The sequence below is a fragment of the Xenopus laevis genome, chromosome 8L (genome assembly GCF_017654675.1).
Source record: "Xenopus laevis strain J_2021 chromosome 8L, Xenopus_laevis_v10.1, whole genome shotgun sequence".
NCBI lineage: Eukaryota > Metazoa > Chordata > Amphibia > Anura > Pipidae > Xenopus > Xenopus laevis.
Window position 1 is genome coordinate 47,159,570 of NC_054385.1, and position 72,089 is coordinate 47,231,658.

General features: G+C 37.1%; 1 long non-coding RNA gene across 1 annotated transcript; it reads left to right on the forward strand.

The window, feature by feature from the left end:
* The first annotated feature begins 33,668 nt into the window (after positions 1-33,668).
* On the forward strand, positions 33,669-48,240 carry LOC121396831. Its single transcript, XR_005963164.1, has 3 exons — positions 33,669-33,770; positions 42,949-43,008; positions 47,133-48,240. It is a non-coding gene; the product is annotated as an uncharacterized LOC121396831 (long non-coding RNA).
* The last annotated feature ends 23,849 nt before the right edge of the window (positions 48,241-72,089 follow it).

Genomic DNA, 72,089 nt, shown 5'->3' on the forward strand with positions numbered 1-72,089 from the left:
TTTCATTCTGCCTGTGTGTGCTTGGAAGAGCTAGTGTAGGGAGAGAGCTGTTAGTGATTTGAGGGACAGTTGATAGTAACTTTGCTGGCTAGTAATCTACTTGATACTGCTCTGTATTGTAGGGACAGAACTCTGCAGGGATTTGAGGGACATTTTAGGTTAGGTAGCTTTGCTGGCTAGTAATCTACCTTCTACTGCAGTGCTCTGTATGTAGCTGCTGTGGGCAGCTGTCCTGCTGCTGATCTCTCATCTGCATCTGTTCTTCAAACAACTGCCACCTAGCTGTGTGATCTTTTTCACATTCTGTCTAAATATCAATAATAATACCGTCTCCAGAAACACCACCTGAGTGACGTTTTCCAAGCAGCAATAATATATTCCGTATCCACTGCTGTAGTGTATACGTTGCCCTTGCAGGCATTGTTTGCCCAGTCTTTAACCAAGTGCCACCTAGCTGTGTGAGCTTTTTCACATTCCGTGTCCAGAAACATCACCTGAGTGACGTAGTGTGATTTCTGCCCTTTACAGCACAAAACGCAGCGCTGTGTCAACAATGGATTTTTCAGATACATTTTTGCCCTTGATCCCCCTCTGGCATGCCACTGTCCAGGTCGTTGCACCCTTTAAACAACTTTAAAATCATTTTTCTGGCCAGAAATGTCTTTTCTAGCTTTTAAAATTCGCCTTCCCATTGAAGTCTATGGGGTTCGCGACGTTCGCGAACTATTCGCATGTTTTGTCGCAAGTTCGCGAATATGTTCGCGAACATTTTTTCCGCCGTTCGCTACATCCCTATGTGTCATACAGCCTGTTCTAGCATGTGATGTTACTTCTACCTATACCTCTTACCAAACTGAGTAAACCTGAGGTCATTTGTTTGGCACAAATAAACGTTCCATCTTTTGTTTCACCATAAGAACCTCCTGGCGTCCAATCATTTGCTATTTTTACATGCAGAGCCTGAGAGTTATAGTTCTTCTACACCTTTATGGGAATCTTCCACTTAGCGAAGGCCCTGATCCTGAAGTGTGAGTCACGTGTAACCCATGCTCATATCACTAGCTGGACAGTGGACACTTAACTACTTGTGGTCTGGATAGCCCAAATTAGGGTTTCACTGTATAGCTGGTTGTTATTCTTTATTAATCCTAACTGTTGAAAGGGGATTCTGTAAAATATGATTTCTTGGAATGCCCAGAATCCAGGATTTGGTTCAGGTTTCAGCCAAATCCCAATACTTTTTGCAGGATTCCATCACATTTTTTGCATTGCATGCTTTTGTTTGTTGGTATTCCTATCAATGTGTATTCCTAAAGCCGACAAACTGCTCATCCCACAGGTAACAGGTTCCTTGTTTTTATTGTCATTTTATTGCTGTAATTATTATGCTGTTAATAGAAACTATGCAGCACTGTGGCATTTACAGATATACTTTAACACACACACATTCTGTGTTTAGACAGATGGATTTTAGTCAAACATCCAGCTATTCAATTCATACTTTTGGCAGATGCACAATCTTCTTTTAGGATGATAGACGGTCAGTGAAGTACAGCGCTAGCTACTCTTCTGACAAATAGCTGCAATTGACTCATCAGCAAATGTAACACTAATGAAAATGTTGTCTCTGGGACAGTTCTTTAATTAGAAATGCACAGCCGCTTCTCAAAATCTTTTCTCTTGCCAGTTTGTGTCAATGAAAGACAGAGACATTTAAAACTGGATTCAAAATTGAAAACCTCTGCTCTTAACAACGCCTCAACAGCTTTGCACATTTATACGTTACATTAAAAATAAAACAAAAAAAAATCAAGCTCTGATTGGGAAGAGGAGCTCAGCCATCAAGATTCTGACTTCCAAATCAAGCTCTGATCACTTTAAAGGTGTATCAGCATTTTCACGGAAAAACAGGAGGTAAAAAAAGATGATTCCAGCTCATAGGATTTCACTTAAAAGAGTGGATTGTTTTCATAATTAAAATAATGTAATTCCAAGCCGTGTTCAGAAACACTAATTGCAACTTTCATTGATTTCAAAGTTATTCGTAAAAGTAATTGGTATTGAAGGCAGTTTTTAAAAGAAAAAGTGCACAATCACAACTCATTTATATTGATAGTCACCTCTTCTCCAGCCAAGCCAATTTCCACAATGCCTTGCATGTTCTGTGAATAACAGATTTGCAAAGATACGGAATAACTGAACTGTGCAAGGCATTGTGGGATTTAGAATCCCAGGAGGAGAGTTGACAGAAATGGCTTTCAGTTGCAATTTCATTTACAAATAACCTTGGAATAATTTAATATTTTTTATTAATGTATGTTGCACAAGTTGTCTTCCAGCTAACAAAATAGAAATCAGTTTAATTAGGTGGACATCCACTTTAATCCTAGTGCATTGTTATCTTGTGTTAGGGAGCTATTATCTTGCTACCTTCCCATTGTTCTGTTGTTAGGCTGCTGGGGGGGGCAGGGAGGGGGATGATATCACTCCAACTTGCAGTAAAGAGTGACTGAAGTTTATGAGAGCACAAGTCACATGACTTGGGGCAGCTGGGAAACTGACAATATGTGTAGCCCCATGTCAGATTTGAAAATTAAATATACCTTTTTTTGTTTTTGCATTATTGAGAACTTGATTTTGGTGCAGAATTTGGCTATAACAGCATTATTAACTGATGCGTTTTGAATTTTTTTCTCCCATGACAGTATCCCTTTAAGTCTGCTAGAAAATCATGTAAACATTAAATAAACCCAATAGGCTGGGTTTGCTTCCAATAAGGATTAATTATATATTGGTTTGGATGAAATAAAATGATCTGTTTCATTATTACAGAGAAAAAGGAAAAAAAAATAAACTTTAGTTTATTTGATTAGAATGGAGTCTATGGGAGATGGTCTTTCTGAAATTCGGAGCTTTCTGGATAACCGGTTTCCAGATAAGGGATCCCATACCTGTAGTATATAAGCTTCAACACATATTTCAAATTTCATTTCAACACATGTAAACCATTGCAATGCTTGTTTTCAGTATTCTATCCACATGTGTGCAAGTTACAAGTTACATTCAGAAGCCAGAAATGTGTGAATTATAAACTTTTGAGCTTGTGACCAATACATAACTGATATACAGAGTATCCGTAATAAAAAAAAGTAGCAGTAGCAGCAATAATAGCAACAACAATATACACTTAAAACTTGACCAGCACTGAATTTATTTTATTGCTGAAAGTTTTTCCCTTAGATTTGTGCTTCATGTATTTGCAACTGCTAAGACTATAGATACTTTTGATAGACGAGGCCTTAGTTTGAGGTAATATCATATTAAAAAGTTAATATACAGTACAGGTATGGGACCAGAATGCTTGGGGCCTGGGGTTTTCAGGATAAGGGATTTTTCCATAATTTGAATCTCCATACCTTAAATCTACAAAAAAAATCATATAAACATTAAATAAACCCAATAGAATTATTTTGTCTCAAATAAGGATTAAAAAAGGAAATATTTTCTTAAAAAAAAATGTATTTTATTTGATTAAAATGGCATCTATGGGAGATGGACTTTATTTAATTGAATAACAGATTTCCGGATAAGGGGTCCCACACCTGTATATGAGTGCACCTCTTAACCTAGGAAATAGAAAAGAGAGTGAAGTACTGAACCTGGCTATACAGGTGTAGGTATACTGTACCAGATCTAAAAAAGATTTTATTTTCACGTATTCCTATGAAAATAGAAGAATGCCCAGAGTAATTATTTTGTTTTAAACCATATGTAACATACTGTTTTGATTAGAATATATTTGCATCATCTAATTATAAGGTGCATTCAAAACATTGTATGCTTTGAATAGTTACTGTATGTTTTAATAAAGGAGAGTAAAATGAATGGGACTGTATATAAATGGTAAACTGCAATATTCTCAAAGTTCAATGTTCCAGATTATGCATCGCTTTCCATTTACTTGATAGATTCACTGTGTAAATGTTCTTCTTAATTCAAAGTGATAATCTATATGGCTGTGCAAAAAGAAATGTCCTTCAATAATGGAGGTAGAATTACACAGTGCTTTTGATAATTAGGTGCTGTACTTAAAAAGTTTAGCTTTAATAGAACCCCTGTAAGAATAAGTGTCCAGTGTCTTGATAAAGAGTCGCATTGAGCAAAAATGTAGTTGATTTCATCATACATCAAACAGCTAAAGAGAAAGCCAAGAACTAACTCAGCAACATAGTGTCTCTCTAAGAATATTATTTGTGTCACTCTAAAAAATAAATTTTGTGTGCGAGTTAAAGTTTTCCGAGTTGATATTTTTGGAGACGATAAAATGAGAGGTACTTTTCCCAAAATGGGTTGCCAGGAAATAAGCAAACTAAGTCGCAACTAGTGATGGGCGAATTTCTCCCGGCCCGCTTTGCCGGAAAATTTGCAAATTTACAAACTGCGAAAACGACGAAAAATGCGCGAAACATGAATTCCAATGACAGCGATAATTCTGATGCCCATTAAAGTCAATCTTTAATTGTCAACGGCGTTAAAATATATTTTATCACCTGCGAATTCTCGCGGCATTTTCACGAATGTATTCGCTGACGGAGAAAAGTGGAAATTTGCTGTGAATTCGCGCCTGGCAAATAAATTTGACCATCACTAGTCACAACCCATTTTGGGAAAAGTACCTCTCATTTTATTGTCTCCAAAATAATCAACTTGGAAAACACAAATAATATTCTTAGGGTAAGTCCACACAGGGCGTTTTGGGGAGATTTGGTCGCCTGGCGACTAATCGCCACGTTTTTGCAGCCACCAATCTCCCCAAACGCCTTCCCTGACTCTGCACCGGCTAAAATGACAAAGTGCCGGCGCTAATCACACGCGGTGGTTCGTTTTCCAAAGTCGCCCGAAGTTGCCTCACGAGGAAACTTCGGACGACTTTGGAAGAATCGCCACATGTGATTAGCCCAGGTGTTTTTTCATTTTAGCCGGCGCAAAGTCAGGCAAGGCGTTTGGGGAGATTGGTCGCAGCAAAAACGAGGCGATTAGTCACCAAGGCGACCAAATCTCCCCAAAATGCCCTGTGTGGCCTGACCCTTAGAGAGACACAATGTTGCTGAGTTAGTTCTTGGCTTTCTCCTTAGCCGTTTGATGTATGATGAAATCAACTGCATTTTTGCTCAATGCGACTCTTTATCAAGACACTGGACACTTATTCTTATTCAAAAATAATTTTGCCTTGTACAGTCTATGTTTTGAGACTGGGGGAATCACCTAATAAAACCTAGGATATCTTTGGGAAAATTCCTATTATTGTGAATTCTAAACAAGTGACCATTCACCCGATTTATTCTTAGAGAAATATTTTTTTAAAATTTATACTGTTATACAGTATGTTTGGTTCCTGGCCGGCCAGGGTTTAATGAATGATTTTAATGTAAAGGAAAAATAAAACTTGTAAATTCCATATTAACTTGGTCACTAATTACAACTTTATTCTTATTTTTGGTATCCTCAAAAGGACCTTAGGGATTTAAGGTGTAATTAAGACCAGTTGGAGAGACTTGTTAATACCACCTTACTTTAATCAATTCTTATTGTGTCTCTCTCTAAGTGGTAGAATGAATGGAGAAAATAAATGTAGTTTTGGCTGGGAGTATTAGGAACTAGCTGTGGTTCTCTTCTAACCTTGCCCTCCTGAAGTGTCTGAGAAGTGCTTTGGGCAGTCTCTATTTACCAATTCCACTCTCACATTTCAATCATTTCCAGTCAACATTCCCATTTGACTGTACATCGATAAAAATCTTTACTGGGTGAGAAGCCAGCATTAGCATGCCAAGGGCAGTTTACTTGAGAACTTTGAAAAGTTTTCTGTATAGCTGCCTACCTGGATATGTTTCAAACACACACAGAAGGCCAGCATCACCCTGCCTGGTTGCAAAATTGTCTCCTTACCAATGCATCTGTCCTTAATACTTATCCTCCCAAACATTTAGGATTTTATGCATGTTTGCAGCAAATGTGGTGCTCCCATAACTTCCCTGTACATTACCTGCATATTATTCCTTTGCTGCATATTATAATTAATATGTAATGTGTACTATATTCTTAATTGCACATTAAGGAATATCACCTATATAACACCACATTACTACTGTGTAAAATTGCCTATGTTGATCCAGCTATATTTAAATGTTTAATGCTAAAAAATAATTTAGGAATAATAATTGACATTAATACCAGTCCAAAAATAGAATCAAGAACAGCAAGCATCCCTTCAGCCTCTCTCATGTATAACAAAACTTGATTTATTCCACAAGCAGCATGCTTTGTCCCTTGTCCAGAGGTGGTGGTAGCTCCAGTGTTGCTCTGAGTCAACTGGAGAAGGAGCACTCGATTCAGAACAGGAGATAGGCAGTGATTGTGAACTCAGATATATGGAAGTGCAAGGAGTGCATTTTGACACCAAGGGGCAAATTTACTAAAGGGCGAAGTGACTAACGAAAATTCACTAGTGAAGGAGATAGACTCTAGCGCTATTTCACACTCTTACGTCGGGTGAAGTATTGCTCTGGTGAAAAGCGTTACTTCGCAAATTCACTAAGATGCGCATTTAACTGAAAGTTACCTGTTCTGCCAGACTTGCCTTCGCCAGCTCAGACCAAGCGAAGTGCAATGGAGTGTATAGGCCTTCTTCAATTTTCAGTTGAAAAAAACGCTGGCGTCTTTTAGTTTTTTCAGGGTAATAGGCTGCAAAAGTCCGTTAAATTATTTTTGGGTGCCCGGGCTCCCCCATACATTTCTTACCTTATTGCACATAAACTATAAACTGGGCTCATTTGTAGGGCAATATAACAACTCTATTTTATTTTATTAAGGTTTCCCGGGCTTGTGTAGTGTAATGTATTGCTGCAACATATACGTCCATTCAACTTTAACTTCCCGCCGTATGCAAATTAGCCAATGCTAACGCAACTTCACTTCTCTTGGCACAGTAATGCTATCACAAATTTGCCAGAGTTCGGCTCCCTGGACGCAACTTCGGATTTTAGTGAATTAGCGCTGTCCTGGCAAATCTACGCCTGGTGAAGTGTTGCAATGTGAGCAAAGCCAACCCTGGCGAATTTTCGGAGGTTAGTAAATTTGCCCCCAAGTACCTTCAATCAATGGGGTTTTACAACTAACCGGGGGGAAATTTGAAAGAATACAACAGCACTTGTGGATGTAAATAAAACAGTTCTTGCTTGTTGTCTGAGTTGGACGACTGTTAACCAGCTTGAATTGTATTAAATGAAGGATAGAAAATATTTTGCATCATTTACAACGCTTCATCCTGAATAAACATTCACAATGGCTTAGAAAATAGAGAAAGACCCCTGAGATTTACTGTAAAAAGTGCCATTCCTGCTTCTTGTTTTTCTTTTCATTTTTTGAAAACATTAAGAAAACTGTAGCAATGGTAGCATGCGGGCAAAGCCCTGATAAAGTTATACATATGCTGATTAAGCCAGCACTCCTGCGGGCACATTACAAAGACTGCCAACGTACAGGGAATTCGGCTTTGATAGCAGCCTAATTTTAAGAAAAAAACAATATTCGGTTCTGTACATTATAAACACTTTGACAATAAACCAACAGAAATATGTATTTTTAATGTTTAGCACTGAAAACAACAAATAGCTTCTCAGTTAATCTGTTCCACCTAATTTCCAGTTCCCTTCATTATGCCGTAGACAAACAAAGATTTGAAATTAATCGAAACTTTATGCTGTAAGAGTTGAAACGTATTCTGATCTACAAATGGAATAATAATTTCCCCTCATTACCATTCTATTTGTAGATTGGAGCTGGTTTCATCACTATTATCCAGTGAGTTAATAAAGCAGAATTCTACATACACTCAGTCAGTGGCTCCACTGATTTCTAAGACTTAGCTGTCACAGCGCCATTAATTTCAAAGCGGATAATAATAATTGTGTCTCTGGCACTTCTTAATAAGGACAGCAGCCTTCCTCATCTGCAGTAGCTGTATACATTGCAGTCACATCTCCATTCTTTGTGTTCAGTGCTGCATTCATTTTAATTGATTTTGTAGTCCAGAACACATGCCTTTGCTTAAGTTTTAAGCTTAACTTTGTCCAGAATGTACTCTTCTAGGATGAGGCTTTCTCTCAATTGTGCAAACTCTTCTCCTGCTCTTTCATGACTTTATACCTTTGTTGTCCTTCTAAGACCTCTGAAGTCAGCCGCTCTTGAAAATATAGATTTTATTACAGTTTGAAAATGGTAAAAAGTATGTTTGTCGTACAGCTTCTCTTTATAATGGTTCAAACTCTGTTCCTGGCTCATTTCCTTGAAAGCCACAATGGAATCAACTCTCTGCTGTCACTGCTTCCCACTGGCCAACTCCTGTGTAACTATGTTCCAAGAGCTTTTTTTTATGCCATGATCATTATTGATAAGTTGTGTGAAACAGTAACTAGCGCCTTTGAGGGACTTCTAACAATGGCACATACACTGTGTTAAGATTGCCAGAGCGTTTGAAATCAGGGGAATTTATCTCGACAGCAGTTAGAAGTCTTGGATAAAGCATCCCTCTTGGCATCTTTATGGGAAATCCAGGTAACGGAGATAACAGCCTTTGAAATGCCTTTGTTGTACTTTCATGTGATTATCTGAAGATAAGAGATAACCCACTTAGCTACATTAAGATTCTAGACGATGGTGCAGATGTTTCAGTACAACAGGTACAGTTTCAAGTATATAAGTAAATGCTTCCATTTTTATTTCAGCTACAGTGGTTTTGAGCTGATAGCTTTCTTTTGCTTCTATCATTACTAAAATTGTTCATGATTATCCTTCTGTAAACCATATATGGAGCAAACACCTTCTCCTTTTATGCTGATTGCCTTTTTCTACGTTTTGCTATCTTCAACTATTTCATTGATGGGCAATGCTTGGCAATGATGTTTTCTGCAGCTCTTGCAAAGCCATACTCACCAACATTTACAGGGTGTTATCATACATGTAACCTATAAAAGCAATTCTGAAACCTCTGCAGCTCCATGTCAGATTAACTCTTACCAGAAGTCCACATTAAAGGGGACACTAAAGTACACATGAAATGTTTACAATTTTAAAGGGACATTATACACACACGTGTGTTTATATACACCTAAACGTCTCTGTTTACAGCTACTCACAGTACAAAATTCAATTCTAAATTGCCATGTGCCAATAATTATTTACTAATCAGTCCCAGCCTTATATTATGACATCAGTATCTTGTGTATCAGTCCTTAAGCTCAGAAAGTGACAACAGCACAGGTCATGTGCATATTGATGGGCGAATCTCTCCCGCTTCGCCGAAAAATTCGTGAATTTCCCGAAATGGTGAAAAATTCACGAAAAATCATGAAATCAGAGAGTTCACAAAAAAATCATGAAATTCTACCATTTTCATGAAAAATAGAGCAATTCGGACGTTTTCAATAAAAAAATCAAGCAATTTGAATGTTTTCAATAAAAAATCGAGCAATTTGAACCTTTTCACGAAAATATCGAGGAATTCGAACTTTTTTCACGAAAAAATGGTGAACAATACTGTATGGAACAATCTGCAAGCTGCAGAAAGCACACACTACACATTACAGGCCACGTATTGGTTGAAGTGATGGTAAATTGTCAACACTATAAATAATCCTAATGGGCTCCATAGTCACCTCTGCAGTTAAGTAGATTATGTGTCTTCAAACTTCATTAACTTAAGAGCCTGTTATTACAAACCACTGAAAGACAGAGAATTATTCAACACTATCAATAATCTTAATGCAGTTAATGGCATATTGTGATCCTGTAAACTTCATTAAGATAAGAGCCCACATACTGTACGCCTAAAATTAGTAACTGCATAGTTGACTCCAAAAATAGGACTTTGCCTTAGAAGGCTGATATCTGGTCTGAGCAATACTGCAGCCCTTTAAGCACATTTGTATTTGTCAGACTTGTGGCTGCTAGAGCTAAGCATGCTGGGTGGGAGTCAGGAACAAGATGGGAAATCAAAATTTCCAGCATATCAGTGCTCTACAGCAGCAGTAACTGAAAGATGACCTGCAGTTGTTTAAAGGATGCTTGAGAAACATGATGGTGCATGACTAGTATAATCGAGCATTCCGTAATGACCTTACTAGGGGAAGACTATCTAGAAATGGTGCATTACCCCAGAGGTTTTAATGAATTTAGAGATAATACAGTTGAGGTAACCACACAGTATATTGCATATTAGCGATGACATTTGCATTTCATGAGTGTCTGAAATATTGGAATCATTTTGCTTGCTCTTTTGCATTACTATGTATTAGGGTTGCACCGAATCCACTGTTTTGGATTTGGCCGAATCCCCGAATCCTTCTTGGAAGATTCGGCCGAATACCGAACGGAATCCAAATCCTAATTTGCATTTGCAAATTAGGGGCGGAAAGGGAAAAGTGGAAAAAATTGGTTTACTTCCTTGTTTTGTGACGAAAAGTCACGTGAAATCCCGCCCTGCCCACAATTTGCATATGCAAATTAGGATTCGGTTCGGCCAGGCACAAGGATTCGGCCGAATCCGAATCCTGCTGAAAAAGGCCTAATCCTGGCCGAATCCTGAACTGAATCCTGGATTCGGTACATCCGTACTATGTATAGTGCCACTCGAAATATCTGGAGACACAATTCTGTAACTCTTGTCCTGCATTGCTCAGTATTTACCATCTGCAATGATGCACACAGTTACTTACTCATCCATCCAAGTTGGTCTGCCTCAGTATTTTATTGAAATTGCTGTGACAAGTGTATTTTATAACAATTAGGGGCACATTTATCAAGGGTCGAATATCGAGGGTTAATTAACCCTCGAAGTTAAATCCTTCGAATTTGAATATCAAATTCGAAGGATTTAGCGCAAATACTTCGATCGATCGAAGAAAAAATCATTCGATCGAAGGAAGGATTTTAATCGATCGATCAAAGGATTTTTCTTTGATCAAAAAAAGCTTAGGAAAGTGCTGGGGAAGGTCCCCATAGGCTAACATTGTACCTCGGTAGGTTTAAACAACCGAAGTATGTAGTCAAAGGTTTTTTAAAGAGACGGTACTTCGACTATCAAATGGTTGAATAGTCGAACAATTTTTTGTTCGAGTCGAAGGTCGTAGTAGCCTATTCGATGGTCGAAGTACCCAAAAAAATACTTCGAAGTTTTTTACATTCGAATCCTTCACTCGAGCTTAGTAAATGTGCCCCTTAATGTAATTTATATCTTACAGTGACATTTTTTTTGTATTAATGCATTATCAAGAGAATGTAATAAAAGCCATTATGTAAATATATGCCCAATGTATAAATGTTTTCTTCTGAAGTTATATATAGATTTATAAACCCGTAGCACTTCATCTGCCATTATAAAAAAAGGTTACGTGTTTTATAGGTTGCACCAATGCTGAGTGCATTTAATAAGAAATCTTGCATAAAGTGTGCCTCTGCATGAAATGAAACTCCTACACCCCATGTGTATTGGTATTTTTACTGAGTTCTTTTCTAACAAGAACCTACTAGACTCATTCACTCTTCTGCTTTCCAGACCATCTGTTAATGCAAGAATGCTGGGAATTCCATTTCAGACGCAGAATGGAAAGCAGGGAAATGGCATAAATCAGACTGTACAAGGCACACATAGGGATGCATATTTTAGTTGATTAGTAACATAATATTAAACTATAAGGTACAATTGCCAGCATACCTGCCACATTCAAAGAAAAAAAGAAATACAGATATTGGTATATATGTATATTTATATGTATGTATATATATAATCAAAGAGTACTGAAATGTAAAAAAAAAAACCTGCACAATGTAGCAAATATACTGTATGAGAAACCCACAAAGAAGTACAGAATATGAAAGGCAGTACTGAAATGCAATATGTTAGCACTCATGGAACAAGTGGATTACTTAGCCAGTGTTCTGGTTCATTGCCCTATATCAAGCATATAATAGACACTTTCTATACAAAAGGATTGCTTATGTGTATGGTGCTTTCTACAGCAGTATATATCTTTTGTGCTTGCCTCTCAGCATTGCTATTTTATGAATGAAATAAGTATTAAGTATTTAAAAAAAATAAATAAATACGTTTGGATGGTGTTGCACATCTTGACTCCCAAAAAACATCAGTAAGCCTTTTTATTGCTTGCACTGCATACAATAGAAACTTTAAAATGAGAAGCCATGTTTTTACTGGCAGAGGTGGCATTAAAGGTCGCAAAACCACTTTTATCAGTCAAGGAAACTTATCTCTGGGGAAATAAAGTGAGGTATCGCATGGGCTTCTAATAGAAAGTACTTTAGGCAGATGTAGACAAAGTATCCAAGCCAAAGCAATTGCATTTTTATTAGTACATGTATGGGACATGTTATCCAGAATGCTGGGGACCTGGAGTTTTCCAGATAATGGAACTTTCTGTAATTTGGATCTTCATACTTTCTGCTAGAAAATCATGCAAACCTTTAATTAACCAAATAAGCTGGGTTTGCTTCAAATAAGGATTAATTATATCTTAGTTTGGATCAAGTCCATGTACTATTTAGTTTTTACAGAGAAAAGGGAAATAGTTATTAAACTTTTCTATTATTTGGATAAAATAAAGTCTAAGGGAGATAGCCATTCCACAATTCTGAGCTTTCTGGATAACACGTTTCTGGATAATGAATCCCATACCTGTAGTACTGATGCATAAATAATGGGCCAAAAACCTTTTTCCTGTACGGGGAGGCAAGAAATCAGTAAGGTAGTTAGCAAGCTAAGCATCGCTGAATATTTACACCCACTAAAAATGATTTTTTATAATGATCAAAGCAGTCATATACATTCTAACACTGAAACATGTTTGTGTCAATTTAATAACACTGTTTTCTAGGAAGTGAGAAATAGCTTTGCTAAAGCAACGCTCTTCAGTTTCTGTTGTATGAGAACATGCACAATATTATCTTTAATATAAAAGCAAAGTAATATTGTTTGTATTGAAGATCACATCAAACCCCTATGCAAAAATCATATTAATTATGCGACAACTTGAAAGAGTAGCATTTGGCAACTTTTATGTGACTTTTCCCGTTCGGGATTTTTCAGTTTCAATTTTTTTAAAAACTTTCATGACATTTGTATTTTTATATAAAGTGAATTTAGTCGTGGTTTCAAAAACCTCCATATCCACAGAAATCAGACTGTTGATGAATACATACAAGAATAAATACATTTGCATATCTATCTATCTATCTATCTATCTATCTATCTATCTATCTATCTATCTATCTATCTATCTATCTATCTGTGTCTGTCTGTCTGTCTGTCTATCTAATCATCTATCATCTATCTATGTGTGTATTAAGTATATAACCAATAAACCAGGAACTTTCTCAAGGCAAACATATATTAAACATACTGAAACATATGTACCCTATTATAATAATTATAATATATTGCTGTTTGTGTATATATATATATATATATATTTACACACATTTTTAGTAGCATAAAGCAACAGAATGTAAAATCGAGACAGTTCTCAAAGCTGACCCCAGGCCTTGCCAGAAGTGCATGTTTACTATATGACCACACAGCAGCAAAGGTGAATGGGTAAGTATAGCTCTGACAAATTCACTTTAGTTCCTGGTAGATCCAAGAGTGTTGCTGTATGGTTATCCAGCCTGAGAATGTACAAAATTCTCTTTTGTGTGACAGAAAACATTATATGAACTTATTTATGTTATACATGCCTGAACAGATTGAAATAACATCTACTGAAGTGGAAAAACAGTTAGAATACCTTTTTATGGAATGCAGTTCGTGAAATTATATTGTTTTCTTTTTAGTTTCACCCCATTATCTGCCAGCTAAAATGTGAAACCTACTGAAAAGGCATAATTCAGCTGGCTCTGCAACTTATTAGTATGTATGGGTTGTCAGTGGCTCAAACCCAAAGATTTAATGGGTTTAGGAGACTTTCTACTAAAGTGCAGTCTGCCAAAATAACTGCCCAAAATATATTTACAGAGTGTGACGTGTATGTTCACTGGTGTAGTTAATTTAATTCTACTCTTTAATATACAGGCTATGTAGTTTCTAAAACTGTACCCAAAAGCAAGCAATGCAACTCACTCCCTTCAAGAAGATCCACAATCATGGGTGCTCTCTGTTCACTTGCATATTTTTAATTGGTCTGACAGTGCCTTTATATAAAAAAGGTAGGATTGGTGTGGTGTTTATACAAAGGGCCTGTAGGTGTCACAAGAGTTATACTGTGTACATAATACTTTCTATACAGCTTGGGGTGTTAGAGTTGAAGCTACTGTTGAAGTGTAATGGCTGCATGAACCTGCTAATAAAGCACTGTTATACTCTACTCATCCTCGGCTACCAAAACATAACACTAGGCCTAGCCCCTTTCATTTCTGTTGTAGTATGTGTGTAAGGATATATTTCTTTGTAATGGTTATGGGACAGAATTAGAATATATCTATCTGGGAAATCTAAACATTTTCCTGACAATTGGTTTTTCTGAAAAAAAATCAGGAGAGTGTTTACCTAATTGACACAATTATCAATGTATCAGTTCATCAGACTTTGAGCAGTTGAACTGCATTCTGTTCTATGAGGTATGAGATGAGGTATTGCATTAGAGGTTAATGGAGCAGTTCAAACACAATACCAAATTGAACACCTTGAAATTAACAGGCATTGCATTACAAGGAATGCTATGCAAATTAATGGGGCTTATCAATACCAAAAAGCTATGGAACAAATAGTTCCACCATGGATAAGAGCTTCTCAAATCTTAATTGATTGATATATTGGTATCAGCCCCTATTCAATATAATCTCTCTTATAATTATTTGATTTTTCCGCACGTTTTGTAATATTGTGATTAAATGAGCATTAATAACTCAGTTGGAGATACCCATTAAAGATAAACAAAACAATACTTGATATGGCACTGTAATATGATAACTACTAATTTTGTGGCTCACCACCTACTTGATACTTTTCCTAACTAAGACTAGCAAAACAATTTGGTTATACAGTAACCTGGAAGTATCTGTACCATCTCTATACTGGAAAACATCTTACATGTTAACTCCAAGAGAACAGCCTTCTTAAATCTTCACTGAGATGCTCACCAGGATTACATTCATTGTACATGTTCACTGAGAGGCACTCCAGGAGAACATCTGTCTCACACATTTATTGATATGCACACAAAAAGAATATCTCATATGGACACTAAGATGCTCATGGGAAAACATTCAATGTACATGTTTGCTGAGGTACATGCAAGGTTGCCTGGTGCTTTTCAATTATTTTGATAAAAGTAATATAAGCCTTCTAGGGTTTTTAATACAACCAATTTTCATAATTTTCCTTGTCCTTTGGGACATAAAAGATAACAATAAAATAATAGATACATAGGGGACTGTTCTGGATGCAGGATCCAGGAAGAGTATTTTTAAAGCAGCCTGCTTCTACAGTCTGTTGACTGTAATAGTATCCATTATATACCATTTTTTTAGAGAATTGCCCTGAAAGGTCACTTCTTAACAAGCAAGGGGATATGGATTTGTTAATGGAATCATTCGACAAAATCAAATATAAAGTTAAACCTCAAGAATGTTATGTACTGAAATTAAAGTCTAATCGTAGGACATCAAAATTAAGTGTGTCATTATTGAGGAAACGTAATGCAAGGCTGAATTCTACTAAGTATGTCTAAAGATGTCATTATTAAAAACATAGAGTAGCTATATTAGTTAATAAAGAAAACAAAGGACAAATGAAAATGAAGAACAAAGAGTTTGAGTTTATATAATCATATTCCAAGATTGCAGTTACAATCCACATTCCTAAGGTTAAACCCTCTCCCCTGCCAGGAAGACCAATTGTGTCTTTGGTTACTAAATAAACTAGTAAGCTTTCTGCTTACATAGAAACATTGCTGCAATCCCTTGTTCTAAAACAGTTAATTCATGTTGTTATGGAGACCATATGGAAACAGAGTTATCGATTGATCACTTCCATGTTACTTTCCAAGTGTATCGCCCATAGAAATGGTGTCAAATTAATTTAGAAAGTACTAAGGGAGGAAGATTGGTTTCTACCGCATATTGTATATTTTTATCCATGAAGGTATTCTGTTCATATAACAAAATAATTATATTATATTTAATAATACATTAAATCTTTAAAAACATGGAGCAGAAATGGGAATGAAATTATCTCCATCATTTACGAATTAAAATATGACATGCTGGAAAAATTAGGTTATCTGGGGGGCATAAGGCATTTAACATATTGATAAACATATGAGGTTAACAGAGGGTTCAATGTTTAACTGAAATGCAGCTTACAGTGTACAGTTGCTTCAATGAGTTACATTAATAATAATAATAATGGATTATATGAATTTATATATTCTGAAGGCTCTGGTTTGCCTTAGATTGGGAGAAAATCTTCCTGACTCCAAGATGACAATTTAACCAGTCTTCGGAACAACTTTGTACTAAGAGCTAATTTCAGTAAACCTGTTTTCTCCCAGTTGCTTAAAGGAAATGTATTATTTAGATATATTGGTTTGTGTTACTGGAAGGCAGATTTAAAAGAAATATTGTTATAAAACCAATTAATTGGAATAGGTTGCTTCATCCACAAAGCGGGTACTACAAGAGGTGGATACATAACATTTCTTTTAGCAAGGTATCAATGGAAATTGCTCACATCTTAACTAGGCATGCACCAAATCTATAATTTTTGAATACTCCAGAAATATCTGACTAAACCAAATCTGAACCTTTATTAGAAATATCGTTTTAGATATAATACCCACCTTTTTAAAAGATTTTGCATTTGATCATCAAGAGACTTAGTCACATGACTTGTGCAACTTTTTTCTCAAATACAAAAGGGGGTTGTGGGAGCATTCACATTGCTAAGTAGAAATGTATATAAGTATAAGGGACATGCTACTGACATAACCAAATGGGTCAGTGCACATTCCCTGGGCCCCTGTCTAAGTAATTCAGTAGATATGCAAATGCATGTATTCACAAAGACACAGATTTTTAGTTACAAAGTTATGATCATAAAGTTGAAAAGCCACCATACAACATCAAGGTAAACCCCATATGGCGGTCCCTAACTTGTTTACCTTCAGTCATAGTATTAAGGATCCTGTGCCTCTCTGCATAATAGCAATAATTAAAGTAGAAGTCTGCTGAACCTTGGTTTCTGTCTGAGGGCTAAATCCTCCCCCGCTGCTAACTTGCAGCTTTTAAGAGAGAGTGATTGCCCAAAACTAACGCCCATTTTTCAAAAAAAAAAAAAAAAAGTATATTTTGAAAATGGTAAAGACAAAGTAAAATTAAATACATAAGTGAATACTTAGAAAGTGTATATATATATATATGTATATGTGTTAGTACAGGTATAAATAAGAAAAAATGTGAACTAAAATAAGTAAAGGACAAATTAAATAAATGTAGTAATGGATCTAGTGAATGTAAATGGGTGTTAGAAGTGTGATTTGGTGCTGTTAAAAACATAGGGCCACCATTAGTTGATCGGGGTGGGTATGGAGGGTGCTACAAACCACATGAAGCTTAGCCAAAGCTTCAGGCTACAATAGCAAATACAAAAGGGGGTTGTGGGAGCACTCACATTGCTAAGTAGAAATATATATAAGTATAAGGGAAGTGCTACTGACATAACCAAATGGGTCAGTGCATATTCCCTAGGCCCCTGTCTAAGTAATTCAGTAGATATGCAAATGCATGTGTTCACAAAGACGTGGTATGGTGGCTTTTCAACTTTATGATCAAAACTTTTTAACTAAAAACCCCTGTCTTTGTGAACACATGCATTTGCATATCTACTGAATTACTAAAACAGGGACCCAGGGAATGTGCACTGACCCATTTGGCTATGTCAGTAGCACTTCCCCTATACTTATACATTTCTACTTAGCAATGTGAGTGCTCCCACAACCCCATTTTTGTATTTGCTATTGTAGCCTGAAAGCTTTGGCTAAGCTTCATGTGGTTTGTAGCACCCAACATACCCACCCCGATCATCTAATGGTGGCCCTATGTGATAAGGCAATCACTCTCTTAAAAGCTGCAAGTTAGCAGCGGGGGAGGATCTAGCCCTCACACAGAAACCAAGGTTCAGCAGACTTCTACTTCAACTAATGCTATTATGCAGAGAGGCATAGGATCCTCAATACTATGACTGAAGGTAAACAAGTTTGGGATCGCCATATGGGGTTTACCTTGACGTGGTATGGTGGCTTTTCAACTTTATGATCATAACTTTGTAACTAAAAACCCGTCTTTGTTAACACATGCATTTGCATATCTACTGAATTACTAAAACAGGGACCCAGGGAATGTGCACTGACCCATTTGGCTATGTCAGTAGCACTTCCCCTATACTTATACATTTCTACTTAGCAATGTGAGTGCTCCCACAACCCCCTTTTTGTATTTACTTTTTTCTCAAACACTACAGAACATGACATATGAACATTTTCAAATAGTAAAAAAATTAAAACTCACCTTTTTTATAAATTGGCCCCGAAGGGCTCTGATTTTTTTGGCTTGGTTAAGAAGTAAGGATTTAGCCAAATCCAAATCTGGAATGTGCTATAATTTGGCCAAATCCAGGATATTGTGCATCCATAGCCTTAGGTGAAGATTTTCTCTAGTTGTAAATTAATACATTTCATACATATGGCCTGCTCCTTAAAATGTCTGTACCAAAATGTCTGCGAGCAAATAAGTGATATTAATAACTATACAATGAAAGCATAACATTAATTTTTAAGAGAACAGATTAAATCTTATACTTATTATTAGGCTCTTTAGCTCCTGCATGTCTTAACTTGGAGCTTAACCTACCCACTTTTTACAGATGGATTAATTAACATTTGAAGGAGAATAAGATTTCAGTAAATACAATTTCGAAATTATTACATATTATGAAATTAATATTATTCAATACTGTTATTACTTTTAATGGATGGAAATGTATTCAGTTTTCATAAATCAATTCAATTAGTGTATATAAAATTAAGCCAATGTATTTCTTTAAATGTGTGTATTTCATTTATTTAAATATTTATTATAAGTCTTAAGCTGGCCATAGATGTTGAGATTTTTAAAAGATCAGATCCTGATCGTGAGACCACGATCTTCTCAGAACGATCGTACGAATTTACCATCAACTAAAAAGACCAATTTACCAGGAAAACAAAGGGGAGCTGCCTGCTTGGCCCTGCAAACATAGAAAGATTGCACTGGGACCGACAAAGATTTTTTGACCTGGCCGATCAATTTCCCGACAGATGTCGGCCGAAAAATCGTAAGATGTACGATCGTTCGAATACCACTAACCACACGATAATTGGTCGGGCTTCCCTAAAATCGGTCGTTCGGCAAGAAGAATCGTTGCGTCTATGGGGAGCTTAAAGTATTGATAGATAATATGCATTTATCCCCTTGTTTAGTTATGAGGTGGGTCTCCTCAGTTATAGCGGGTTCAGAGCTGACTCTCAATCCATTATTAAGTGAGCTTGCTGGCTTCTGGTGGTTTGTAAGTAACCAGTTGGTATTTTTATGTTGTAATATTTGATATCAGTATTAGAAAAAGCTTTGACCTATCCAATGCAATGTGGATTGTGGAGGGGGAAATCTTGGCATTTCAGTTGATTTCAAGTATGCTGGAAAAATAAGTACCCAGACTGAACAATATTTGTGGCAATATGGTTCCTAGACAATTGTATTAATATCTTCAATATTACTGGTTATATGGGGAGCACTCTGGTTAGTTCTCAGGTTTCCAAGTGGAGTTGTATGTCAGGTAGGAACATGAAATGTCCTTCACTTGCTATTTGGCAACAGCACAGTGCATTCACAACCACATACTGTAGGTATTATCCAATATTTAAATATAATGATCCATCACCTAATACAATAACATAATTATATTGATAACATGAACTGCTCACCTATTATTGGCTATGGTCAAGGTGTACTTACCAGTCATGATTACTATTTGCTACTGCTCCCGACTTCTGTAGTTCTGAAGGTGAGCACCATGGTTCATCCGTTATATATTGCAAACGTGGACAAAAAAAGCTTGGAACTCCAGACCATAAAAGGAAGTTTTATTGAATGATCAATAGTCTATTTATTGACCTGCTGGGGTCCCTCCAAGCAATATATTGGCCCTCAAATGAAGGAGGAAGAAGCACATTAATAATACAGAACGTGGTATCTTGGACCAAAACAGCTTGGAGCTCCAGACCATAAAAGGAAGTTTTATTGAATGATCAATAGTCTATTTATTGACCTGCTGGGGTCCCTCCAAGCAATATATTGGCCCTCAAATGAAGGAGGAAGAAGCACATTAATAATACAGAACGTGGTATCTTGGACCAAAACAGCTTGGAGCTCCAGACCATAAAAGGAAGTTTTATTGAATGATCAATAGTCTATTTATTGAGCGGCAGGAGTCCCTCCAAGCAATATGTTGGCCCTCAAATGTAGGAGGAAGAAGCACATTAACAATACAGAACGGGGTAAACAGAATAGTCCTGTAGAGACGACATTTTAGAGATTGTAATGGGGGTGATATTGATTGTTTAATTATTCAAGGTATTGAAAGAATAAACTCAGATTAGGGTCGTAACCTAGAATCAATTTTAAAAAGGAGAGATAAGAGAAAAAGTGGATCTTCATTTTAAACTTGACAGCCTAAAGGATTCTGTATTCGATACTAGTTATGTGTAATAATTGGTTTTATACTATTTGTATTTATTTATTTGGAATTGTTTTGTACTGAACTGCCAAACTTAATGACAGGAGTTGGGAATATTTTGAGGCACTGTGGTGATGTCATGTATCTTCAAAACTTTACATGATTACACGTGCCACTATGTCTATGATTAAGAACATTTAGTATAAAATGTGGCAAGTGAGGTTGTTTTTAATTATCTTGATCCAATTTTCTTTTGGTTTAGAGCTCCTAGAGCTCAGGTTTTTTGTACAAGATACATTTACTCTATGTACTGTAGATGCATTCCTGAAATAGCCTGAGGCTGGTTTTCATGAATAGATTCTATTTATATTTAAAAGGAACAGTTGAGTGTAAAAATAAAAACAGGGTAAATAGCCTGTACAAAATAAAAAATTGTTTCTAATATAGTTAGTTAGCCAAAAATGTAATCTATAAAGGCTGGAGTGACTGGTTATCTACAGAACAGAACACTACTTCCTGATTTTCAGCTCTCTAACTCTGAGTTAGTCAGCGGCTCGAAGGGGGGCAGCATGGGACATAACTGTTCAGTGAGTTTGCAATTGATCCTTATCATGCAGCTCAGATTCAAACGCAAACAGTTATGACCCATGTGCCCCCCTCTAGTCTGGTACTGCCTGGTAACCAATCAGTGGAAACCAAGAGAGCTATAAAGCAGGAAGTAATGTTCTGGCTATTATGTTAGACATCCAGTCACTTCAGCCTTTATAGAAGACATTTTTTACTAACTATATAAGAACATTATTTATTTTGCACAGTCTATCTTTTTACCCAGTTTTCATTTTTATACTGAATAATTCCTTTAAAGATGGCCATACTCTACTGATATTGTCTGTTTTCTAAGGAGTTTCTTAACAGTTTGATTTTTAGACTAAAAAAAAAGAAAATATATATATATATATATATATATATATATTTTATATATGAAAAGTTCAAGTACAAATTGTTAGTTAAGGCATGAACTCAAAATAAATAATCATTTTACGTATCTTATATAGAGATTGCAGTTGTATTGCAGGAACATCCATCTTAATTTTTTGTTAATTATATGTAAAAGGATTCATTTGTATATAGTGATAAATGACTTTTGCTACCTGCAAAGTAATTCTTTCAAATGTTGTTTCTGCTTACAAATTCAACGACAACTATCTATATGTTCAGTTTTAAATGTTTGTTGTCATTTATTGCAGTTTGATTGTTTTCCATTTATTGGATTTTCGCGACAATTAGTCAATATTATTTTTGGAGCTTCTTACTGAAAAAAGTTGTTTTGTTTGCTTCAAAAGATTACAATCCTTCAAGCACTTCTTAAAAGTGGGCAATGCACAATTAAAATACAACAGTTTAAGGAAGACTATTACATTGCGAGATGTGAATTTTTATTCTAATTGGTGAGAAGAGTTTTTCTCTTTGCGACTTTTATTAAATTTCTCCATATGTGTTTTAAAAATGCTCTTAATCCTCATAAAACAATCCCATTTCACCCATAGTTCTTTAAAGACGTTGACAAGAGATTTCACATATGAGTTGCTTGTTGGGCATCTTGTTGTTATTCTATGTGCAGAAATTACTGTGTGATTTTGGCCTGCTTATACTACCCTTTAATCAAGCGCGGGGGGGAAGACATAATTGTACTGTGGTAGGAAAACTGTGTTTAATGCTTCCAACTGCAATTGCAGGACCAAATTGTCAGATTTACACAGATTAAGGGGATTATTAATCAAGGTACTTCTAACATAAAAATCCGATCAATTCAGACTGCCTGAATGGACCTTATTTATCATTAAAAAAGTCAGGAAAAAAAGGGTTGGGCAAAAATCCCAGAAATGATTGGATATCCGTATTAACAGCAGCGCAGACACTGGGACCTTCCCCATTGATTTATACAGGACCTTGAGAGCATTGAGATGCTGGATTTTCAGAGTCTGACTTTTAAGACCATCAGAATTAGAATTTCGGATATTGGGAGCATAAAAAATAACCCCCTAAATGTAATTCTAATTTGAGGATTATTTTCTTTTTAAAGGGCGACTGCACCTTTCCCCATATGAAGTCGTCTCTGAATGTTTTTCACTCTACTGCATATGCAACATCCTGGGGCAAAGAAGAAAGAAGTGGAACAAGATCGCTCTGTGGTGCTTAAACAGTAACTTCAGGCTGGTATGGTTTTCTGCTAACAGAAGCACTGGCCCAGAGTATCAGGAACAGAAATATAATTAACATTTGGCATTCCCCAGTGATTTCACCTTTACTTCTACTTAAGCAGCTTTCACATATAATAGCAATCAATAAGCCTACAATTGTCAAAATATTGGAAAATCAAAGGACCTGTGCACTAACTGCAGTAGACTACTCATTATTGGATTATAAAACTGTCATTTGAAAATTATGTTCATTTTGCCAAATAAATATTGTTATAAAATACAAAGACAACCCACCACCCAAATTGTGCAAAATGTTTAATTATTTAGCCCAAAAACATACAAATGTAGTTCAATGTTTCAGCCACAAAGGACCTTATTTACATCAGTGTGTGAATGGAGTTTTTTGCTCATTGCAAAATAAATATTGTGGAGAAAAAATAGTATGTCATTTGTATCCACATTTGTGACAGCTCTAGCCACTCACTAAGTATTCTTCCTATTCCTTTCTACTACCCTTACAAATCAAGCAGTAAGAGAAAAATGGAAGGGTTTATCTCTAATAGTTCCATACATAATAAACTATAAGGAAGTTCAAACTACCCATTGACTTCAATGGGTCAAAAAAAACCATCTGACACTGATTTTCCTACAGAAAACACAACTTCGACAAAGTCAACCTAAAAGTTCACAACTTAACCTATATCCCACTCAAATTGATACATTGATTAAAAAAGTGGTAGCAATGTGTATTCACAGAAATGGTCCTAACTTAATCTACGGTCATTTATTAGATTTGACAGACAGATATAAAACAATCAAAGTGAAAATACACCAATCAATCAAGAATACCTTACAACAAATGTAAGACATACAGTGTATATTTTGCACTACAACAGGGTATGACAAAAGTTATTAGTGTAAAGCCCTGCATTTTCTTTAAAGAAGGTAGGTATAAAAGTCTTAAGAATGGAGAGGCTAACAAAACATGCTCACCTTACCAGCCTGTTGTAACACCTTAATAAGTCTAGTTACTTTTTCTCAATGAAGCTCCAAAGTTAAACTAAGGTTTATGCAACTGCTAAAGCATAAGTAAATAGGTGTGGATACAAATGAGCTCAGGAATAAAGGTGCCTTTATTCATAATACGATATAGTTACATTAAATTGGGTTGAAAAAAAGACGAAGTCCATCAAGTTCAACCCCTCCAAATGAAAACCCAGCATCTGTACACACACCCCTCCCTAATTAAATTCTATATACCCATACCTATACTAACTATATACTAACTATGTTCCAGGCCAACATTCCTTAATTTAACCAGTAACCTTTTGTGTGGCACTGTATCAAATGCTTTAGCAAAGTCTAAGTAAATCACATCCACTGCCATCCCAGAATCGAGGTCTCTACTTACCTTCTCATAAAAAGAAATTAAGTTAGTCTGGCAAGATCTATTACGCATAAAACCATGCTGGCACAAACTCATAGTATTATGATTTGCTATGAAGTCCAGTATCTTATCCTTTATTAACCCTTCGAAAAGCTTTCCTACCACTGACGTCAGACTAACTGGCCTATAGTTTTGAGGCTGAGAACGGGATCCTCTTTTGAATAGAGGCACCACATTATCAATTCGCCAGTCTCTCGGCACTATGCCAGATCTCAATGAATCCTGAAAAATTAAGTAAAGAGGTTTGGCATTCACAGAGATAAGCTCGCTAATTACCCTGGGTTGAATACCATCTGGCCCCGGATGTTTGTTAATCTTAACATATTCTAGTCTCTTTTGAATTTCTTCATATGTGAACCATGCATCATTAGTTGTATTACTAGAATTGGGACTGTTAAGGAAACCTTCACTTACTGGTTCCTCATTTGTGTAGACAGATGAAAAATGAGTTCAGAATCTGCGCTTTTATTTTGTTTTCATCAACCAGCTGACCCCCCTCTGATAGTAAGGGTCCCATCCCTTCCTGCTTCATTTTTTTACTATTAACATATTTAAAAAATAATTTTGGATTTTTACTGCTTGCTGCAATATCCTTTTCTATATCAATTTTAGCTTGCCTTATGGCTTCTTTGCATGATTTATTGGCCTCCTTGTACCTTATAAATGTTTCGGCTCTATCAGCTAACTTGAAAGCCTTAAAAGCACGTCTTTTCTTACCCACCTCAACACCAACGCTTGTATTGAACCAATTGACATGTTTCGAGCTCTTGCACTTGATAAAGAGCAAGAACTCGAAACATGTTGTGTTTTGAATAAAGGCACCTTTTGCAGCAGAATTTCCTGCGCTCATTTGTATCCACACATATACACTTGCAATTCATATATTGCTGGCTTTGGATGGAAGCTGGGTGTTGGAATACTGGATGATTTTCTGAGGGCAACGGAGTACCAGTTCACTGCATAAGCATAAGTACGCATCATTATCTAAAAATTTTAGATTACTGTGCAATTTTCACTGAAGATAAAATAAAATGCACAAGTCACTTCTGGTCACCTAATTTTGTAAAACATCAGAGAAGTACACACATGAGAGTGTTAATAATTCAAAGTAGCAGGTGTTCTGTTTTTTTTTAAGGCAAATGATCAAATCATAACTTGTTTTGATATTTACTGACATCAGCCAACTTAAAAAAAAGGCCAAAATAGCGCTTGTCAGTAATAATAATGATGTGACCTATTAAAGCTTGCTGCTGCCAGTAAACCAACAGCAGGATAAAAGCAGCTCAAGACTGAAGGCTATTGCAGCACAAACAAATAAAAATTGCCCTTTCTAAGTATAAATTATTAAAGAACACTCTGCCCTCAACCTGTATTGTATTAACCTTCCAAAACTTTGTGGAAACTATGCTGTTATTATTCTATTAAAAATATTAATAGAGAGAGAGGGATGAAGAGTTGTACTATTAAGTTTTAAAAATCAAATTCACTCTGTCTTATGTGTGCGTACACACACAAATACACACACACACACACACACACACTCCATGCTAAAGTTGAAGTACAGTACCATCATACTCAGATTATAAGAGCTCTCGGAGACCCTTATAAACTATAGCGTTTAGTATCACAATAGCCTTGATATTATGTCCGTCCAAGAAATCATCCAAGCCACTCTTAAAGGCATTAACTGAATCAGCCATCACAACATCACCCGGCAGTGCATTCCACAACCTCACTGTCCTCACTGTGAAGAACCACCTACATTGCTTCAAATGAAAGTTTTTTTTCTTCTAGTCTGAAGGGGTGACCTCTGTTGTGGTGATCCTCTTTATGGGTAAAAAGGTCCCCTGCTATAATGTACTAGTAAAGTGTAATCATGTCTTGGCACAAGCACCTTTTTTTTTTTTTTTTAGAGAAACCAACCCCAACCTTGACAGTCTACCCTCGTAATTTAAGACTTCCATCCCTCTATAACCAGTTTTGTTGGACATCTCTGGATTCTCTCAAGTTTATTTATATCCCTCTTAAGGACTGGAGTCCAAAACTGCACTGCATACTCCAGGTGAGGCCTTACCAGGGACCTATAAAGAGGGATACTTGTGTTTTCATCCCTTGAGTTGATGCCCTTTTTTGTGCAAGACAGAACTTTATTTGCTTTAGTAGCCACAGAATGACACTGCACAGAATTTTATCAACAAAAACCTCAAGAGCCTTCTCATTTAAGGAAACTCTCAACACACTGCCATTTAGTGTATAACTTGCATTTATATTATTTTTGTTAAAGTGCAGAACCTATAGTTCTGCACAATTTAGTATCATCTGCAAAAATAGAAACCGTACTTTCAATGCCCACCTCCAGGTCATTAATAAAAAAGTTGAAAAGCAAGGGACCTAGTACAGAGCCCTGTGGTACTCCACTAACAACACTGGTCTAATTAGAAAATGTTCCATTAACCACCATATCTTTTAACCAGTTCTCTATCCAGGTACACATGCTAATTCCCAACATTCCTCAATTTAACCAGTAACATTCTGTGTGGCACTGTGAGGACTCAGCCTGGTGGTCTAGTGGGCCAGCTGGGACGCGATGATCCATTGCATTGAATGTGTACCAACAACGTGCATTTTGAGGAGTTATCATTTCATATTATTGAAAGCTCCTCTTCTTCTCCTCTAATTTTGGGCTAACCTTGGTTACAGGTACACAATCCTCACATAGATTGAGTAACGGGGGAGATCATTCAGTGGGGATCTGAGTGTTATAATTCTTGTGTAAATTACCCTAAAATGGTGGCAGTTACCTCCTTAGAAGGTTTACCCGCGGTCTATGCCGACGTTGTGGATGCTTTTTCCAAAAAACCCGCATAGGCGCTACGACTGCCCTGTTGACCTGATCTACTAGGGTCTACTCCACTTATCCTCTTTCTTTGCCTGAGGTTCAGGCGATGAAAGATTATATTAAAGAAAATCTTGAAAGAGGGGTTGTTAGGCCTTCCAATTCCCCTACTGGGGCTGGTTTCTTTTTTGTGGGAAAGAAAGATGGGGGTCTTCGCTCATGCATTAATTATCTTAATAAATTGATGATAAAAAGACGCTACCCCTTCCACTAATTTCTGAGCTGTTTTATCAAGTCAAAAATGCTTTCGTCTATGCTAAGCTTGATCTTAGAGGTGCATATAACCTCATTCGTATTAGGGAGGGGGATGAGTGGAAAATGGCCTTTAACACCAGGGATTGCCACTACGAGTATTTGGTCATGCCATTTGGCCTATGCAATGCCCCCTGCAGTGTTTCAAGAATTTGTCAATGACATTTTCATTGATTTACTCTGGCTTTTTGTAGTGATCGACATTGACAACATTGAAATTTTTTCTTCTAACTTGGGTGATCACTGACAATATGTACATGAGGTTTTACTCAGGTTGAGGATGAATAATTTGTTCACAAAACTAGAGAAATGTACCTTTGAGGTTTCTTCGGTACAGTTTTTGGGGTTCAATATTTCTGTTAAGGGGTTAGAGATGGATCCCGGTAAAGTCAAGGCTATATTAGACTGGGCTCAACCCATCTCACTATGCACGACCCAAAGGTTTTTAGGTTTTGCGAACTACTACAGGCAATTCATAAAAAATTTTCTCTGGTTGTGTCCCCAATTACGAATCTGACCAAGAAGGGTGCGGATTCTAGTATGTGGCCTCCTGAGGTTATTCAAGCCTTTGAGTTCTTAAAAAAGGAATTTGTGTCTGCTCCTATTCTTCTTCACCCTGATACAACCCTACCATTTATTGTAGAGGTAGATGCCTCAGAAGTTGAGGCAGTTCTTTCTCAAAGGCATCCAGTAACCAACAAGGTACAGCCATATGCTTTTTTATCTAGGAAATTTTTGTATGCTGAGGCCAATTATGATATTGGTAATAGAGAATTGTTGGCTATTAAATGGGCCTTTGAGGAATGGAGACACTTGTTGGAGAGGCTAAACATACCGTCATGGTTTATACTGATCATTAAAACCTTCTGTATATAGAATCTGCAAAACGTTTGAATCCGAGACAGGCCAGATGGGCTTTGTTTTTTACCAGATAAATTTTTCTCTAACTTACAGGCCTGGTTCTAAGAATGTTAATGCGGATGCACTAGAAGCTTTAAATTGAATCTATCTGAACCTTTAGAGAGTGTTTCCATTATCCCCAAAGAGGTGATTGTGGCAGCCTTAGGGTCAGATCTTGCCTCACTCCTGTCTCGGGCTCAGACATTGGTTCCAAAAGACACTTCTTCTGGGAAACTGTTTGTCCCCGAAAATCAGGGAACAGGTACTCAATAAGGCTCACAGTTCCAAAATGGCGGGGCATCCAGGAATTTCTAAAAATTCTGCTTTATTGTCTCGTAATGTGTGGTGGCCTTCATTTGAACAAGATGTACAAAAATTTGTCAATTTGTGTCCTGTCTGTTTTTCAGTCAATATTGTGTCTGATAGTGGGTTCAATTTGATTTAAAGTTCTGGTGAGCCTTTTGCTCTCTGGTGGGAATCAATTTATCATTTTCCACTGCATATTATCCTCAAACTAATGGACAGACGGAGAGAGAGTTAACCAGTCCCTTGAGCAATTTTTAAGATGTTATGTTTCTGATATTCAATCTTCTTGGGCTGAGTTATTACCTTGGGCAGAATTTGCTTATAATAATGCATTTCATGCTTCTACTGGGCAATCTTCATTCTTTATTGTTAATGGTTTACATCCTAAAGCATTTTTATACTGTGGTGTTTATCCTCTGTACCTTCTGTTAACATTTCTGAAATTTGCTCTGGGGTACATGATTCCCTTTCTGCAGCTACAGCTGCTTAATAGAGAGCAGCCAATAGGTTCCATAGGAAAGCACCCGGATATCAGGTGGGAAACTTGGTCTTGTTATCCACAAAGAATATTAGACTTTCCTCTTTTAAGTTGGGACCCAGGTTTATTGGTCCATATCCTAATGTGAAAATTATTAATCCTTCCTCCTGTCCATCTCAAATTGCCTGACAATTTTAAGATATCTAATTCTTTTCATGTCTCTCTTTTGAAACCAACCATACAGGTCCGACAACAATCTTTTTCTCCTCCAGTTTTGGTAGAGGGTCAGACTGAATTTTTAGTCCAGAAACTCCTTGATTCTCACCTTGTACGGGGTAAGTTACAATACATTATACAGTGGAAGGGATATGGACCTGAAGAGAATTTGTGGGTTTCTGTTTGTGATGTCAGAGCTGATCGTCTGAGGAAACAATTCCACCTCAAATTTCCTGAGAAACCTGGGGGTCAGGTGGCCCCTCCTTGAGAGAGAAGCAAGGTTCTTTGTCAACTGTAAGTTATCAACCCTTGTACTACCAGTTTAAGGAACATTGGGAGTTATAAAACAGACATTATCCTGCTACTCCATTGGAGGGTGAGACATATTGTGCAAGGAGAGCTGACCGCATTGCTGCACACTTCCAACAGCACCAGAGGGAACACCATCTATAACCTTACCAAGGGACACATCACCAGTTCTTTTATTGTGGTTACATCCAGGGTGACAATCCAGTTGCACAGTTCAGCAGCAACCCAAGGTGGAATTTGTCATTCATTTAGACTGCTGTGCTATTTGCAGCCCATTCAGTTCTTTCAACCCAGTAAGGGGGCCCCCCATCGGTACACAACTGTTTCAGGACTTAGGTGTGCACACGGGGTTTGAAGTGTTTTTTCAGGGCTGTCTTTGTTAAATTGTCATAGTTACTACAGTGTTAGCAGAATACTAATTGTCATAATATTGTTTTATGTCTAACCAATCATCTCTTACAGCTGCAGCTGTTTAATAAAGTCAGGTTGTGCCTGTTGCACTGCCATCTTGTGTACCTGGTTACTGGGGCCTTGGGGTGTCACCTGGTTAAGGAAAGCAGACTCGTATATACTACTGCCAACACCTACGGGTGCGCTACATATATCATAAATTTTAGAGCATGCAATTAATTCTATGTCTCCCATTTTACCTGACAAACTCTGTGCATTTGCCAGAATACAACGGATTGAGGTGAAATTCGTCACAACTGTATAGGTTGTACCCCAAGGAAAAATCAGCCCAGTGCTCTAGGAACCCAAACCCTTCTTTCCTACACCAAGACTTGAGCCACACATTTAGCTCCCTAAGCTCCTGCTGTCTTCTTAAACTTGGAACATTGGAAGACCTTCCCTTAATCTTAGAGCCTAGATCCCTGAACTAACCCTTTAAGGTCTTCCATCTACCATTTGTTTTGTCATTAGTACCAATATGTACTAAGACAGTTGGGTCATGCCCAGCCCCACCCACCCAGTCAACCACTTGACGAACCCTGGCACCAGGAAGACAGCAAACTATTCAATTGTAGTGATCCGGACGACAGATTACCCATCCACTTTCCGAATAATTGAATCCCCTACAACTACAATCTGCTTATGCCTGACTCTGCTTTCCTCCCCACCACTAGTAGAGAAACTGGTCTCCCGGCTGTTAGAGAGATCAGCCCTTTCTATGTAACTATGTAACTCTTACACTCCTCCTCCAATTCCACTTATTCGTTGCTCCTGTATTAATTATGTCGGCCTCTGTTTTGTAGTACTTCTTTTGCTTCAAGGAAAAATGAGGATCAAGGATTGTTTATATATTCTTTAATGAGACAACAGGGAGTGTAACAACTGATTACCTGCCCAGTTCATTTAAAGATTCTTTAGGAAGCAGGGTGGGGGTTTTCCTTAGGAAATAGATAATTGGTGATATGGGTTGTGGCCAAAACAACCAATTTGCTGTGTGCCAGCAGTTTATTTTTTTAAATTGCAAATGTTTGCATTCAAATTAAATCAGTTGTTTTCCTTGATTTGATTATCATCAGTAAAAAATGCAAAACAAATGTGCTTTATAATATATAGTTCTTAAAGGAGAAGGAAAGCTACGGAGGCATTTTATTGCCAATAGATTAGCTGCAATAGTGCAAGCTAGAATGCTATATTTATTCTGTAGAATGTTTTAACATACCTGAGTAAAACGCTCTAGAAACTCTCTGTTTGTTTAGGATAGGAGCTGCAGTATTAACGTGGTGTGACATCACTTCCTGCCTGAGTCTCTCCCTGCTCTGGGCTCAGATTACAGTAGAGAAGGGAGGGGGGGGGGAAGAGAAGCAAACTGAGCATGCTCTTGCCCAGGGCAATGAGGTTTAAGATGAAGGCAGGAAGTCTGATACATAAGCCCCTGTGTACACAATAGTAGGAAAGAAATGGAGTGTTTCTTTTGACAGGGGACTCAGAGCAGCACTACTTTGGGGGTTTACTGGTATATTTGGATGGACCTTTCCGATAAGGCTTACTTAGTTTTAACCTTTCCTTCTCCTTTAAGCCTAACTTCCTTGCACCCAAAGGCATTGCACTCAATTTTAAATCTGGTGCAAGATGCACTGCACAACTAGTATGGGGGATGAGCAGGGGCACAAAGGGACTTACCCATTGACTCTAAGGAGAGCAAATGCCCCCCCCCTCCCTTAGTGTGCCTGTTATTTTGTACCATTGCAATGAATAAATCCTAACATGTAATTCTAAATATACTGCTGTATGGATCCTATGTAACTCATTGCTTAAAAAAATTCCAGTGATAACTAAATGAGAAAACTGAGAAAACAAAATATATTGCTCCAGAGTTTTATTTCACATTTATTATTCTTTATTAAAATAAAATAAACTTGTTTAGCAGCAAATGTTTTTCAATAAATTGCAATTAAAAAGGAATGCTCGAAAATCTTGCTCTCGCCCTCTTGCATGGTTTAATTAATTTGTCAGCGCAAAACATTCTTGAGAAGAAAATGATTTAGAAATGTTTCTATTTTGGTATTTGCAATTTTCCACCAAGGAGAAAATTATAATGCCAACTTGAACAAACAAGATATAATAATTGTGCCAGGAAATGGGTTGGGAACATACTGGAGTAAAATGTATGCACACACACAATATTCTATTTTTAAAGTAAGCTCTGGTGGAAACCTTGAAATTATATTTCAAACAGTACATTTAAATGATTTCCATAATATATGCAATGCCTTTATTCGGTAACGTGAGACAGTGAATGTTTCAGAAATAATTCTTTCTTTTCTTATGGCCTTATGGAAGTTTATTTTTTCTCTTATGCAAAAAGTGAACGTAAAAGCACCAGGGGCGCTTCTATAACGAGGCGGCCTGAGATTCACGCCTCAGGCGGCAACATTTGGGTCAACACAAGGGGCGGCATTTTAGCCGCTGTAATATCTGCATACACTAAAAAAAAAAAAATCTTGCTTGTCAGACAGTAAGTAAATTAAATATGCGCATTCAATCAGTTCCCTCCTGCTGCCCTCACTTGTCTCTGCTGCTTACATCATCCCTCCTGCTGTTGCTGCCCTCATTTGTCCAGTGCGAGAGTACCTGCACTCCGATCCTTACGTCATCAGCTCCACGCAGCAATTGCAAGAATTCGATGGCTGGGTGTTGGCGCTGGATCGGTGCTGGTGCGTCTCTTGTGCACAAGTACAGGGCAGGCATGGTTTATTCAGAAACCACAGGTACAGAACGAATTTTTGGAATAATTTTATACTAGTACTGAGTCTGCCTGTTATTTCTCCAGTGTGTGTGTCATAAAAAGCCAGTATGTATAAAAGTCCTCACTTGCCCAGGTGCTCTTGGCAATTTCAGGTGATTCCAGTTGTCCGGCCACCAACAAATCTCACAATATTAGCCTGAGGACAATGGCACCTATGGTTACTTTGGGCACTATGAGCACTTCATTTTCTAGCAGCCTTTTATTTATTTATTTTCTAAAATTAACGATACAATATAAAATGTAATTCCTGATGTGGCGGGGGGGCGTGGCATATAGGTTGGTAGTTCAGCAGAAGTAGTTGTAACAAGGCAAGTAAAAACAACACTTAGACAGTTACTGTTATAAGCATAAGCATTATTACTTGTCATAAGCAATACGTTGCCTGAAAATTATTTCCATATATCTTGACTGATATTATTTTTCCCTTGTTAAACTCCATGTCAGTACTCAGGATAGCCCCTCCCCCCTGCTGTCATTAGAAGAACCCTTTAAAGACCAACCACACCCCCTACCGGCTTTTGTTCCCATTAGAAGCAACATTTTCTTTTTAACCTTGGGAAAGCATTAAGCCTGCACATAAGGCGTCCTAGGGACAGGGGTTTTGGTCAATGGGACCTTTTCTTCCCCAACACATCATATCTTGGAGTCTTCTGTGCTTCAGCTCCTGGATCAGGTAAGGCACTGGTGTGCAATGATTGCTACTCCTTGTCTGCCTGTGTGTAAGTTGCCTTCCTGTATTGCTGTCAGAGCATTTGGTGGCAAGTGCTTGTCCCCCCATCTGTGTGCCCTCCCGACCTGCCCAAAAGGCGTCCAGTGGCAGTGGTGTATGTGGCCCCTACACATGGATGGGCAAGGGAGGTAGCAGCTAGTTTAGGCATAATTAGTTAGGGGCCTGAGTCTTACTGCCTCCTGTTACTTTTGTTTTCTTATGTGTTTTAATGGGGGCAGGTTTCATGGCCAGCTGCCTCCCTCAACAGACTTTCCTATGGTGGAGGTAGAAAAAAAGGCTCTATAGCCTTCAGACAAAATGGCGGCAAACTTGGGCTCCTGCAGGAGGCACCAACACTAATTAGACAATTTGCCTCTGTGTAACCTCAGCAGTTGCTTTTGGTTACCTGCCTATGCAGACAGCAGCTGAGTATAATCAGCGGGTTCCACTGGCTATGTGACCGCCCACTGAGTGCAATTAGGAGATTCCTCTGTCTGTGCTGCCTGTTAACAATGAACCTGGTGTCCTGCAATATGTGGCTATAAGGGGTCTGCATGCAGCCTTGCATAATGAGCAGCAGTTAATGAGCATGTCCATAATTCATTCTGCAGTGTACTAAAGTCTAATTAATTGCTTGCATACAATGTGATCATATGCTAACCTGCACTGTGCTTGGTTCTGGTTGTTTGCCCACCTGAAAGCAGTAGCCCTAATAGAAATAGATAAATGGGCTAGCATGCTCTTATGCTGACATGTAGTGTATGCTGGTTTCTGGCTAATGGCCCACCTAATCCAGTAGCCCTAATGGATATAAGTAAGTGGGCTGGAATTTAATGTGATCTTATGCTGACCTGCAGTGTGCGGAGTTCGGGCAATTTGCATACCTGACATCATTACCCCTAATGAATATGGATCACTGGGCTAGGCTCTGATATATGCTTGCTCTAAGCAGCAGTTAATCTAAAATATGTAATACATGTTGCTGTGATTGTATCTGTATGCTCCTATTTTGTTCATTTATTTATTTAGCATATTTTACATAGGTCTTACAGGCTGGTAGCTTGTTGTAGGGGAAAGCTATATACAGTAAGCATGAGAACAGGGAGTATACTACTCTTACCTGGGCTCTCCTCACTGCTGGTGAGATCACATGACCCTCCTGGTGTATATAATTCAGAGAACCTTGCGCTCCATATCCGTGTCAAATTTTCTAACAAAGGCATTTGCTCATTCATGGGGCAGTGATAAAAGTGAAAAGTTCCTTTTATTAATGAAGCATTTAAAAAATGAGCAATAGACACCTATTTCAAAAGGCATATAAAACGGGTATTAAAGAGACAGGTTTGCAGTTGCTTCACCCACATTCCTGCCTCCCTGTAGGAAAACCCTGCCAAAATTAACAAAATAAAGTCCCTTTGTACAACATTAACATTTTTGAAAAGAAAAAGACATTACAGTGCAGAATGTCAATAGTTTAGGATGATGCAAAGATTAAATAATGTCCAAAAGCACACTTTCACGAAAACAAAGAGGCCACCTTGATTACGAACTCCATCAACCTTATAGAACACACTGCATCGCAAGACATTGATACATTCAAACCTCTGAGGGCTGAGAAGTCAATACTGTGCAGTGATTGAATAAGGAAGGTTGAAATAAACAATAGCTGTTTGCATGTTTAATTATTTAGTGTGGTGAATTGCATCTGTATCTGCCACAGTTGCGTTTAGAAGATCTGTTTTGAAATAATCTATTCTGACTTAGGCTACAATTCTAAAATATCTTTTGTGAGCCAATGAGATTCAAATAATGAAAAACCCTTCCACCATTTTTTAAACATTATCTATAGAAGTGCTGAAAAATTCACTATTTACTGTTAATGAAGCCTGATTAACTAATGAAATTCTACAGCGTAATGAAAACAATCTGTTATTTTGAGCACGATTAATAGCTATTGATGGCTGAATCAGCACAAGTGTCTTTGGTTTTGTTCTGTAAAGTGATCAAGCACTTTACTCTCACATGTTCCTCTTAGTTAAAATCAAACATAATAAAACTTTTCACTGCATAGAGATGGAAAATATTATTGCAAAATATTCACAAAATTAAATTACACAATGTTTTGATTTTACCAGAAATAGTTTAGCTGTGCTTAATAGTGTTAGATCGCAAATCACTTTTTCCATCAAACCTGTTTTATGATGGATTATACTTGTCGTTTACAATGAAGGATTTAGTGAATAAAAGCCAAAGCGTGCATGAAATTAAAATATTTGCTGTCAATCAATACATTTGTGATAAAAACGGTCCGCTTTCCTGGAAAATTTATAAATCAATGGATTCTTGTTAGATTTGAGAGCATTTCTAAAGTGCTTCTATTGTTGCAGTTGTCTTCAGGTGATACACCTTTTCATGGTAACTAAGACACTGTAGTTGCAAGAGCTCCTTCCACTTAATTTGAATGGGAAAACCACTACATAGAGAAATCACTGCCTGACAATACTAGTATCTGCCATAGGTAGTATATTTCCTGTTTCAAAGAATGGAACCCAGTTGCTAGCAGGCAAGAGTGCTTTAATTTTTACTGTTCTTCTGCTGTGTATCAAAATGGTTTGTGGAAGATAGAAAATCAATATGCAAAAATAAGAGTAGGCATGAAAGCAGTTAAAAATGTATATTTTTAACTGCTTTTTTATTGTTATAACAGAGTATGCAGTTTTAAGAGTAGGCACTCTTAAAAAGTATGAAAAAAAATACATTTGTGTTTGGTACTAGTCTGTGACTAGCACATAGCATGAAACACGCCAGACTTTGTAGACTGTTTTGTTAAATACTTTGACTTACCCGAATGTTGACATATATTTGTATCTCCCTTTGTGAGCTCTGTACTATTTCTATTCCTGTGCTGTATGGTGTTTTCGATCAAAAAAATCAATGTTCAAAAGGTATACCAGAAAAATGACTGGATTTGTGGTCTCTACTGTAATTTCTACATGGATTGCAACTGTTGCTGTTCTTCACGTAAGCGTTGTTAAGACACTTATCATGAAGACCACTGATTAAGCTGTTAAAGAACACTGAGGGACTCATTTATCAAATGTCAAAAAGTGGAATTCTGAAGGTTTCCCAACAGATCCTCATTTATCAAAACTTTCCTGGCTGTCAGGAACATTTCTGTCTGTGTATCCACATATTGCTCTATTCATACTTGGCTTGGTTTAAACCTTCAGAATGTTTTAGTTGTGGGTCTGTATTTAAAAAAAAATCGCAACATATGCAATAATGTGCAACAATTAAAGCACATGTATAATCCCTGATAGATATAGTTTCTAAAAATGCATAAGCTGCAGGGCGAATAGTTTCATTTTTTTGCACGCTGCCTATAATTTATTTTCATTAAAAATCATAGTATGTTTTCAGTGACACTACGATTTGAAAACAAAAAACAATTAAGTTTTCTCTTCTTAAATGCTATTGTTGCTGTTATTCATTTACATTTCCAATGCCATTGCTTTACAGTGGATCTTTGTTTAAAATACAATTATTTGATAAATATTGCTATGTTTTTGCGCGGGTCAGATTTTATTAAACCAGCATTTCAACATTTCCTTTCTATCTTTGGAAATTCTCTTATACTGTGAAACCCTTGTCTGTTTCCTCAGCTTTTTAAAAGACATCTTTATCTTATCCAAAATCACAACCATCCCTTAAAAAACTCTATTATTAAGAATGACATATCCCTTTTCAAAATAACATTCTATACTGCAATTGTACCTGATGCTGGAAGTGACTCAAAGAAATGTTACTGACATTTTACAGTGCCCACTAGATACTGATAACAGGAAAATAAGTACATTCTATAAAGCTTCTGCAAGTGCTATGTGTGTTAATGTAGACAAAGTAGCAACCATCACCATTTGTACTTGCTGCTAATTCATAAAAGCTGAATGCACAACCAGCACAAGTCACATGTATGTACTGTACTTGACAGCTGTCCTTACGTGGCATATTTCATCTGTTTTTGCATTTATATGAATTTATATCTTTAGTTTGAATATATAGCTTTTAATTATTAAATTTTTATATAATATCTTGACTCTAATTTCTCAGATATAGAGAAAGTGAGAGCAAGAGCAGGTACGGTACTAGTTTCTCAGATTATTAAATGTAAATACAAATACACAGTGATAAAAAAAAAATAGCATTCAATAATAGATCCATTACAAACATTAGAGATCTAAAGCTCTAAGCGCACTTGCAGTGCAGACATTAAAATACATCTACCCATCCACAGCTGTACCCATTAGGGTGAATGTAAATTAGTTATATTTAGGACACAGTATTTCTGTTATAAAAGTACCATTCAAAAACACAGAACCCAGATCTTCTGAGCTGGGGAGCAAAATGGAACAGACTTTTCCTAATAACTGTAAATCTGTTTGGGTGGCTGATTATATTTAAAATAATCCATTTTAAGGCAAAACTTTATCATCCAAAGGGAAAGTTAAAAACATAAACATATCCATAAATTAGTGAAGAAAATATAAAATAGTAAGACATATTAACACCTATATATTTCGCATTGCAGACATGGGTGTGATTTATTAGCATTCACTGAATCCATTGTGTGATTTGCATGGGATTATGGCCAAAATGAAAAGCTAATGAATATCAGATGCCAATGCCTCCTCACATTTTAGTCATACGAGGTCACTACAACCTGGAGAAGCCAGAGAACATAAAATCTTTCAACTGTGGGGTGATTTGATATTGCAAAACAAATTCTGAATTAAAATACATGTGTAATTATCAATTGAATGTATAATTTGCATTTATTGCCTTTTCTGTTCTCTCTTTTCATTTGTGATTAAAATTCTTTCTAAAGGAAACATACTGTATATTGCATTTAATTTGCCATTTTAACCACAGGTTGGTCAGTTCAAGGGGGTTATTTAGCAAAATCTGAATTTCTCATAATTTTTTTTTTAAAAAAAAAAAAGCTGAACCAAACTCTCATGCCTAATTTTGCCTTATTTATTAAGAAACTAACTCAAATAAATTGCATCAGAAAAAACCCAGATAAAATCAATTGAAAACCCTACCTACAATTTTTTCAGACTTTTCCCCAAATCACATAATTTTTTCGGATTTTTGCCTGAAAACCCCAAATTTATCAGATTATCGGGCTAAACCCAGTGCAAACCATGATATCCTCAAATTGGGCTAGGGACATATCCCATTTACTAATATACTGTATGTCCTTGACAGGTCTGAGATGGCACATTTTCAGATTCAGGCTTTTTGCAGCATCGGGGTATAATAAATCTTGAAAAAAATTTTGCCCCACAAAGCTGGACTAGATAAATGTAAGGTTTAGTGAATAACCTCCTAAGTATATGGTTCTATTTGCTATGCCAGTATTTGTTGAGGTAGTTGATACTGGACTTGTCTGTGTGTGCTGTTATCAAACAAGAAATGAAGAAGTGTTATACACATATTAGAGGCATGAGGCATTATTGGAAGTTATAGAGAACATAAGAAAATAGATGAAACAAAAGAGAAACTGAAGGTAGAGAACATGACAGGTGCATCGTCGAGACTGAGCCCCTCCCCCATTTGACCCAACTGCGTAGTTATTTATTTACACTAAACAGTAACCATAAATGTACATGTATAACATTAGCAATAAATCGATACCCACCTTGTAACCAAACCATTTGTATAACAAACATTTACTTCAACCAACAACCTTGTTTTATTTGCCAAAGGGGCTGACCCTGATCCCAGCTGCAAAGCCTGGTTCCTGCCTCCTTTCTCCCCAGCCCTAAACCAGGCTGGCTACTTTCCCATCTGGACCCCAGGCCTGCCAGGCTACTTCCAATCCTTGTCAAATATCCCATTTTAACTTCCCCTAAGGTATCCCCCACATGGCACAAACCATAAAGGTATCAAGCGTGGCACAAACCGTCGCCCAAGGGCCCCTCCAATGCCCTCTTTCAGGGCCATATTAAACAAATCGATAACCCACCCCAGACAGGTGAATTCTTTCCTCCCGGTAGTAACCCAGCAGTTTCCCTTCTAGGAGAGTGTGCTTCACTACTATCCCCTCAAACTTTCACACAAATGAGGCCAGTAGTTTGTTTATCTTCCCCCTGCTCTTCTTCATCAGTGCACCATCCCTAGTATATCTCCAAACCAAATGAAGCATCATCTCTGACCAAACCACCACCAAATCTGGGAAACATGCCCAAAATCATGTTACCCTAGCATGTATAACCAGGACGTCCAGGCACATCACCACTGCTGTTCCTCTCCTGCGAGGTCCTTCCACATTGCCTGGTCATGGAGGAAGGTTCCCCTGCTGATCCTGAGCTAATTGTTCCGGTGGACGAGTCTTCCTTGAGGGACTGCGCTGCTCCTCTTGGTCCCAGCCACCAAGAAGAACCTGGAACCATGCTGGTATTGTTTGTTAATTTCAAGTTCCATGAGCCAATGGAATAAGGAAAAGTTGACATAAATATTACTTTTATTACTTATTAAAGGCATTGATTGGACACTGTAGCAAAGAATGAGTAAAGTTGGGTTAAATTTTATCTCTCTGTGTGCTGGAAGGTAATGTTAACACACCTCGTATTGTGACAAGTATTTTGCAATCTCCAATGTTCTATTGTATATCTATATTAAATATCTGCTGGCATTATCAGCCTACAAACTAAACAATTGCATTTAAATTCTTACTTTGTATCTGTTTAGTCCATGGCACCCCCTGCCATAAAATACAAGTGTTCCTTCTTAAAGACATATTAGCAGCAGTCTAGGGTCTATATATGAAACATCATTAAAAAATCAGGGAAGTATAAAATAGGATGCAAGGAAGCCTCTGTCAGGTTAATTTAACACTTGCTCTTAACAAGTATATCCTGTTGATTTTAATCAGATAAAAGTTTTGTACAGTAGATTTGTCTGAAAAATAAAATAAAATCTTTCCTATTTCATGCAAGCCCTTAAAAACAGACACTAGGGACATATTGCTTGTCTCCTATGACGGGAAAGGAATTACACCATACCACTGTTACCTTTGTGAATAGTAAATCTACATGGTTTTACAGGAAATTATTATGTAACCTGTATAAAGCCTGGCAAAAGAAGAACATATCCTTGATCATGATGACCACTCACTTTGCTCTTGACACGTGAAATGGCACTTCTTAATATGATTATATTGCTGTTATGTCTTAAAATCAGATCTGTACTGCACCATGCAGTGCCAACAAATGGCAAAATTGGTTAGATCAGCAAATTTGCTTTTACGGTCAACTTTTATGAGAATGTGTAGAACTTGCCCTAAACAGCTACAATAGAACGCATGCCTTGTGAATGGATCCATGCAATAACAGGTTGAAGGCTATAGAATGATCCCTACATCCCCTGAATGAAAAGTTCCACTGTCCTTGTACTCTACAACATGCTAAGATTGTGGAGGATCTTGGATTTTCATTACATCGAGGACAAGTGCAGAACATGATATTAATCACTACAAAAAATGAATGCCTTGAAGTGTTACCAGGCTGGACTGGAAATTGTGAGGATCAAGGAGAACAAAATAAGGACAAAGGTGGAACTTGACCTAAGTAGTTACATAGTTAAATCGGGTTGAAAAAGGACAAAGCCCATCAAGTTCAACCCCTCCAAATGAAAACTCAGCATCCATACACACATCCCTCCATACAGTAGCTATAATATAATGCATGCCTTGTGAATGGATCCATGCAGTAACAAGTTGAAGGATATGGAATGATCCGTACATCCCCTGGATGAAAAGTTCCACAGTCCTTGTACCCTACAACACGCTCTGATTTTCAATACATGGAGGACAAGTGTAGAACATGACATTGATCACTATAAAAAATGAATGCCTTGAAGTGTTACCATGCTGGACTGGAAATTGTGAGGGTCAAGGAGAACAAAATAAGGACAGTTTTTCTTTGATGTTCTTTGTACCAGGAATTGATCTAATAGAGGCCTGCGGTCGTATGTTTTCCCCAGGGTACCTTCTTTGGCCAGTGGATTGTTGAAAGGCATTTCTAGAAATACATTAATCAAAAAATGTAACTTTAAGAAAAATGAAAGTATAACCAAAAGTTTATTTTAACTATATTTTTGCTAAGCATACATTAAGGATTTAAATATGTCTGATCCGGAACCTGTACAATTTGCTGTACTGCTAGTGCTGTGTAAATGATGCTGATTAAGTAATGGTTTGTCAGGTTAACAATATAAATGTAATATTTTGACTTGCTCAAGATTTACACTATTTGTGAGTTCCAGAACTTGCAATTTATTTGTTTGACCCCACCTCTGGCATTGGGGACTGCAGTAAAGTGGCATCACAACAACCAGACATTTTTACAAGTGAAATAACAATATACAATGCAAAATAAAAGAATCATTGTTTTGCTATTTTGGGGAAAACCTGAAACAGCTTGCATTTAGGTAAATCACCATTTTATAGGTTTCACCACCTCTGTAAGCATTTGCCATGTAATAACTGTTGTATAAAGTATCTTTCACTCAAGCCTTGTTTTAACTCCGTAAAATACAAAACATTTGTACTTTATTCATAAACAATTACAAATATTAACCTAGCCCTATGAACATATTTGCATCTCATTATTCCCTAGTGCAATCTTTGCCCTTAGTGCAAAATGATAATACTGTTTTCAAAATCCATAGTATAACTTTTTGGTTTAATGTAACAATGACAAATTAAAACAGCAGTGTTGTCATAAATGAAAGTTTACTTGAATGCTGCATTTTAAAAACCCTTTAAAACGTACTTAGCTAAATTCACATGGTGTTATGCATGAACAATAGATATCAGTTGACCACAGGGGAGGCATTTGTTGGTCAGGGAGATGCTTGGAAAAGGATTTGGTGCAATCGACAAAGAGCTGTGTCTAATTAAATAGCGCTTATCTGCTTGAAAATGAATTATATGGTTCTTCAAATGTCGTATTCCTGCTCTCAGTGCTGTTGCAGGTGCTACAGAAATCCCAACTTGCTTGTACTACATTTTAAGTCTGTTGGCATGGAAACTAGTAGGAACCTTTGTGATGACTAATTCTGCCCTTCTCTTTTTCAGAGCAGAAAGAGTAATTGAGAAGTAACAGGTAGAAGAAACAATTGATGATAATGTGATAAGGTAAGGAAACCTTCCTAACCCAAATCATCGATTAATTCCTCCAGGTTAGAAACCTATTATTGCTGTCAATAAAATTGTAAAACAAACGCTACTTTTAAAGTACCCTATCAGTTAGATGTATAATGTATGTCATGTTGAAATATTTTCCATTTTCTTACATTTAGGACAAAACAGCAGGAGGCTTGTAGTAAACCTTAATCTATTTATTCGCAAGAAACACTGTATACATTTAGAGTGTCATTTTAGTTTAATGTTGACAGTGATTTATAGAGCAGCAAATACGTAAATATCCTATTTGAAATGCTTAGGCATGTCGAAATAAAAATTTTTAAGGTAAAACAGAGGGAAAAATGTTAATGCAGTTTGGATGATTTATTCATAAAGCCCCAATAAATAGCGCAGCTCAGTATAACTCAGATTTAGCGACAATGTTAATACATTGAAATAGGATCCAATTAAATGAATATGCAGCATTACATTAATTTCTTTTACAGCAACGCATGGCAAAATGCTGGTTTTCATTTTTATACAGAAAATTACTTTTCCTTTCTTCATTTGATTACAAATATTCAGTGCACAGGAGTAAAAGGATATTTATTCTATTCTAATCTGAAAAGAATCTTTACAGAAGTAACCAAAGAAGGAAACTTTTTGCCCCAGAATAAAAGTTCATGTTTAACTGCATCATGCGAAAACTGCTGTAGGGACTAAGCCTTTCTGCTTTGTGCAGGTGCACCCCACACTCTCCCTTTAGCTCCATAAAAAGTGATGGGCGAATCTGACCCATTTCACTTTGCCACAAATTTGCGGAATCTTCTGGATTTGGCCATAAAAGTGAGAAACCCCTAAATCTGAGGAGCTCAGTTTGACTCTTTTTAAAGTGTTTCCTGAACAAAAATGACCTCTAGTTTAAGTAGATTTTTGTCTTGTGTGAGATTGTACCTTTTGATAGGCAAGTTGAGCATTTATGGATACAATCGGTATTTCATCCATCAGTCACACAGGTTTCTATAGGGAGTTGTGTGTCTTTCTCTTGTCCCCTTCTAGCTACTTGGGTCACTATTCCATGCAAATATCACATATCCATCCCTTGGTGTGTGGCTTAGTGCTGTGGGTTGTGCTGTTACTACAAAACCTGAAACACTACAGAATCGTTATATGGGGAAAATTCCACCGAAAACAGGTCTTTTGGTTGAAGCAAGATAAAAAAATAGAAATATCCAAAGCTGTAGTTTTGTCTATTGAGGGGGTTTGTCATTTGACATTTTGGTGCAATCCTTGAGGTCAAAACGTATGTCTTGGTCTTGGTGCACTCATAAGTTTAAGAAAATTAGTCTGTTCGTTCTGGGGTGTCCGGGTGTAGGCTTTTATTTCCTGCACTGCCAGTGTTCGACCTCAAGAGTGCCTAGTAGGTCGCCGCTGTAGGCCACTTCCCTACAGTCTTTAAGGTCAGTTGTTAGTATGATTAGAGATTGGTAGAAGTCGTCTCCACTGTCTGGCTCTTTTAAGATCTGTACTCTATGCTCTTGGAGAGCAAAGAAATCACTGGCACAACTTGGGTTATTTCTAGCAGGGAAAACCCTTGCTCATTTATTGCGGATGCAACGTTTCAGGGGGTGTAACCCCTTTGTCAAGCATCTCTATGCTCTTGGCTCTTAATGCAGTTGTGAGGGCTAAGGACTCTGATTTGTTTTATCGTTAACCAAGCCGAATGATGTCCTTTTAAATGGTGAATTCATCCCAGGGTAATTAGCGAGCTTAGCTCTGTGATTGCCAAACCTCTTTACTTAATTTTTCAGGATTCATTGAGATCTGGCATTGTGCCGAGAGACTGGCGAATTGCTAATGTGGTGCCTCTATTCAAAAAAGGATCCCGTTCTCAGCCTCAAAACTATAGGCCAGTTAGTCTGACGTCAGTATTAGGAAAGCTTTTCGAAGGGTTAATAAAGGATAAGATACTGGACTTCATAGCAAATCATAATACTATGAGTTTGTGCCAGCATGGTTTTATGCGTAATAGATCTTGCCAGACTAACTTAATTTCTTTTTACGAGAATGTAAGTAGAGACCTCGATTCTGGGATGGCAGTGGATGTGATTTACTTAGACTTTGCTAAAGCATTTGATACAGTGCCACACAAAAGGTTACTGGTTAAATTAAGGAATGTTGGCCTGGAACATAGTATTTGTACCTGGATAGAGAACTGGCTAAAAGATAGACTACAAAGAGTGGTGGTAAATGGAACATTTTCTAATTGGACCAGTGTTGTTAGTGGAGTACCGCAGGGCTCTGTACTAGGTCCCTTGCTTTTCAACTTGTTTATTAATGACCTGGAGGTGGGCATTGAAAGTACTGTTTCTATTTTTGCAGATGATACTAAATTGTGCAGAACTATAGGTTCCATGCAGGATGCTGCCACTTTGCAAAGTGATCTGTCTTAACTGGAAAACTGGGCAGCAAACTGGAAAATGAGGTTCAATGTTGATAAATGCAAGGTTATGCACTTTGGCAAAATAATATAAATGCAAGTTATACACTAAATGGCAATGTGTTGGGAGTTTCCTTAAATGAAAAGGATCTAGGGGTCTTTGTAGATAACACGTTGTCTAATTCTGGGCAGTGTCATTCTGTGGCTAATAAAGCAAATAAAGTTCTGTCTTGCATAAAAAAGGGCATTAACTCAAGGGATGAAAACATAATTATGCCTCTTTATAGGTCCCTGGTAAGGCCTCATCTGGAGTATGCAGTTCAGTTTTGGACTCCAGTCCTTAAGAGGGATATAAATGAGCTGGAGAGAGTGCAGAGACGTGCAACTAAATTGGTTAGAGGGACGGAAGACTTAAATTATGAGGGTAGACTGTCAAGGTTGGGGTTGTTTTCTCTGGAAAAAAGGCGCTTGCGAGGGGACATGATTACACTTTACAAGTATATTAGAGGACATTATAGACAAATGGCAGGGGACCTTTTTACCCATAAAGTGGATCACCGTACCAGAGGCCACCCCTTTAGACTAGAAGAAAAGAACTTTCATTTGAAGCAACGTAGAGGGTTCTTCACAGTCAGGACAGTGAGGTTGTGGAATGCACTGCCGGGTGATGTTGTGATGGCTGATTCAGTTAATGCCTTTAAGAATGGCTTGGATGATTTTTTGGACAGACATAATATTAAAGGCTATTGTGATACTAAACTCTATAGTTAATATAGGTATGGGTATATAGAATTTTAATTAAAAGTAGGGAGGGGTGTGTGTATGGATGCTGGGTTTTCATTTGGAGGGGTTGAACTTGATGGACTTTGTCTTTTTTCAACCCAATTTAACTATGTAACTAACTATGTAACTATGTACGCAACATACCACATTTCTGGGTTTTTCAGATCTGAGCCTGGGTATCCCTTATGTGCGGTGTTCTCTGTCTAGCTTCAACAGAGTGGAGGGGTCTTTGCCCAAAATAGAGTTAAGATTTGCGCTTATCGTTTAGCGAAGTTCGGTGGGAGGGACAGATTCTGGTACACCACAGATTCTGAGGTTATTGCCTAAGTCTTCCCGGGGCTATCTGTGGTGGCCGTTGACCAGATGGGTTACTTGATTGTGGGCCTGCTCAGTTTTCTCAAGCCCAGTGTCTAGCTTGCTGTGAGCAATGCATATGGTGCGCAACTCAGATTTGATTTCTGCAAGATCTGCTTTTTTGACATCGCTCAAAAGTCATTCTTCATCAGGAGGGCAGCGAGCAGTGAGCGAATATCTGGTGATACAGATGCAGTGTTGTAGCTGGAGGCTAGGGCTTCAAGCTGCGGTTTTTGCTATTTTGGATTGTCAGGCCTCAGACCAGTGCAGGAGTTTCTTGCCCAGGAACGGTGACATAGTGTTTTGAGCACTTGTGAAGAGTTCTGGGATGATTGCTCCATTTTTGTGATGTTTTCCCATTGTTGAAGGGTTATGGTATCACTTATTTGGATGCTTCAAACTGCTTGGGCCGGGAGAGTAACAGACCTGCGATCATCTGGCCACACCCCCATCACATAGCTTTTTGCAAAATGTAAATATGTAATACAAAAACATATTTAAAGTGAACAATTTTCATTTTTGCTAATTTTTTTTTGCTTATTCTCTTCTTTTACCACAGATGCTGGCCAGTAGAACACTGTCATTTTAACCCTCTTTCTCAGTTGGTCCTCGCAAAGTAGAAAACTGATACACTTTTACGATTATCATAGAGACCACATGATAAAGAATTAGAAGTCAGTGGTTTTTAACCAAAAATTTGTGATTTTATTTTTTTGAATGATTTTATAATGGAGTAGAGTAGTACATGAAAGAACATGCAAGTTAATCCAATATGTTTTACAGTGGCTAGAAAAAAATAAAAACATGAATGAAATTAATCAATATTTAGATTACCCAAATTCAAAGGGGAAAATGAAAATGACAGACAACCCCCACTGAAGAAAGTTTATATGAGCTAAAGAAGATACTTTTTAGTACTGTACAACATAAAGTCTGGCAGGGTAATCAAAACAAATGCAATGTGAAAGGGATTTGTAGATGCAGACAAATCTATTCTTTCTCGGCTGTTCCCAGTCACAGGTAAGATCAATCTTCCCTTGGCACAAAGGGCTTCAGGGCAGATCCCTCCACTCAGTTATTGTGTTGCAATGACCAAATAATAGAGAGCCTGCCCTAGGCTTCAACATTGACATCCTAATGGGAATTTCCCCTGCCCTCTTCATTTAATCACTATGACAAACATATAGCACAATTGCTATATTTGAAGACTTCCCATGTCTGCTTCACTGTAGAGTTGAGAAGTAAACCAACATTCAGCAAAAACACATGGTTTGAATTATATTTGCTCCCCAGGTATATTTTCATTCTGTGACTGTCATTAATATTCATTGGGGCTAATTTACTAAAGGGCAAAGTGGGCTTTTTAGGTAATATTTGCCAAAATGAAATTAACACAGACATTGCCAATTTACTAAAAGGCTCAGCTTCCATTACCCTTTTTGCCAGAGTTTGTTTCAACAGGTTCTGCCTGGCAGATTGATAAGATGAAGCTATACCCTCGTCATTATTATGTCAGTGACATCCTATCCTGTATGCCAAAAATGGCGTTTTTTCATATTCTAACGCTATGCCTGCCAAGCACATATTCTATATGTGCTGGCAGGCAAAGGCTCTAAATGCCAAAAATGTATGTAATACATTCTTTGGCATTTTAGGTGATTACTCTGCATCAGCGGTGTTCGGTTTAACTATTATACACACACACACACACATTGCACTCACCCTCTACACACATATTTTACATTATTTTATTATATTTGTCTTTATTTAATTTTTACCCAAAGTTTTTATATTTATTTATTTATTACGCACAGATGCACGCACGCACACACACCATCAATATTTAAGGTGTTTTACAATTCTATGTAAGAAATTGGGTGAGAAAATGTGGCAATATTTTTAGGCGATTTTCAGAAATGTCATAAAAACCACTGCTTTAAGCATAGCTTTTCAGTATAGTAGTTTGGAGTAGAAAGAATAATTTTTGGATTCATCATTATGAAAATATATGGTTTAGGGTGTATATGTACTGTTAGACAGTCTTGTAGCACATAATATGCAGTCAGGGGCCTTTGTTCACAGAAGACAAATCAGGCAGCCAAGAAAATTCATATGCACTATTTTTATTTGGGGGTCCACACATGCCAGCTGCTTTGGTATATCTATGGTATATATATATATATATATATATATATATATATATATATATATATATATATATATATATATATATATATATATATATATATATATATATATATATATACATTCGAAAATGCTGACGCACACCAGGATTTTTCTTCAACAATACTTATTTTATTGATCGACGTTTCGATCCCCAGAGGGATCTTTATCAAGATAACAACACACTGAACTGTGAAACATTATAAAGACTCACCCACATGTGACCCAACACCAAAGCACCTCCCACAAATTCAATTGAGTGGATTAACCCTTTGTGAGCCATATGAGGCAATTGGTTAATTGTGTAGGGTGATCTGGAAGACAAAGTGCATAGTGCCATAAGTTAAATATTGTTATTATATACATAAAAAAATTTATTCAAAATTTAAAAGAAATGTTAAAACACTATATAAAATCAATGTGACTAAAAATCCTGTTTGCTTATTAAACAATTTATGGTTACATGCTTCCTATTAATAAATATACAATAATGGCAATTACGGTTGAATAATTCACCTTATTAGGTGCCAATCCGGCCCAATATTATCGTCATATATAGTGGATTACAAAAATGAATTATATGAACAATATTCATTTAAGCCACTAGGGGCTGTTGTATTTAATGTCTTAATCCAGAAGACCTCCCTTTGTGACAGCAAGCGGTTCCAATCACCTCCCCTATTAGGTTCTGGTACCATATCTATAGAAACCGATAGACCGATAGAAACACACTGCTATATGCCACAAGTTATCATCCCCCCAGCTCAAAAAAGGCTGTTCCATTCTCACAGTTTTTGCGAACTATGAGAAATAATTCTGATTGCACTATAGGGGAAGAACAGATATTGGATACATTTAATCGTTTTAAACAGAGGGGCTATAAGCAGCATATATTAACAGAGTCCCTCAATAAGGCCCGAGAACATATAACGGTAGAAAGAACATCAAAACAGGACAAGCAGCCAAAAGAACAGGACAGGTTTATAGTGACAAGTAGTTACACCTCGGGTTCGAATGCTATCAGAACAATTGCAGAAAATAGCTGGCCGGTCCTGCAAAGTGATAAAAAATTAGCACAAAATGTGGCAAAAAAACCTATATGGGGCTATAAACGGGGCAAAAATCTAAGAGACCTTTTGATGCAATCTGATCCCATCAAGTGTTACGCAGGAAACAGTAGTGTCACAAGTAAATTGAAAAAGGGTTGCTATAAATGTGCTGGTTGTACTACATGTAGGTCCATGACAGCAGGTATATCGTTTAGACACCCCCATACTGGCAAGGAAATTTTGATTAAACACCGCATCACATGTACTTCAACACATGTTATCTACATGATAACATGCCCATGTGGTTTATCATATGAATACGCTCCGTGAACGGATGGGAAATCATAGATCTTCAATTAAACGGGCATTTGAGTCGGGAAAATCAGATCTACCCCTACCACAACATTATCTGAAAATGGGGCATAGATTACCTACATTCAGATTTATGGGTATAGATATGGTACCAGAACCTAATAGGGGAGGTGATTGGAACCGCTTGCTGTCACAAAGGGAGGTCTTCTGGATTAAGACATTAAATACAACAGCCCCTAGTGGCTTAAATGAATATTGTTCATATAATTCATTTTTGTAATCCACTATATATGACGATAATATTGGGCCGGATTGGCACCTAATAAAGTGAATTATTCAACCGTAATTGCCATTATTGTATATTTATTAATAGGAAGCATGTAACCATAAATTGTTTAATAAGCAAACAGGATTTTTAGTCACATTGATTTTATATAGTGTTTTAACATTTCTTTTAAATTTTGAATAAATTTTTTTATGTATATAATAACAATATTTAACTTATGGCACTATGCACTTTGTCTTCCAGATCACCCTACACAATTAACCAATTGCCTCATATGGCTCACAAAGGGTTAATCCACTCAATTGAATTTGTGGGAGGTGCTTTGGTGTTGGGTCACATGTGGGTGAGTCTTTATAATGTTTCACAGTTCAGTGTGTTGTTATCTTGATAAAGATCCCTCTGGGGATCGAAACGTCGATCAATAAAATAAGTATTGTTGAAGAAAAATCCTGGTGTGCGTCAGCATTTTCGAATGAATATACAACTATCCTGTTCAGCACCCAGGTAATTGGTACTACAGTGTGTGCCCAAGTCTTTGCATATATATAAATATATATATATATATATATATATATATATATATATATATATATATATATATATATATATATATATATATATATATATATATATATATATATATATATATATATATATATATATATTATCTTGTCCCTAGGTGTATTAGCTCAGTAGTGATATGGGATCTCTACTGATGCGCTCCTGATTATCTCTAACTTGTATGCACCCAGCCCTTAATTCACGGAGCTCCAATAAGAAGGAGGTTTGTGTCTATTTTTCAAATGCACCAAGCGGTGTGCAAAGTGAAAACAAAAACCCTATTTTTGTCCACTTTACACACTGTGTGGTGCATTGTAAATTACCTCTTTAGTTTATGGAAAACCCCAAGTCTCAACATTCTAGATAATAGATTCCACACTTGTACGAGTAAATTTTAAATTTTTCTGGTCTGATCCTGAGATCATGCAGGTAATGAGCAATCTATTTGTTTCTACTTGAAGGTTATTTTTGGGGGAAACATTGCTGCCTGAACACATGCTGTTTAGATACTATTAGTAATAAAAAGCTAATTTATTTCTAACCTTACTACTGTACAACAGCAATCTCTCCTATCTCCAAACACTATATTATCATTTTATTTACAGCAGAGCTTAGGCAAAAGTAATAGTATTAACCAGCTTAAAATGAAAACTAGTTTACTTGCAGACCACATCTATTCAGTCCCACAATAACATCTTACCCAGAAAGTAGCTCAACTCCCTGAATGTCTTTTTGCAACATTGTTAGATTCTTTTGAAATACTGAAGCTTCAGGTATTGATCTCTCTCCTTTGAAATGTTATACTAGCTGCTATTTCCCCAAACGCCAGAGAAGCAATTGTTACATAGAGAGCTTTTTTTTAACTCTTTCGAAATTCACATCAAGACATAAAGATTAAAGATACAATTCTTACATAAAAATAACAACAGTGAAATCAGAAGGGGAAAAAAACTATAAATACGTGAAAACTTCAGTAAAGGTATTTCCTGGTGATGGCCAATTAGGATGACTAATTCTATTTATTATTTCTGTGATTACGTGTCATTTTTGCAAGACAGAGATACTGACACGGTCAACCTCATATATGTGCTATGTTTGATGGAACTAATTTCATATTCATAACAGAATTATTTAGCAGAAAAAAATTCAATTTCCATGCAAATGAAATTGTATTTCATCATCATATACTAAGCTGGGATTTAGGAACTTAAGCATTCATAGTTGACAGTTATCGACTGCAGATTAAAGAAAATATGAAGGCTGGATTTTAATACTTGTAACTGATACTGAGCATATTGGTTCTCTTACAAGTGCTGCTAGAATCCACTTATTACAAGTGATATGATGAATATGCCAACAGATCATTAATAAATATGGACAATATGTAAAGAGGGTATTCATGCAAACATTTTTTTTTGCCCCAGTAACTAACAAAGTTGCAGCTTACCTTAAAAGGGAAGGTTTAAAGAAACAAGATTGGGCAAACAAAGACTTTTCTCCTCATCTCTGAACTTTTTTACCAATTGAAAGGAGCAAACATTTTTACTAAACTCAACCTCCATGGAGCCTACAACCTGATCTAGATATGTGAGAGGGTTGAATGGAACACAGCCTTTAACACCAGAGATGGGCATTATGAGTATCTGGTGATGCACTTTGGGTTCTGCAATTGCCCAGCTGTTTTCCAGGAATTTGCTAACTCTATCTTTAGAGGTCTTCTGGGACAATTCATGGTCATCTACTTAAATGATATCCAGGTGCTTTCCCAGTTAAACAAAGCTGGAGAAATGTTTTTTGAAGTTCCAAAAATCCCCTTTCTTGGCTTCATTATTTCTCAAGAAGGATTTGAGAGGGATGTTGCCAAAATTTCTGCAATCCAGGATTGACCCCTTCCTACCAGCACATAGGCCAAATAGAGATTACTTTGCTTTGCCAACTACTATAGGCAATTTATCAAGGCATTATAAATCTTATATAGCTCCCATCCTGGCTCTCATCTGCAAAAGAGGTATAAAATTGCCTTTGGAAGCTTTTAAATCTTTAAAAGAGGCCTTTTCTTCTGCTCCAGTTCTGAGACACCATGATCCTCTACAACCCTTCTTTACTGAAATTGATACCTCCAACCTTGGTGCAGGATATGGATATTGAGTATGCAGGCTAGAAACATACAATGCATATTTACTTGCATTTGAACATGTGTGAGCGGTGCCTGTATAAAAAAATATTATATGACAAAGCATTAAATACATTACAAGATTCTACACTTATACAAACTTCTTACTTTACATTTATATGTTTATTTTCAGTTCCAAATGAATATCAGTAATATTTTCCATAACGAGAATTCCAGACCTATCTAAAGGGGAACTCACCATTATTTGTAGCAAAGAAAACAATTTCAGTTCATGTCATCACCTTAAGTAGTTTTTTTGTAGTAAAAGATCTGTTTAATTAAAAAAAGGAAATTGAACATTTTCTTACAAGGTCCACACAAAATTATTTGCACAAAGAAGACTATTTCCATGATTGCTATCCTGTCATTTTGTAATGCAACTTTATACAATGTATAAACGCACATCCGAAAAGTGGCTTGTATCAATTTTGATGCTATCGTTAAAGTCAATGAGATGTAAGTCAATGGGCGTCCAAATAGTGTTGATGTGCGGTGATTTTGACGCAAGAGACTTTTCGGATGCGAGTCCAAAATTTTTTCATGCAGACAAATTTTCGCCGCAAATTTTCACCAGAGTTTAGCAAATTTATTCTCCTGCTGTGAAACGCAGAAATTCGGCGCCAGACAAATTTATTCCCCCATCACTAGTATATAGCCCTACAGCATATTTTAATTGTTCTATTTTTTTATTGTTTCCAAATTAATAGGTTTGATGATCTATAACATTCAATGGTCACATTAAGAACCTTATAAAAGCAACAGGGCATAATGTAAAAGGATCAGGGACTTGGGTATGATCTCGTATTTATTTGCAACTTTTGTCTCCCCTTTGTTTAGTCTTTTTCTGTATAACTTGGGTCAAAACTTCAAAGCCTAAGGCAGGTGAATCATTTATTTATGAATCCTACCATTTTAAAATGAGTTATATAACCGGATTAATAGTGAATAAGTCCCACCTTAAATGAAATATATACCATCATAAACATACTGTATATACCCAAATACATATTATCCCTTACTATGCTCTCTCCTTTGTTAACATCACTCACTGGCTACAACAATACAATCATTGATTTCAGTATACTATAGGCAGACAGCCTAAGGCTTGCTCACTGAGAAAGAAGGTTGCTCCAAATTCCAACATTTATTTTGTTCTTGTAGACTTTTCCTCAGCAGCCCCTCAGCCCCTTGTTTCCAAATTTCCTGCCGGTGATGTTCCAAGATTTTGTTAGTGAAAGCTAAGATCAGTATTTTCTTATCAAAAGTCTATTAAGCAAGACAAATCTGGTAAACTATGTCAAAATTTATAGATTGAAATTTGCGTTGTTAAATTACTTACCCATAAGGCAAAACTGGCCCATAATCTAGGCAGATTTGCCTAATTCCAACTAGTTTGTAAAAATCATAAATTTGCTTGTCATGTTCACCATGAACAAGACTTCAGTTACCTCCTTTCCTAGAATATTCATGCACTCCACATGGGGAATTAAGTATTCTCCACACATGATATTATTATCTTCTCTGCCAAATAATATGGGAGGAATGAGAAATTGTAAGCATGGGCAATATACGCAAGTGTAATTAAAAGTTCATTGGAAAAGTCATGAGCAGGACAAACCAGGACATAAATTCTGAAATCTGCTTTACTCCAGCTGTCAAATTGCAGAGTCAAATCTGCTTAATCTTTCTGAGAGACAAGTCTAAGGCTGTCTTATAGTGACTCCATCAGAAAAAAATAGTAAAAGATTTATAGTTTCCAATTCATAATGCAATCATCTCTCAATTACAGACACAAGTATTGCAAATGTTCTGAATATCTTGATGTTATAATAAGAATAATAAGTAGATGCTTCCTGTATACGAAATGTTTTCCAGGTAAGGTTATCCGAGGTGCCATAATAAATACAGAAACTATATTAATGAACAAATAAACATGATTTATTCTTATTTCTTGATTTTTAGAGGCATTTTATCAGGGGGGCTACTTTTAGTTTGCCTAGGCAACTATATACTGTTTTTTTTAAAATAACTAGTGATGGGCGAATTTCTCCCGTTTTGCTTCGACGAAAAATTTGCGAATTTCCCGCAAAATTCCCAAAAAAACATGAAAGTTTTCACGAAAAAAACTTGAAATTTGAACGTGCAATTCGAACATTTTCACTTAAAAATCAAGCAATGCAATAGTTTTCACTTAAAAATCGAGCAATTCAAAAGTTTTCACAAAAAATCTAGCAATTCGAACGTTTTCACTAAAAAATTTAGCAATTCAAACATTTTCACAAAAAATCGTGGAAATTGATGCCAGCGAATTTTCACCGGCAAATTTTCGCGGGAGATTCGTGAATTTATTCGCCGACGGCGAAAAACGGTTGAGAATTCATGCCAGGCGGATTTATTCACCCATCACTAAAAATAACCTAACCTTTCTATATGCCTAAATTCATGGGAAATTTGTAATCTGTAACAAAAACCTAAAAAAAAAGTTAGATTGTATTTCTATAAAATAAGTACAAACTGACAACGCTAGACACACACACATATTTTATATATATATATTTTTTAATTGTTTTTTTTTTCACAGTATAGCTTAGCAATGTGCATTGAAATGAATACCCATTATGAGTACGGAAACTACAATGTAAATATGTAAACATTGTACATTAAATTTAGAAGAGTCCGATGTATCGTACCATCAGATTGACAGGTTGCCAGATCGGTACTTATTACAATATAATGTTACTTTTTAGGTGTTTGAAACAATTGTAACTATTTTTAGCGAGAGAGAGAGAGAGAGACCCAAATATGCAAATATTAAGGAGTGCACAGAATAAAACTTCTAGCCATCATGAACCAAGCAACTTGCACCTTGAGGTTAATCTTTGGCAATACCAGGTTTCTGGAGGGACACATTTACTTGCAGCTTCTGTGTATCAATTTTGCTTCTGGAAATAATGCTCTAATAAGATGTATCGAGAAGGGCTCTTGTTCTGTCTGTAGAGTGATTAAACTGACACACACAAGTAAAACAAACATAAGAGATTTATTGATACTTAGCTGAGGGACCCCTCCATAAAATGGCTCAGCAGCAATTCCAACATAACCAGGCACTCTGAAGTCCAGGCAGAAGTCAAAGAACCTCCCCCCAAATGAAGCTTTATATATGTTTCCCCCACACAGTATATAAGAAGTATATACATTTAAGGCGTTGCTCTCTATCTTCTGCTCTGTGAATCACTCATTTTCTTTACATAAGAAAAGTAGGGGAAATACAAAAAAAGTACAAAATTTGCTCTGCAGCTTACAAAATTTTAAAGAGAGACAGAGAAGTTGAATTTGATGAATAGGCCTTAGACACTGTTCTTTATATACAAGGACAACCTATTGCTTCAGATAGACTTATTTCAAGACTAAAAGCAGAAATAGACTCCAATATCATTTATCTCTGAAATAAGGTCACCCATGCAAGAAAAGCTTTGCTGTACAGTGAAGTATATTCAGAGTACACATAGAGAATTCACTCATGCAAGACATTATATAACACACACACATGACTGTATGTTAGTGCAGATACAGTACATACTTATGTCAACCCAATTAAACATTCCTTTAAAAGAAATATAAAAACAGTGGAGACCCTGCTAATACAGAGATAGTACTTCTACAGACAGATTACTACATGATTGCCTACTAATACTACATACTAATGGCTGACAAATTAGAGTTAACCCAAAATCAAATGCAATCCAAAATTCTGTTTACCATAAAACAGTGAAGCTATTTCATTAATAACTGTTGTATGAGCCAAGTACTTGGCATGTGGTATTATGCTTTTAATAGGATCAAAGAAGTCCTTAGTGGCTTCTTACGTCATGATATTTCAAAGTAAGGTGCGGTATCCAACAGTTATCATGAATTATGTCCCAAGGTACACTAGAAGGACAATGGGTGTTACAGCAAATAAATTTCTTCCAGCCTATGTAAATTCCCAATAGATTAAGGGAATCTAAATCCTCCAGCTGGGCTTTAAAGTGACTGAAACAGTGATTATCATGTTGCATGTAGAACAATTTTAATATGTAGAATAAATATACATATATATGATATAGAAAATTGAATCCAAGCATAAAAAGTACAAATATAATCAAATTAATGTTAAAAACGAGAAATTCTAAATTTGCTACAATAAATGGTTAACTTTGTCTAGAGTTGATATACAGATTATTCAAATAAATGTATCAGCAAAAATCTGGTAAATCTGTGGTACCATTCTGTATACATTCATTTAAAGTCTATTTTTGACTGTTATTATATTTCAGCTAAAACATTTTCCCTAAAAAGATTGGCAGGTGGTAAGATTACAGATTTTCTGTGTCTGCACTCATTTTCACACATTTTGATGACTGCAAATGGGAATATTTTACACTTTTAATCTCTACATATTCAATGCTAAGTACTTCATACGCACTGCTAGGAATTTGTGCATAGCAAAATGCAAATTTTGGGTATCTAAATAAATTTATTCAGTGATGAAATATATTTGGTTATGGGATCAATCTAAAGGTTTGTACAAAGCCACGAAATCAGCGAAAAAGCTAAACTACTGTATCCGCTAGGAAACTGTACTTGTTTACGAACAATGGTGATGGGCGAATTTATTCACCAGGCGTGAATTTGCGGCAACTTTCCCCGTTTCGCCGCCGGCGAATAAATTCGCAAAATTGTTAGTAGGGGGAACTTAATGAAGTTAATAGGCTGAAACTGGAAAATGTAGGTTTAAATAAAATATCTAGCTATCCAGAGAGATACCAGAGCCCATACAACCCCATAGACCTCAAAAGGAATCCAGAGACATCTCTCTCAAAGTCACTAAGACTGTAAGCTCTATGGGGCAGGGACCTCCTTCCTACTGTGGCTCTTACTACATAACACTTAAAGGGATTCTGTCATGATTTTTATGGTGTAGTTTTTATTTCTAAATTACACGGCTTACACTGCAAATAATTCACTCTACCATGTAAAATGTCATTCCTGAACCAGCAAGTGTATTTTTTTTAATTTATAATATTGGTGTGTAGGCAGCCATCGCAGGTCATTTTGCCTGGTCATGAGATTTCAGAAAGAGCCAGCACTTTAGGATGGAATTACTTTCTGACAGGCTGTTTCTCCAACTCAATGTAACTGAATATGTCTCAGTGGGACTTGGATTTTTACTTTTGAGTTCTGTTCTTAGATCTTCCAGGGAGCTGTTATCTTGTGTTAGGAAGCTGTTATCTGGTTACCTGGGGGGAGGGGGTGATATCACTCCAACTTGCAGTGCAGCATTAAAGAGTGGCTGAAGTTTATCACAGCACAAATCACATTACTGGGGGCAGCTGAGAAACTGATAATATGTCTAGCCCCATGTCAGATTTCAAAATGAAATATAAAGAAAATTTGTTTGCTCTTTTAAGAAACAAATTTCAGTGAAGAATTCTGTTGGAGCAGCACTATTAACTGATGTGTTTTGAAAAACATGTTTTCCCATGACAGTATCCCTTTAAGATCTGTGTCCTTATATGAGCTTTGTGTACTGTGTTTATTTATTGTATTTATTGACTGACTTGTGTGAACTTGAATATATTGTACTTTTATTTATATTGCACTTTTATGCATTGTATGGGGCTGTGGCTCTTTAAAGGAAAACTATACAACCCAAACAATGTAGGTCCTTATAAAAAGATATTGCATAAAACAGCTCATATGTAAAACCCTGCTTCATGTAAATAAACCATTTTTGTAATAATATACTTTTCTAGTAGTATGGGCCATTGGGTAATCATAAATAGAAAATTGCCATTTTAAAAAATAAGGGCCGCCCCCCTGGGATCGTACGAATCACTGTGCACACAAACAAACCAAAAAACCATACTTTTTAGGTATCATGAGCCAATTAACAGACAGAGTTCTGTCTTTTGTTTCAACACTTCTTCCTGTTACAGTTAGAGTTGTAGTATTTCTGGTCAGGTGATCTCTGAGGCAGCACACAGACCATCATCACATCATCAACCAGTCCCAGTTCAACAATCATCACATCATCAACCAGTCCCAGCGTCATCATCAACCCACCTCATGATGCTATTGTCCTGCCCCATGATGTCATAGACCTGCCCACTGCAACATTGGCCCACCCTCTGTCGTGATGGTGCTGAAGAAAAAGGTGGCAACCCTTCTTCAGAGTCAAATAGATGTATACATGGACAATAAAAAGAAACATCACCTGAAACAAATGAACAAGACCACACAGCAACTGCTCATCTTTAGTGCCGACAAAGTTTACAATGTTTTGTGTTTTTGAGAAATGTCCAAGCATCTATACTGAAAGGGCCAAGACTGTATATACTGAGTAGAGTGTTAGAGTAAAAATATATGTAAATTATATACATGGCTTAATGCATCTGCATCTTATACTTGCTTACCTTTACAAAAAAAGGATACATTTTAGAGAATTATACAAGGAAAAGGGTCCAAATTAAAGTAACTCAATGCAGGTGAGAAGAGGCCTAGATGCACTGACTTGAGCCTTCAGCTAGGGGAGGAGATCCAACCATATTGTAGTTGAGCCAGCACCCAAAAGACCAAACTTCTCACCAGGCATGTAAAAGTAAGTTGATATTTATTAAACTTTAATCAAGACAGCCTTATGCGTTTCATGTTCACCAAAACGTCATCACAGAGTCTTTTGAATGCCTGCTCAACTAAAAATAAAATAAAGGTATGAAGCTAGCTCCAATAAATGGGTGTTTTTTTTTTTTTGTAACTTAGATTTTTATTTATTTTCTCAAAAGAAAAAGAAATACAATCACAGTGAAGGAGACACATGTCAAAGAATGGATAAAGTGCAAGCATACATCTATACAACATCAATAAGACATAATGAAAGGAGCACCAGACAATATATGCCGCGCTTTACTTGCCCCACGTGACTCCTCCCAAACAACATGTACCAATTAGGACTTATTTGAAATTTAAGAGCTTCGCAGCCCAAGTGCTAGAACAAAAATAGCAAAGAACATACATGACGTTGTAGGCAGAGTCACGACCCAAATGTTTATCAAAAAGAGTGAGTGAAGGCACAAGTAAGAACATTACATACTATTGCTTACAAATAAGCCAACCAGTAAGGTCAACGCAGTGACCATGAACAATAACAACAAAATAAAAGAAAACAAAACAAAGCAAAAGAAAATAAAAAATAGTAAACAGTAAATAATAACTAATAGTAAATAATAGCCGTAACCATACAGACCCTTAACCGTAAAACGGCAGCATCATTGTCAGCAATATCAAAGTGAGTACCCTTAGCAACCCTGCAGTTAGACCAAATCAGTGGAAAGTAACACCCAGGCCGACCAGATTTTCAGAAAACTGGGAATCGTGTTCTTAATGTATGCAATCCTATATTCAAAATCCTTATTACTATTTACTTTCAGACAGATTTCACGTAGGGAAGGAAGATTGGGTGTTTTCCATTTAGCTGCAATAGAAATCCTAGCTACCGTAAGCACATGATTGAGCAGTTTTTGTTGAGCTACAGTAAGCCCTAAAACCGGTTTGCCCAGCAAAAATGTAAAAGCATCCTTCTGTACATCCTCATGCGTGAACCGTCTCACAAGGCCTAAGATATCATCCCAAAACGGTTGGATCAATGCACAATTCCAAAATATATGATAAACATCTCCTGGGGCTTCGCCACATCTCCAGCACAAATTAGAAACCCCAGGAAAGGTTTTGTGCAACCGCACTGGGGTCAAGTACCAATGCATCAATATTTTATAAATATTCTCCTTCTGCTTGGTACATGTCACACTACGCTTAGCATTATTCCAGACAGATTCCCATTCCTCCTGAGTAATGTCCAGGTTCAGGGCCTTTTCCCATTTCACCATATAAGAATGTTTGTAGTCTTGTATACCAAAGGGGTCATTAATCATAGCATAAATTTTCGATATTAATTTCGTTTGAGGAAGGCCCTTAGAAGCTAATTGTTCAAAAGCAGTAGGTAGATTATTCTTAAAATATTGAGTGAATGGTAACACATAATGCCTAATTTGGAAATACATAAACCAACGTAACTGCGCATTTGGAAGCTTCAACTGAACATCATTATAGTTAAGCATAGACCCCAGGGAAGTGTCCAAGACATCCCTGACTTGAAACAGAGAAGTGGCCTCCCCAAAGCTATTAAAAGGAGTAGAAATGGCTGGGGGAAATAGGGGATTTCCGGAAAGTGCCAATAATGGGGAAAAAGGAGAGCACAGTTTGAATTTTAACTTCATTCTATTCCAAATTGCTAACGTCAATCGTGTTGCATTAAGCATCGGTATCTCCAGTTTCGGAATCTTTAAAGGTGCCCAGAACCAAGCATTGGGATGATATGGTCGAAACAAAGCACTCTCCGCTCTCACCCAAATAAGATCCGAGGACCAGAATGTCCACGCCAACACCTGTCGTAACTGGGCTGCCTCATAGTATTTCTGCAATATAGGTAAACCTAGCCCTCCCTGTCGCGTTGACGTACCCAAAGTATGTTTATTAATCCTATGGGACCTACCACCCCATACAAATTTATGGAAAGCAGTTTGCAAATCTCGGAAAAAAGAAAGGGGGATGTCTATTGGCAAAGTTTCAAAAAGATAAAGAAATTTAGGGAGTACATTCATCTTGATTGAGGCTATTTTACCAAACCAGGAAATAGCCATATTCGACCATTTCTGTAGGTTCCCTTTAATCACCCGAGCAAGTGGGACAAAATTTTGTTTAAAGAGATCTTCAGACCGAGGGGTAAGTTTAGTGCCGAGATATGTAATATAGTCCGCCTTCCATTTATAATCATAAGTGGATTGTAAAGTTAAACTCATCTCCTCAGAAATATGTATAGGTAGAGCTTCAGTTTTGGACATGTTAACTTTATAATGAGAGATCACACTATATTGGTCTAAAAGCTCATGAAGAGCTCTAAGGGAGCTTTGCGGTGTGGTAAGGGTCAAAATGACATCATCTGCATATAGTGCTACTTTAAGATGTTCAGCACCTATCCGCAGTCCATTAATATCCGGGTTAGCCCTAATACTGGCTGCCAAGGGTTCTATGCTTAAAGCATAAAGCAAAGGGGATAAAGGGCATCCCTGTCGTGTGCCATTGGAAATCACTATAGGGCGGGAGAGTTGTCCAGGTAATTTAAGGTATGCAGTAGGTTTAGAGTATAAGAGGCCTAAGGCTGTCAGATAGGGACCTTGTAACTTTAAATGACGTAAAAGGGCGAACATATAGGACCAGTCCAGGCGATCAAAGGCCTTCTCGGCGTCCAAACTAAGTATCAAGGCCGGAAAGCCACGTCTTTGCAGGAGCTCAATAGAATTTATAATGCGCCTCGTATTGTCTCCAGATTGACGTCCCTGAATAAACCCAACCTGATCCCCATGGACCAGTTTAGGAAGCAATGGGGCTAGGCGATTCGCTAAGATCTTCGTAAAGATTTTTAAATCGGAATTTAAGAGAGCAATTGGCCTATAACTGGAACAACTCGTTAAATCTTTGCCCTCCTTCGGTATCAAAGAGAGATATGACGTAAGGTCGGAGTGAGGAATGGGCATACCTTGCAAATAACTATTAAAAAGTTGAACCAAATAGGGGGATAAAATATGCTGATAAAGTTTATAGTATTGATATGGGTAACCGTCGGGCCCAGGTGTTTTACCATTCGGAAAGGTTTTCAGGGTGTTTGTGACTTCCTCTAAAGTAATATCCCTATTCAGAATCTCTAGGTCTGCATCCTGAAACATAGGCAAGTTTGCTCTTACAAAAAAATCATTCAACTGAGGCAAAGCGGTCACATCAGTATTCGGCAAATTATATAAGGCAGTGTAATACTCATAAAATTGTTCCGCAATCTGATCAGAGCTATATAACAGGTGGCCCTTCGAGGAACGTATAGCTCTAATAGCAGATTGTACTTTTTGATCTCTTAGCTTCCTCGCTAAAAGGGTATGCTGTTTATTGCCCATCTCATACATCTTTTGCCTAGTCCAGATTAAAGCCTTATCCACTTCCTGTAATTGGTAAGTTTTAAGCTCTCCACGTTTAGCAAGTATTTCTAATAGCAATTGATCCGAGGTAGTTAGATTATACTGAGTTTCCAATAATTGGAGCTGGTGTGTGAGCTCCTGCAGTTTCTGTCTCTGGGCTCGTTTTTTAGCAGAGGAGAGAGCTATCAGGGTGCCTCTAATAGAAGCTTTATGAGCTTCCCAGAGAGTAGCTATGGAATCAACTGAGCCATTATTTAGCGCAAAAAATTCAGTCAACGAATTTTCAACAGTTTTACATGTGTCAGTGTCGTGCAATAAAGTCTCATTGAGCCTCCAATGCGGAGTCCTACTTGGACAGCTCAATAAATTTAAGGAAAGCTGAATTGGGGCATGGTCCGACCATGTAATAGAGGCAATGTCAGAAGTATAAGATGTGCTAAGGCAGGGCTGAGAGACCAAAAAATAATCCAACCTCACATGCACCTTATGAACAGCAGAATAGAAACTAAACCGCTTCTCCCTCGGGTGTTCTATTCGCCAGACATCATACAATGGAACCTGATTAAATAATTGGCGGGCTGCCCTGGATAGAACATGAGCTGAAGAGTCAGAGGACGGATGAGATCTATCTTCCTGCTGCGATAAGGGAACATTAAAATCTCCGCCAATGATCACGTGTGGGGAATTGTAGGCAGTCAATTTGGCAAGGACTTTCTTAAGAAATTTAATCTGCCCTTTATTCGGAGAGTAAACATTCCCTAGAATTATCGATTTACCCCCTAAAACACCCTCTAACAAAAGATAATGACCATTAGGATCACAAAACACACTAGATACTTGCAAGGGACAATCTTTATGTAGTAAAATGGCCACCCCAGCTTTTTTAGAGTCAGAGGATGCATAATATGCAGTTGGGAAATATTTAGAATACAATTTGCCCGGGGTAAGGCGAGAAAAGTGGGTTTCCTGCAAGAACGCAACATCCGCCCTCAGACTCCTAAGCTCCTTAATAGCCAAATATCTCTTAGTGATCGAATTTAAACCATTACAATTTAAAGACACAATATTCACCATGTTGCCGAATAAAATACAGCTAATGTAAACATTATACCAGTATAAGAGAACCCATCAAATAATAAGACAGGGGTAATGCAGATAATAGTAAAAAAATAAGAAAGTCTTGTACGGTCACGATCAATAATAATAAAAAAAAAAGAAGCACCAAAAAAAACAATAAAAATAACCAAAAAAACTGTGTAACCAAAAAATGAAGAAAACCAATTCACAGTCAAAGTAGAAAAAAGTTCAGCACTTAGGCTATTGAACTTAGTGGGAAATTTCCACTTTCCCAAGGGGGGATCCTCGCTCAGATCCATGAGCAACAAACAAACGTGGCAATGGACCTCCGCAACAGCAGAATAAGTCCTTCAAAAGGTGTAGCGATACTCAGAAGGTAGTAGAAAAGACCACCAAATCTCACTGACAAGCAGCTCAGGGAGGTTGCCTCGGAGAGCCTGAAGTCGAAGAGGAGCTCAAGGCTAATCGTGGAGAGGAAGATGAGCCCGCCGCCATCTGCCATTGGGGAGCGATGTCAGGCCGAGATGTAGGGTGTCTGGGCGATTCAGGCTGTGATGCATTTTTTAGGCCCAATGCTTGTAAAAACTGTTGGCGTCTCTCCAGGGTCTGCAAGGAGTAGGTCTGGCCATGATGCTGCACGATAAGCCGAAATGGATAACCCCAGCGATACAAGATTTTCTTATCCCGCAACAGCTGGGTAATCGGACGAAATTCTCTCCTTTTAGCCAAGGTAATCGGAGAAATGTCTGCAAACACTTGTATTCTATGGTTCAAATAGTCAAGCGACGTAAGGGACCTCGCTCGAGTAAGCACTGCTTCTTTCTGCACAAACCGATGGAAACACACAACAATGTCTCTTGGTGGTTTAGGTAAAGATGGCTTAGGCCCCAAAGAACGGTGCGCACGCTCAAACTCCCATTTGTCCAGGAGAATTGTTGGACATAAATGTGTGAAAAGACCCTTCAAATACTGCGGAATATCTTGTGTCTCAATCTCCTCAGGGACTCCCCGTATGCGGAGATTTTGTCTCCGGGACCTATTTTCAAGGTCTTCACACATACTTTTAAGGTGACGCAATTCGTCCCTCAACATTGTGTTATCCTCCTCCACATTAGCGTACCTTTGTGACAAATCATCGGTGATATATTCCAATTTATCGGTTCTCTCACCTAAATCATTCAGATCGCGTTGCACATCTTTCAGCGCTACGGCTACTGTGTCCGATACTGCTTTAATCAAAGTATTGGTTAGGCCATCTTTAAGGCGAGAAAGCTGAAGCGCCAATATCTGTGCAGTAACCGGCGAGGCATCCACCGAGTCAGCATCAGTTGTAAGTGGTGGTGTATCAAAAGATTGACTTGCCTCTTGCTGTAGTGAAGCAGAGCTCTCTGCTTGCGAAGAAGCTGGGGACATCGCGGGTATCTCCTCGTCCATTACATCCTCCGCCGTCCCGCCGCCATCTTGGCTACGCAGTTGTTTCACCTTTGGCGCCTTCTTCAAGAACGGAGACATGGTAGTCCGCTGATCTTTCGGCTTGCGTTTACCCATGTCAAGATCGCCACACCGGTAGTAATGATAATCCTCCTGATTTGAGGATTATCAAGCCTTGAAAGCTAATTTTCAGGAGGATTAAAGCTAATTCTGCTACGGAGCTCCCGTGCCACACGTCCTCACTCAGTCATGGCGCGCCACGCCCCCATAAATGGGTGTTTTAAACATGTAAAAGGATAAATCCATTTCATGAGAACATATTTTGTAATCGCTGGGAAGTTCACTATGTTCATACATGCCTTTCAGTATTTTTAAAAGGGTTTTGATTACCACTAGGATAAATCAATTTCATGATATTTTATATGTTATACTTGCTAGGAGGTTTTCTATGTTCATACATGCCTTTCAGTATTTTTAAAAGGGGTTAGATTACCGCCACTAATATTTGAATAGTTTGCCAGTGTTATGCCATTTTATAGGAGTGACAACAAGAGAACCTGTTTCAGTCATGACCAGAGTGCTGCACAAAGGATGTTTCTAAGTCTGACCACCTGTAGTTGGGTGAGCCATATGCATACTCTTGATATACAACCTTTTCCTTTGTTGTGTCATTTTTGGTGGTTATGGAAAGAGCACCCCTCTCTACCATTGATTTAGGTAATATGTGGCCTTACTGCATTCTTCAGTGAACCACAGAGTGTTATGCTGCTGGGAAAAGTTGCATTGTGTTCTCTATGCCATTTACCTGTTACTGTGGAGAATTTATATTGTGTCCTATTTTGAATTATGTTTTAGTATTTGTGTGCCTTAATAGGTTAACATAGTTCAAAGTGTGTTCTTTCTGGTATAATTTCCATTTCCATGCATTAAAAAAATTGTGTTTGGAGTCTGTATCTGTTTATTCTGGCTTTTATAATTAGTCTATTTTTACACAATGACTAAAACAAGATGGCATCTCTCCAACCAGCATTGCAGTACCAAGAAGTCATTTAACAAATTCATTAAGGAATTATGAATTACAGTTTCAGTGCTATGTTAACAACTGACTTTAACCTGACTGGCCAAAATGAAAAGGATGAAAATTACAAAATAGTTAGATCGTAGCACTCTTGTAAAATGTTGTGAGATGTGATGCATCTCATACTGATTTGAATCTGGCATGTAAACATGTATGTACTAGTGATGGGTGAATAACTTCTGTGGTGAAAATTTGTGCGCGCGTCAGAATAGTCGTGTGCATAAAAATTGTCGTGCGTCAAAATTATTCGGATGCCGCCGATCGACATTAATGCATTTGGACAAAATAGGCACGAATATAAAAATTGTCACGGGCATCAAAATTTCTGCACATCAAAATAATTTTGCTGCCCAATGACTTCAATGCGTTTCGCGAATTTTTCACCATTTCGCTGTAAATTCGCAATTTTTTTTCACCGAAACGGGACAAATTTACCCATCACTAGTCTATACCTTAACACTGCAGAAGTGTGAATGAAAGCCTTGTATTTGTATTTTATGCCCCTAAACAGTCAGCTTAACTGTATTTTATAATTTTTCTTCTATTAAAGAACCAGTACAGGTTATTTTATCTTTTTTTTTGTATTTAATAAAAAAAAAAACAAAATGTTATGTAATGTGGTGTTAAAAAAGGTCCTTTAGTTAAATGAAAATGTCTTAGAATAAGGCTGGCATTTCCTACATAATATCTGCACATCCAGAACATATTTCTCCTAAATCATAGATGTTCATGTTAAAAGATTCCCTGGCAGTCAGTTTTTCTCTCCTAATACTTTTTTTCTTTGGTGGATTAGGAAGCTAATAACAAGGACTTAAGTCTTTATTTATATTCACCATGCTTCTTCTATTCCCATGCTCTCTACCAGTATTTCTTTTGTAATATTCCTCAGTTCAAATCAATTGAGGTCATTAATAAAGTATTGCAGCTAACTCTGAATGATTTCACACTACCGAGCTGTAATACGCAGACAAAAATAGACATATTTAATTCTGGATATATTATATTTTGAAGTCATTTAATTTGTCACAGATAATATATTTTAACCATATAGCTATTCAAATCAAATCAAACAAAAAAGGGCAAATTGACTTTTATTTAATAATCTCTATAATTTAATTCATTATATACTCCAGGCTTGAATCTACATATTTCCGAAATGCTTCAGATACTGCACAGGTGTGAGTGGAAGAAACATCTAGGCCAAGGGTTCAAATCTGCCGTCACATTGCTGCTTTGTTGCCCTTTGCATGCCTCCTGAACAAGTATACAATATTGTACAAAATTACTACAAAACTATACACAACACCCCATACTAGCTCACCTCACATCTGTTTCAACAACTTTAATCCTCCTCCTACTAATAACATAATACATAATATCACAGACTATGTCTTTTTATCTTCATTTTATTCAATCACTGTGCAGTTTGTCAACAGCATTATCTTTTTAGCTTCATTAATGCAAGTGCATAATTGGTGATAAGAGTTAATGCAGGTAATTGACTATGATAAACATTATCCCTTCTGATTTTACAATGCTCATTAGAGGCATGCATATGCAATGTATGGCTTTGCTGCCCTGTATTAACTGAATACATTACTACTAAGGAATGCTTAGAAATTCTGGTTTGGTAGTAAGTTATACTGACCATTAGTGATGGTCAGAATTTTTTCGGCAGGTGCGAAGTTTGCGGCAAATTCCTGTGATTCACCACCGGTGAATAAATTTACTGCAAAATTTTGCTAGCCAAAAAATGGACGCCAGCAGCAAAAATGGATGCCGGGGTCATTTTGCGAATTTTTCACAACGGCCCAAATTCGCCCATCACTACTGACCATTGATAGGGGTATTTTTTACCAGTAGTTGATTTCAATTCCAAAAAATGTTATTCCTGCTGGTTACATTTGTTTCATGTTTGTCAGAAAATAAAATCAGAAAAAATGCTGATCAGTGCCAATTTTTTTGACGAATATCTAAAATAAAAGCTTTTTTTTTTTTATTTTACCATTAGTTTTCTAGCCGGTTCTGAGATGTAGAATGCATTTGATCGTTTATGGTATAATTGTTAGCTAAAAAAAAATCTGTTTAAAAAAAAATAGATGTTCCCCCTTTGGAAGCCTAACGGATAGTTCTGCATGACCAGAAAAAAATCTCAAGTGCTTTTATAAATTTTTCTCTTTAAAAGTGTATAAAATGTTAGTGGACACTTAAGATTATACCACATCTACAATGTCTTTAAACAATGTCTTTAAATGCTATTTATAATTTTGCCGTAAAAGTATTTGCCTGATGCTTTAACATTATCTTTATTACTACCCTGTTCCTCTATGAGGGGGCTGCCATATTTGTACAGCAGGAGTCCGTTAGCATTAGAAACTCTGACAAGTTAAGAAGAGACATGTTGGCAAAACAGTCAGGTTTAGGAACTTCAAGTGACAATTACTTAAAAAAACAGAACTATCAGTGAAAAACATGACCTATAGGTAACTTTTAATTTAGATTAATATTTTGAAAAGAAAATTTTTAGTGACAGTATCACTTTAAAAACTTTGCTTAGACAACAATAAAAACAAAGGTACAATATGTAATTTTTATTTTTAAGTTTCTAGGCATTTACGTTATTCTGGTCGATATTTAAACCCCTGTTTTAGAAATAGTTTTTACTTACTCGTACTAAAACTAATTTTCCTTCTTATTGATTTATTTCATCAATACAGTAGCAAATTTAGCTGAAACAGAGCTATGAAAAGAAGGGTCTGTATGAGGTATACATACATAGTTATTAAATTGTGGATGTGATATACTAAGACTTTGCTAAAGCATTTGATACAGTACCACACAGGAACTAACTGATTCAATTAAGGAAAACTGGCCTAGAACATATTTGTACTTGGATAGAGAATTTCCTGAAGGATAGATTACAAAGAGTGGTGACAAATAGAACATTTTCTAACCGTACCAATGTGGTTAGTGGGGTAACACAGAGGGTCTGTCGTTGGTCTTTTCATGACCTTAAAGGTTATGATTTCTACTTTTGTTGATAATAGAAATTGTGCTAAAGGTAAGTTATATGCAGGGTGTTGCCACTTTGCAGAGAGAGCTTCAACTAGATTAGAAACTAAGCAGCAAATTGGCAACCAAAGTTGAGAGTTGATAAATGCAACATAAATGCTAGTTATATACATGTTGGGAAGGATTTGGATATATTTGTGGATACGGTCTCACCTTGAGTATGCAGTACAATTTTGGGCCAAAGTTCCCAGAATATTGATGAGCTGGGCATAGTGCAGAGGTGTGCAAGTAGACTGGTAAAAGGAATGTAAGAATTAAACTATAAGGGGACAACTGGCAATATTTTTGGGTTGTTTTCTATGGAGAAAAGACCCTTTGCAAGGGGACATGATTTCTCTTTACAAGTACATTATAAGATATTATAGACAGACACTAAGGGATCTTTTTTACAATAGAAAAGATCAAAGAACAAGAGGCCACCCCTTTAGACTTAATTTTTCATATGAAATAGTGTAGGTGGTTCTTCACAGAGAGGACAATGATATTGTGGAATGCTCTGCCGGGTGATGTGATGGCAGATTCTATTAACGCATTTGACTTTTTGAACAAGCATAATAAGTGTATATGTTTTTATTTTTATACCGTGTATCATTTGGAAGGGTTGAACTTGATTGACCTTTGTCTTCTTTTTTTAAACCAAATTAATTCTGCAACTATATCAATAAAATGTATGTAACATTCACAGCCTAAAAGCCATACTGATACGATGTGAATTTCTTGTACAGAGTTTGTACATTGCATACAGTTTCAGTCTACACATTAAGAAGATTAAAATTAAGCAATTTACCAAAACACACATTCTTTTTAAAGGGATCCTGTCATCGGAAAACATGTTTTTTTTTTCAAAACTCATCAGTTAATAGTGCTGCTCCAGCAGACTTCTGCACTGAAATCCATTTCTCAAAAGAGCAAACAGATTTTGTTATATTTAATTTTGAAATCTGACATGGGGCTAGACATTTTGTCAATTTCCCAGCTTCCCCTGGTCATGTGACTTGTGCCTGCACTTTAGGAGAGAAATGCTTTCTGGCAGGCTGCTGTTTTTTTCTTCTCAATGTAACTGAATGTGTCTCAGTGGGACATGGGTTTTTACAAATGAGTGTTGTTCTTAGATTTACCAGGCAGCTGTTATCTTGTGTTAAGGAGCTGTTATCTGGTTTGTATAAAAATACAAACAGGGGCCCAGGGAATGTGCATTAAAACTAGCACATCCTTTATACTTAAATATACTATTACTTAGCCTTTAGAGTGCTTCCACACCCCTATTTTTATACATTGTATTGTTGCCAGAAGCTGTGGCTGAGCTTCATGTGGTTTTTAATAGCACCCCATACCCCCCCTTAAACTAATGGGGCCCTATACTTTTAAAAATGGGCGTTGGTTGGACAATGCCTCTCCCTTAAAAGCCGCATACTGGCGGGGGAGGATAGATCCTTTTCACTGAAACCAAGGTTCAACAGACACTGATTACACTGAATGCTACTATGCAGTAAGACTTTTTATACTATGGCCGAAAGGCAACAAGTTAGGGACCGCCATGTGGGGTTTACCTTGACGTGGTATGGTGGCTTTTCAACTTTATGATCATAACTTTGTAACTAAAAAACCCCTGTTTTGTAAACTTACTTTTGAGACAGGGGCCCAGGGAATGTGCATTAAAACTAGCACTTCCTTTATACTTAAATATACTATTACTTAGCCTTTAGAGTGCTTCCACACCCCTATTTTTATACGCTGTTATCTGGTTACCTTCCCATTGTTCTTTTGTTTGGCTGCTGGGGGGGGAAGGGAGGGGGGTGATATCACTCCAACTTGCAGTACAGCAGTAAAGAGTGATTGAAGTTTATCAGAGCACAAGTCACATGACCAGGGGCAGCTGGGAAATTGACAAAATGTCTAGCCCCATGTCAGATTTCAAAATTGAATATAAAAAAATCTGTTTGCTCTTTTGAGAAATGGATTTCAGTGCAGAATTCTGCTGGAGCAGCACTATTAACTGATTCATTTTGGGAAAAAAAAAATTCTCATGACAGTATCCATTTAATATCTAAAAGAATGGAATGATCCATCCATGTGAGTTGGATGCCGTTGTGCTGAGATAACTATGCTGGTTGTTGTTATTTCCTGAGTGTGGCATGTGAACACTATTCTTTTGGCACATCTGTGATATGACAATTGAAGCAAGCCGCTGTGGTTCTCCTGTGTCAATAGGTGCAGCAGCACTTGATT